The sequence below is a fragment of the Callospermophilus lateralis genome, unplaced genomic scaffold (genome assembly GCF_048772815.1).
Source record: "Callospermophilus lateralis isolate mCalLat2 unplaced genomic scaffold, mCalLat2.hap1 Scaffold_262, whole genome shotgun sequence".
Taxonomy (NCBI): domain Eukaryota; kingdom Metazoa; phylum Chordata; class Mammalia; order Rodentia; family Sciuridae; genus Callospermophilus; species Callospermophilus lateralis.
The window spans coordinates 1,500,704-1,572,792 of record NW_027513394.1 but is presented as its reverse complement, the minus strand read 5'-3'; the positions used below and the strand labels follow the sequence as shown (position 1 = coordinate 1,572,792).

At 39.9% G+C, this 72,089-nt stretch overlaps 1 pseudogene; it reads right to left on the bottom strand.

Moving 5' to 3' along the window:
- Positions 1-35,440: 35,440 nt before the first annotated feature.
- On the bottom strand, positions 35,441-36,815 carry LOC143389903 (eukaryotic translation initiation factor 5 pseudogene; annotated as a pseudogene).
- Between the last annotated feature and the right edge of the window lie 35,274 nt (positions 36,816-72,089).

The window sequence follows — 72,089 nt, the reverse complement described above, 5'->3', positions numbered from 1 at the left end:
CATGGCGAGAGAAAGGGATTCAGTTTCTTTTTGTTGCATGTGGATTTCCAGTTTTCCCTGCGCCATTTGTTGAAGATGCTATCCTTCCTCCATTGCATGCTTTAAGCCCCTTTATGAAATATAAGAAAGTTGTAATTTTGTTGATTGGTTTCTGTGTCCTCTATTCTGTACCATTGATCCACCTGCCTGTTTTGGTACTAGTACCACGCTGCTTTTATTACTATTGTTTTGTAGTACAGTTTGAACTCTGGTATCTCTATAATTCCAGATTCACACTTTTTGCTTAGAGTTGCTTTTGCTATTCTGGGTCGTTTGTTTTTCCATTAGAATTTCATGATTGCTTTATCTTTTTCTACAAGAAATGCTGTTGGGATTTTGATTGGCATCGCTTTAAACCCGTAGAGAACTTTGGGTAATATGGCCATTTTGATGATGTTAGTTCTGCCTATCCATGAACAGGGTTCATTTTTAAATCTTCTAAGATCTTATTTTATCTCTCTCTTCAGGGTTCTGTAGTTTTCGTTATATAAATCTTTCACCTCTTTTGTTAGGTTGATTCCCAAATATCTTATTTTATTTGAGTATATTGTGAATGGAGTGGTCCCTCATTTCCATTTCAGAAGTTTTGTTGCTGATATACAGGAATGACTTTGATTTATGCATGTTGATTTTATATCCTGCCACTTTGCTGAATTCATTTATTAACTCTAGCCGTTTCTTTGTAGACCCTTTTGGGTCTGTTAAATATATTATCATGTCATCTGCAAATAGCGATAATTTAAATTCTTCTTTTCCTGTTTTTATGCCATTAATTTCTTGTGTCTGTCTAATTGCTCTGGATAGTATTTCAAGAACTAAATTGAATAGAAGTGGTGATAGAGGGCATCCCTATCTTGTTCCAGATTTTAGAGGGAATGCCTTCAGTTTTTCTCCATTTAGGATGATGGTAGCCTGAGTTTTAGCATATATAGCTTTTACAATGTTGAGGTAAGTTTCTGTTATCCCTAGTTTTTCTAGTGTTTTGAGCATAATGGGATGCTGAACTTTGTCAAATGCTTTTTTTGCATCTATCGAGATGATCATATGGTTCTTGTCTTTAAATCTATTGATGTGGTGAATGGCATTCATTGATTTCCGTATATTGACCTATCCTTGCATCCCAGGGATGAATCCTACTTGATCATGTTGCACAATTTTTTTGATATGCTTTTGTATTCGATTTGCAGGATTTAATTGAGAAGTTTTGCATCGAAGTTCATTAGAAATATTGGTCTGTAGTTTTCTTTCTTTAAAGTGTCTTTGTCTGGTTTCGGGATCAGGGTGATGTTGGCCTCATAGAATGAATTTGGAAGTGCTCTTTCTTTTTGTATTTCTTGAAATAGCATGAAAAATATTGGTATTAATTCTTCTTTGAAGGTTTTGTAGAACTCTGCTGTATACCCATCCGGTCCAGGGCTTTTTTGGTTGGTAGTCTTTTGTTGGCTTCTTCTATTTCTTCCTTTGTTATTGGTCTCTTTAAATTGTGTGTGTCTTCCTGACTCAATCTGGGCAGATCGTATGACTCAAGAAATTTATCGATATATTCACTATCTTCTATTTTATTGGAATATAGTGTTTCAAAATACTTTCTAATTATCTTCTGTATTTCTGTAGTGTCTGTTGTGATATTGCCTTTTTCATCCCGTATGTTAGTAATTTGAGTTCTCTCTCTTCTTCTCTTCATTAGCATGGCTTAGGGCCTGTCAATCTTATTTATTTTTTCAAAGAACCAACTTTTAGTTTTATCAATTTTTTCAATTTTTTTTTGTTTCAATTTTGTTGATTTCTGCTCTAAATTTAATTATTTCTTGTCTTCTACTACATTTGCTTTTGTTTTGCTCTTCCTTTTCTAGGTTTTTGAGGTGTAGTGTGAGTTCATTTATTTGTTGATTTTTCTTTTTTTGAGGAAAGAACTCCAAGAAATGAAATTCCCTCTTAAAACTGCTTTCACTGTGTCCATAGATTCTGGTACATTGTGTCTGTATTGCCATTTGTCTCCAATAATTTTTTTAACTCCTCCTTTATGTCTTCTGTCACCCATTGATCATTCAGTAACATGTTGTTCATTTTCCATGTGATGTAGGATTTTTCTTTCCTTCTTTTATCATTGATTTCCAGTTTTATTCCATTATGATCAGATATGGTGCATGGTATTATTTCCATACCTTTATATTTACTAAGAATTGCCCTATGGCATAATATATCTTTGAGTAGGATCCATGTGCTGCTACCGAGAAGAACGTGTATCCACTTGATGATGGTTGATATATTCTATATATGTCGGTTAAGTCTGGATTATTGATTGTGCTTTTGAGTTCTATAGTTTCTTTATTCAGTTTCTATCTAGAGGATCTGTCTAATGCCGAGAGTGGTGTGTTGAAGTCACCCATAATTATTGTGTTGTAGTCTATTTGACTCTTGAACTTGAGGAAAGTTTGTTTTATGAACGTTGCAGCTCCATTGCTTGGTGCACACAAATTGATAATTGTTATGTCTTGTTGGTGGATGGTCCCTTTTAACAGAATATAGTGTCCTTCTTTATCCCTTTTGATTAACTTAGGTTTGAAGTTTATTTTATTCCATATGAGTATGGCCACTCCTTCTTGCTTCTGAGGGCCATGTGAGTGGTATGATTTTTCCCAACCTTTTACCTTCACCCTGTTTATGTCTTTTCCTATCATATGAGTCTCCTGAAGGCAACATATTGTTGGATTTGTTTTTTTGATCCACGTTACTAGCCCATGTATCTTGATTGGTGAGTCTAGGCCATTAACATTTAAGGTTACAATTGAAATATGATTTGTACTTACAGTCATGTTTATTTATTTATTATATTTTAGTTTGACTAGTTTTTACTTTTATAGTTGTTTTCCTGCCCCTTTACTGAGGTACCACCCACTGTTAGTTTTGTGCACTATTTTTCAATTCTTCTTCTTGTAGTATTTAGCTCAAAATGCTTTGCAGTGCTGGTTTTCTGGCTGTGAATTCTTTAAGCTTTTGTTTCTTGTGAAAGACTTTAATTTCATTTTCAAATCTGAAGCTTAATTTTGATGGATACAGAATTCTTGGTTGGAATCCATTATTTTTCAGCATTTGAAATACATTGTTCTAGGATCGTCTCGCTTTCAATGTCTGTGATGAAAAATCAGTCGTTAACCTAATTGGTTTACCCCTGAATGTAATCTGCCTCCTTTCTCTTATAGCGCTTAATATTCTCTCCTTGTTCTGTATGTTGGCTATCTTCATAATTATATGTCTTGGAGTTGGTCTATTATGGTTTTGAATGTTTGGGATCCTGTAGGCTTCCAGGATTTGACAATCCAATCCATCTTTCATCTCTGGGATGTTTTCTAGAATTATTTCATTTAGTATGTTGTCCATTCCTTTGGTTTGAATCTCTATGCCTTCTTCTATCCCGATGAAGTTTTTATTTATTTATTTATTTTTATGACATCCCATATCTCTTGAATAGATTGCTTGAGGGATTTAAGCATCTTTTCTGTGTTGACTATATTCTTTTCAAGTTGATAAACTTTGTCTTCATTATCTGATGTTCTGACTTCTACTTGATCTAGTCTATTTGTAATATTCTCGTTTGAGTTTTTAATTTGGTTTATAGTTTCCTGCATTTCTAGAATTACTGTTTGAATTTTTTTAACATCTCTATCTCCTGGTAAAGCTCATTGTTTGCCATTTGAATTTGTCTGTTTAATTCATTTTCAAAATATACTTTAATTCCTTGGACTTGCTGCCTCATGTCTTCTCTAATGTTCCTTTCCATCTGAGTTAGGTATGCCTTGAGTTCTTTTCCTATCCCTGTTTCTGATGCTTCTAGGTCCTCCTGTAGAATTAAGTTGTCCTGCATTGTTTGTACTCCTTTTTTTCCCTTGTTTTTTTATGATGTTCACGTTACTTTCCAGCTCTATTTGATTGCTGTTTTTCTGCTTCATTCTATAGATTTGTTTTCGTGTTGTATATCTCTGTTGTCTCTCTTTTGTGTTGGTAGACTATGCCTGCTAAAGTGGATTCCACTTTGAAGTAAATCCAAAGGCCGAGCTCCAGTGACGTCACCTCTGTTTTGGCGGGCCCCAGGCTCCTTGTCAAGGTATGTGAATACGGGGGTGTGACTCGACTGTCTGTGGTTGGTTTCAGCTCTGGGTCACTGGCGGGCAGGCAGTCTCCAGCTGCCCAGTCGTGCGGTCGGTGGCTGGTGGGCACGCGGTCTCCAGCTGCCCAGTCACGCGGGCAGCAAGTGGGCTGTCACTGGTGGGCGGGCGATCTCTAGAAACCCAGTGGCACGGTGGGTCACCGGCGGGGGGCGTTTGCCAACCGCCTAGTCTGCGGGCAGCCGGTGGACTGTCGCCTGCGGTCCTGCAGTCTCCAGCCGCCCAGTCACATGGGACTGGCCTCTAGTCCCCTGGTTTCTCCTGCTAGTCCTGGTTTCTCCAGCTAGACCAGATTTCCCCTGAGTGATGCCTCTCAGCAGTTCAAACTATACTCTGGGCCTGCCGATTGTTGGGTGTGGAGGGTGTCTATTGGGAACTCAGACACTATATTGTTTTGATTTTTTCCGCTTGCCCCTCCCCCAGCACTGGCTAGACACGTTTCGATTTTGCCACTGATGCGAGGGGAATTGAAAGTTAGGTGTCTCTAGTTTTACCCGCGTCTTTATGCAGGCTCGCTCTGATAATCCCTCCCCCAGAAAGCCTAGGAGAGATTTTATGCGAATTCCCCGCTGTATGAGAGATGAGCTGAGTAACATACACCTGTTTTATTGTTGCAATCTGTTGGAGAGTGGCGGTGGTTACTTCAGCTCTTCAAGATGGTGGCCGCTGGTTTTCTTGGTGGAGTTTCCATTGTGGGGGATAAAACTTTACCACTTCCTTCCCCGTCTGAAATCCTGAAATCAGCCCGGGGCTCAGTAGGGGCTCTACCGGCATGTTTCCACAGAATCCGCAGCAACATTTCTCCCTACTTGCAGGTCGCTTCTCAGTAGTGCCCCGCCATCTGTAACAGCGGGCCTGGCTGCACGATTCAATCAGCCCGGTTCTCCAGTCGCACAGTTGGCTATTAGGAACCCCGGCATTCTATTGTTTTGATTTTTTCCTCTTGCCCTTCCCCCAGCGCTGGCTAGACAGGTTTCATTTTCACCGCTGATGGGAGGGGGAGTTAAAGGTCAGTTGCCTCTAGTTTTCCCCCATTTTTATGCAGGCTCGCTCTCATCATCTCTCCCCTGGAAAGCCTATAAGAGATTTTATGCGAAATCCACGATGTATGGGACATGAGCTGAGTAACACACACCTGTTTGATTGTTGCAATCTGTAGGAGAGTGGCTGTGGTTACTTCAGCTCTCCAAGATGGTGGCCTTTGGTTTTTTTGGAGGAGTTTCCATTTTGGGAATTATAACTGTACCACTTTCTTCCCTGTCTGAAATCCTGAACTCAGCTAAGGCCTCAGTGGGGGCTCTACCGGCAGGATTCCACAGAATCCGCATCAACGTTTCTCCCTGCTTATTGGTCGCATCTCGGTGGTGCCGCGCCGTCTGTAGCCACTGGGCGAGCCGTGCGGATCAGTCAGATCGGATCTTGGATCGCACAGTTGGCTCGTGTTTGAGACTCAATTACCGAACCATGGTGCTAGAAATCCTTCTTATAGGTTTTGGTGCACCCCCATTTTGCTGTAATTTTCTAACAAGATAGTTTTTTGTCATTCTAACTCGTTATTCACGGGTACAGTGGTGCGGTACACTGGGTGTGATGCACTCTATTCACGGCCATCTTGCAATGACAAAATATTATGATTTGTATGCACCATTTACTGACGTTTGTTTTCAGTATTAGAAAACAAATATGAATTTCAGGTGGATGAATATTTCTGAGAATAATCTTATGAAAAGTTGATTATAAATCCACATACATGCTTATGAATGATTTTAGGGAGTGTATTATAAGATGCATACATTTCATATTTTGAAAAATCTGGAGAGTGTATATATATATATATATATATATATATATATATATATATATACACACACAAACACACACACACAGAAATTAAAAAGTAGCAATATATATGCCAATCGAAATTCATCATGAAATATATATCATCCACATATCCAAAAAAAATACATTTTACTAAAAATGGATTTATGTATAAAGTTGTTCAACTAGGAAGCTCACCCATCGGTTGAATATTCAGTTCCAACAGCGTTTAGGAGGAGTGATCTCTTCTCACAATTTGTATCTGCCAAGTCACCCACCTCAGAAGAAGGTACACGTGATACCAGGTAGGATTCTATATGTGCATATAAAAATACATATGCTGAATAGGCTAGAGAGAGACAGGAATTCACATTTTTCTTAACTTCAAAACACATGGTGAACTATTTCAATAAACATTGACTATATTTATAACTTCAACTCTATATAATGCAAAAGGGATGTCCAACTATACACCATGCCTCCTCTGAACTGCTTGTATTTCTATTCTGTTTGGGTTACTATTCTCCATCATATTAGGATTAGTAGTCAGAGTCTAGTAGGAAATGGGTTAGTGTCAGCGATTCAGTATTTTGAATGGAAAATAGAAAAATAAACCCAATGTGTTTTCAAATATGTGCTACACAAAAATCTTCCCACTCTCATCCAGAACAATGCCTTGATATTACCCTCGCCTGAAGTAATGCACAATTAGAGGAGAAGCGTTAGAAAATCTGTGAACACATATCTGGAATAGAATATGCTCAGGAGTTCACAAGCTTGGAGGTGGTAGAGGAGTTTCCAAAGGTAAGGGACATGGTAAACACTCCACAAACATGGAGCTCTGCAGGCCTAAAGACTTCTTGAGAAAATTCCTCTAAATTTGGGCATTTGAAATATGTGTTTTTGTCAGAAGCCTTAGCTTCCTATGTAGTGAGAGCATCAAAACTGGGTCTGCATCTATGTGACCTGGAGGACATGGTATCTTATTTTTCAATGAACATGAGGCAGCAGTGCTGAATTCTCACTTTGAAGGTAAACTGTGGCAACTGGGGTCTAAGTGTCTCTCCGTGTTGACTGTGAAGCCATTTGGTCATCCTCTAGTTTTCCTGGTGTGTCTTGCTGCTGCACTGGGAGTTTGGTATTTGCTTCACGAAATACAAGGAGTTCAACTGGGACATAGTGCTGGAGGGAGTTCTGTCACATGCAGTGGGTCAGGATCTGTAGGAGAATGCACGAATGAGGCTTCTATCCCACATAGCTTGCCCCCTTGACCATACCAACCTGATTCTGAACATTGCCCTGAAACCTCTCCATATAACAAGATGCCTTAACATATAAGGGTCTGCAGGCTGAGCCATGTCAGTCACAATCCATTTGGAAGCCAATGGCAGATTCACATGGCCCCAGGACAGACATTTTATCACACACCTGCCCACCACTGCTCTAGGCCCGCTACTAAGCAGGCTCCAACTTACTGGCATCTCTGATCTACATCATTTTCATGAAACCCAGTCAATCATGCATTGTCTGGTATACTCATGATCAGCAAACGGACATCAAAAGGTTCTCCAGTGCCACCTGGTCATGAAAAATTTAAAAATCCCATGGTATTTATCTAGCCATTTTTCCAGGATGAAGTTGGAGCACTATCATTTTCAATTCATTCAGGAACCATTAAATGTTGAGGAAGCTCATTTCAATGAAAGCTCTGGAGAACACACACAGGCAAGTCTTCTAAAAAAGTGGCCAAAAGGTCACATGAAGCCAGGCCCATTGAGGTCTACAATGTGAGATCCATGTGTATTTTGATTCTCAACTATGGCTGCCAAGTCTGTCAGAACAAAATCATGTGATATCCTGGCTGAGATTCACCGTGCCTTGTGGAAAGCCTTCCTGGGCATACATCACAATTCCAAGTGTTACTTTCATGCATGGCCTCCTAAAATCCCAACACAACTCATGGCAATACTTCTCTGAGGTCAGTTCCAGAACTCCGTCTCTAAGGAGAATCACACCAGAGTTCAAGCAAAGGTGGAGCTAGTCATCATTTTCAACTGTCCAACTAATAACCACAATTAAAACCAAAACACTTCCACATGGCCCTCATCTTCTTCCATATAGACACTCATTATAACCTCTGGCTGGAAGTTTCCATGAGGGGCACAGCCCAAGAAAGTGTCCAAAATATGCTCCCTTGTACCCTCATTTGCTTAAAGTCGGGGTGGCCTGAACACCTTCCTGTGAACCAGGAGTGATCAAGTAGGCCTGCCATTAATACTGCTCTCTTTCTCCAATTTGAGGACTACTGACTGTGGGGTTTAGATTCTTCATGTTAATTGGAAACATGAGAAAACCCAAGCACCTTTGAGCTTCCCTCTTCAGGGCTTTGAAGAAATCATTTGACCCAAAGGATCCCTATTCTCACTTGATGGAGGTCAGGAACCTTACAGAGGAAGGCAAGAGACTTCATCCACAATGGCCATTTTGGATTTGGATGAAAACATTGGATCCATCAGGTGCTGAGAATCTAACTACAGCCTCACACAGGGCCAAGAGGCTAATTCAGACACATCCATTTCCAAAGCAAATAAGCAAAAAGCCACAGGTGATGCCCATTTATTTCCAATTGAAACTGTTTTCTTCAGGCTTCACAAAGGAGTGGCCTGAGGCAAGGACCTTCATGAAATTCAGGGCAACAAACAATAGGTAAACAAATGGCACAAAGCAGGGTTTCTCCACTGAGACTTTCCTGGTCACACTGATATCTGAGTTTTCTGAGATGCTCGCCATTCCCGTCAGCTATCCAGTACATGACCATATCACAGAGCTTGTAGGTGGTACATATCTTGGACACAAAACCTTGAGGCTATTCTGGAGAGTGGCCAGAATTCAGGAAGAAAACAGAAACTTCGGAAGATAGCAGGTGTTGCCCTTCAAAAAGGCAAGCCACAGTCCAATTATAATTTGGGCAGGATGAATGCTGGGAAGCTTTCTACTAAACAGGACACATTCATTGATGCATTCTATTTTCTATTGTCTACAATCACGGACAGAGTGGGATACACAGAAATAGAAGCACTCGCCTTGTCAAACGACTTACTAGAAACAGTCAATGCCAATCCAAAGAAACATCCTTTCCTACCTATTCTCAGAACATGAGACAAAACCAAAAACACACACCCACATCCACAAAGGCACCCTCTTTGTCCAATTAGGTCTGTGACTATCCAGAGTGTCCTCTGAATGATGGGCTACATTATATTCCCCCAAAATGGCCTCTCCTGTCTCAAATCTGGTCTCCTTGGCCAACTCTGTGAAGTTTTCAGGAGTCATAGGTGAGCCACTACCTGCTATCTCAGGTAAGGCCCCTCTTCAGAGCTTTCCTGGAATTTGGACATCCTCACATCTGTAGGCACTAAGAAAGACTGACCCTGTCCTTGGTAAATAGAAACAAGTGAGACCACTGGTACTGGGACTGCGACTGACTCTGGGTGCCTCTATTCCTGGATCACAAGTTCAGAGAGTTCCATCGCCAAGGAGGTGAGGTGAGGTCACTTCCTTCAGGAACTCAATGAGGTCACTGCCTTTGCAACCTCTTTGTCCTGACAGTTACTTCTAAGGGTCCCATGAGATGGAGGCTCTCCCTACCTCCTGTGACACTTTCACAATTTAGAATGATATATCAAACATGGGCACCTGGGAACAGCTCTTCACACAGGCCTTGTTTGGTCCGTCTTCTCTACATTTAGAAGATAGTGGTTGTTGGTTGATTCAGACACATCCCTTCATCCTGACCAGGTTGTTTGCCATGGAATTTGACTTTTGCTCTCTCAGGTCCTTCATAGCTGCCTACATCTTCTCCAGGGATCATTTGTGCATGGACCTTTGATGTTCTCAGCAGGTGGAAGATCCCCTACATTCCTTTATTGTAAGACCAACTCTGTCCCTCCTCTTCTGTAAAGTTAGATTGAGCGAACAGTGTATGTTTAGGGTTAATATCATGTTTGATTTGGGTTAGGAATCTCTCTGCCTGATAAATAATGGTATTGGGAACCTGTGATATTTACAAGAATATATAGGTGAAATACAAGTATGAAAACAGAAATCTAGGTAAGATTTGAAACCAAAAGGGCATTGGGCCCTTGAGTGGGATACTTAGGTTTGAATTATGTTCTGCATACATGTCTCAGATAAATTGAAATACAATGGCTTAGGACCTTATACCTTGGATGATTGATTGTCGAAGAGTACATCGAGTCAAAAAGCGAGAGTCAGTAGGATTAGGAAGATAGTCAGTAGGTTTAGAAATAAGAGTGAATATAGGATTTGGACCAAAATTTCTTTAGCAATAGCGTCTAGGGTAGACAGTGAATGTATATGTCAGCATATGTAGTGTCAGACACAATGATGAACTGGGGAAAATATGTAGAAAAGCAGATATCAACAGAGATATTAGAAAATAAGGCAAAGTATAAAGTGAGTGATAGGATTAGACATTTTCAACAGGCTTGAGGTTTAATATATCATCTGAGGAAGAAACAAATATGTAGTCACCAATAGGATTTACATTTGAGAGCATTAGGCAACCTGGACACTGTTTTTCTAGTAATCCATGCTCACTTTCCATTTAAGCTTTGATACAATCATGAGTGTGACCTTTGCTTTTTGTGTGCAGAATATTACTGTGATTATATATATATATATATATATATATATATATATATATAGATAGATAGATATAGATATAGATATAGATATTGATATATATAGATACATAGATAGATAGATAGATAAGGTGACATGAGTATTTCTTCCACCATTTCTGGTAGCAATATTTTGAAGAGGTATAAATTAGTATCGGGGGGACAAATAGGTGTACACTGTGTCTAAGAATATAGAGATAATGCATTAATAGACCATACTGTGAATAAATTTCATAACTGATTTCAACTTTAAATAATGGATTGAATAGAAATGTGAAAATATACAGGAAATCTTATCTTGATATTCATACATTCATTCCAACCAGTTATACATCAAATGGAAATATTAATGTTATGGTTTATCTTGAAGAGTGTGTGAGTTTAGTTTCGAAATTGATTATGGAAATTGAAAATAATGTGTTTGGAAAGAAGTCTCATGAAAAGACACGTCAAGTAACATGGAGGAATACATGTGTTCTGAAGCAGGAAGTGATTGAAAGTGAAACAAATTCCTATGAATTTCTGAACTTTTAGATGAAATATATATCCTATGATGTGCAAAAACTGAAGAAATAGTAATGTACCAGTGTTGAATTAAAATGAACGTCAAACTACAAATCATGTCCCATAGGAATCTACTTGCATTTATGTTAAACTGGATCATTTACTGTAGAAATATTAGGATATGTAAGCACCTTTTATTGAAGTTAGTTTTCAGTACGGGAAACAAATATGTATTTCAGGTGGATGAGTATTTCTGAGAATAATCTTGTGAAAAGTTGATTATAAATCCACATACATGAACATGAATGAATTTACGGAGTGTATATAAGACACATATATTTCATATTTTATAAAATGTGGAGAGTGTATATATATATATATATATATATATATATATATATATATATATATATATATATAAAACCACAAAAAATACATTAAAAATATCAATATGTATATGCCAATCGTAATTCTTCCTGTAATATAAATAATCCACAGATGCAAAAATATTTATTTTGCTTAACATGGATTTATGTATAATATTGTTCTACTAGGGAGCTCACGCATAGTTTGAATTTTCAGTTCCAACACCGTTTAGGAGAAGTGATCTCTTTTCACAATTTGTTTCTGCCAAGTCAGCCAACTCATAAAAATATATGTGTGATACCAGGTAGAATTCTATATGTGCAATTAAAAAATACATGTGCTGAGGAGGCTACAGAGAAAGGGATACAAGAATTCACATATTTGTTAACTTTAAAAACACATGGAGGACTATTTCAATTAAAAATTGAGTTGATTTATAAAACCTACCCTTTATCATGCAAAGGGAAGTCCAACTATACACCATGACTTATCTGAAATGCTCGTATTTTCATTCTGTTTGGGTATCTTTCTCCATCACATTAGGATTAGTAGTCAGAGTCTAGTAAGGTATGAGTTCATGTCAGGGATACAGTATTTCAAATGGAAAATTGTAAAATGGATCAATGTGTATGCAAATGTGTGATACAAAAAAAATTTTCCCTCTCTCAGTCAGAACAATGCTTGAATTACCTTCACCATAAGTAAGACACAATTAGAGGAGAAGAGTTAGAAAATATTTGAATACATATCTGAAATGGAAAATTCTCAGGAATTTACAAACTTGGAGATGGTAGAGGAGTTTTCAAAAGTAAGGGACAGTGTAAAAACTCCACAAACATGGAGAATTGCCTGCCTAAAGACGTCTGGAGAAACTGCCTGTAGGTTGGGCACTTGAAATACATGTTGTTGTCAGGAGCTTTGAAATACATGTTGTTGTCAGGAGCTTTAGCTTCCTTTCTAATGAGACCATCGAACCTGGGTCTGCATCTCTGTGATCTGGAGGACATGGTTTATAATTTTCCAATGAACATGAAGCAGCAGTGCTGAATTCTCTTTGTAGTGAGAGCATCAAAGCTGGGTCTGCATCTATGTGACCTGGAGGACATGGATTCTTATTTTACAATGAACATGAGGCAGCAGTGCTGAATTCTATCTTTGTAGGTAAACTGTGGCCACTGGGGGCTAAGTGTCTCCCCATGTGGACTGTGAAGTTATTTTATCATCCTCCACTTTTCATAGTGTTTTTTGCTGCTGCACTCGGAGTTTGGTACTTGCTTCACAAAATACAAGGAGTTCAACTGGGACACCATGCTGAAAGAAGTTCTGTCATGTGTGGTGGGTCAGGGTCTGCAGGAGAATGCACCAACAGGGCTTGTATACCACATAGGTTGCCCCCTTGACCATAGCAACCTAATTCTGAACATTGCCCTGAAACCTCTCCATATAACAAGATGCCTTTACATATAAGGGTCTGCTGACTGCACCATGTCAGTCACAAGCCATTTGGAAGCCAATGGCAGATCCACATCACCCCACAACAGATGTTAGATCACACACTTGCTCACCACTGCTCTAGGCCCACTACTTAGCAGGCACCAACTTAATGGCATCTCTGTTCTCCACCATTTTAATGAAACCCAGTCAATCAAGGCACTGTCTGGTACAGTCATGATCAGCAACAGGACATCCAAAGGTTCTTCAGTGCCACCTGGTCATTGGAATTTCAAAAATTTCATGGTATTTATCTATCCAATTTTCAAGGATGAAGTTGGAGGCACTGTGGGTTTCAATTCATTCAGGAATCATTCAATGGTGTGGAAGCTCATTTCAATTAAAGTTTTGGAGAACTCGCACAACCAAGGCCTCCCAAAGAGTGGCCAAAAGGTCACATGAATCCAGGCACATCGAGGTCTACAATTGAGGTCCATGTGTGTTTTGACTAGCAAATATGGCTTCCAACTCATTCAGAATAAAGTTATGTGATATCCTGGCTGAGATTCCCAGTGCTCTGTGAAAAGCCACGCTGGGCCTAGATCTCCGATTCCAAGGGCGAATCTCATGCGTGGCCTCCTAAAATCCAAACACAATTCATGGCAATACTTCTTTGATGTCTGATCCAGAACTCAGTCTTTAAGGGTAATGACACCAGAGTTCAAGCCCAGGTGGACCGAGTCATCTCTTCCAACTGCCATACAAATAACCACAATTAAAACCAAAACACTCCCACATGGCCCTCATCTTCTTAAATATAGACACTCATCATAACCTCTGGCTGGAGGTTTCAATGCGGGACGCATCCCAAAAGAGTGTCCAAAATATTCTCCCTTACCCCTCATTTGCCTAAAGTCAGGGTGGCATGGACACCCTTCCTGTGAACCTAAAGTGATGTAATAGGCCTGCCGTTAATACTGCTCTGTTTCTCCAAATTGAGGCCTACTGACTCTCAGGGATACATTCTTTATGTTTTTTGGAGTCATGAGAAAACACAAGCACCTCTGCAGGGCTTCGAAGAACTCATTTGACCCAAAGGATCCCTATTCTCACTTGATAGAGGTCAGGAACCTAACAGGGGAAGGCAAGAGACTCTTAAACAATGAAAGATTTTTGGCAATTTTGCTTTTGATTGCACACATGGAATCTATCTTTAGATCTATCATGTGCTGAGAATCTAAGCCACAACCTCATACAGGGCCAAAAGGCTGATTCAGACACATCCCTTTCCAAAGAAATTAAGCAAAGAGCCACAGATTATGCCCATTTATTTCCATTTGAAAACTGTTTTATTCAGGCTTCACAAAGGGGTGGCCTGAGGCAAAGACCTTCCTGACATTCAGGGCAACAGAACCATAGGTAAGCAAATGAACCAAAGCAGGGTTTCTACACTGAGAGTTTACTGGTAACACTGATATCTGAGTTTTCTAAGATGTTCCCATTCTCTACAGCTCTCAAGTATATGGACATGGCACAGAGCTTGGAGGTGTTACATATCTTGGACACAAAACCATGAGCCTATTCTGGAGAGTGGCCAGAATTCAGGAAGAAAATAGAAACTTAGGAATTTACTAGGTGTTGCCCATCCATAAGGCACGCCACAGTCCATTCATAAATTAGGCAGGATGAATTCTGGGAAGTTTTCTACTAGACAGGACAAATCTCTTGATGCATTCTCTTTTCTAATGTTTACAACCATGGACACAGTGGGATTCACAGACATAGAAACACTAGCATTGTCAAACGACTTACTAGAAACAGTCCACTCCAATCCAAATAAAGAGTCTTTCCTTCCTATTCTCAGAACTTGAGAGAAAACCACAAACTCACACCCAAACCTAAAAAGGAACCTCCTTAACCCAAGTACGTCTGTGACTCTCCAGAGTGTCCTCTAACTGGTAGGCCATACTATGTTCCCCTGAAATGGCCTGTCCGGTCCCAGATCTGGTCTCCTTGGCAAACTATGTGAAGTTGTCAGGAGCCGGCAGTGAACCAATAGCTGCTTTCACAGGAAAGGTCCCTCTTCAGAGCTCTTCTGGCATTTGACCATCCTCATAGGTACCAAGAAAGACTGACTCTGTCCTTCGTAAATCCAAACAAGTTAGACCACTGGGACTGGGACTGGGACTGGCTCTGGGTGCCTGGCTTCCTGGATCTCACGTTCAGAGATTTCCATCACCAAAGAAGTGAGGTGAGGTCACTTACTTCAGGAAATGAATGAGGTCACTGCCTTGGCCACCACTTTGTCCTAACAGTTGCTTCCAAGGGTCCCATGAGATGGAGGCTGCTCCTACTTTCTGTGACACTTTCACAAGTTAGAATGGTATATCAACCATAGGTACCTTGGAACAGCTTTCCACACAGGCATGGTTTGATCAGTCTTCTCTACATTAGGAAAGGAGAGGCTGATTCAGACACATCCCTTCATACTGACTAGGTTGTTTGCCATGGAATATGACTTTTGCTCTCTTAGTTCCTTCATAGCTCCCTGCAACTTCTCCAGGGTATCATTTCTGCATGGACCTTTGATGTTCTCAGCAGGTGGAAGATACCCTACATTATTGTATTGTAAGACAATCTCTGTCCTGGCTAATCTTTAAACTTAGTTTGAGGGAACAGTGTATGGTTAGGGTAGTAACAGGTTCGAATTTGGTTAGGAATCATACTGAGAAATGAACAATGGTTTTGGGAACTTGCGATATTTACAAGAATATATTGGTGAAATATAAGTATGAAAACAGAAATTTAGATAAGATTTGAATCCAAGAAGGGCATTGGGCTCTTGATTGGGATACTTAGCTTTGAATTATATTCTGCACAGATGTCTCAGATAAATCAATATACAATGGCATAGGACCTTGTACCTTGGATGATTGATTGTCAAAGAGATCATCCAGTCAAAAAAGGTATAGTTGGTAGGATTAGGAAGATAGTTGGTAGGTTTAAAAAAAAGAGTGAGTATAGAATTTGGACCAAAAGTTCTTTAGCAATAGGGTTTCAGATAGAGAGTGAATGTAAATGTCAGCACATGTGAAGAGTCAGTCACAATGATGAACTCGTGAAAATATGTAGGAAAGCAGATATCAATAGAGACATTAGGAAATCAGGCAAAATACAAAGTGAGTGATAGGATTAGACTATTTCAACAGGTTTGAGGTTCAATATATAATCTTAGGAAGAAACAAATATGTAGTCACCAATAGGATTGATTTGAGAGTATTAGGCAACCTGGACATGGATGTTTTTAGTAATCCATGCTCACTTTCCATTTAGACTTTGGTGAAAGGTTAATAAAATAGGTAATTGTCACTTTCTGGTTTTCTGTATGCTGAACAAAACACTGATGAAATCTTTTAGGACTGTTTGCTAATCTTGTTTCCAGAATGTGCTGTCCCCAACTGCCAAACTGCAGAATGGCCCCCTTGCCCTCAACCATCAATAAACTTCCCTCCCTGCCCTCTCCAAGGAAAGTATATAAGCTCTGCTTAAGCTGTTCTCATTGCTCTCTGCTCTATTCAAGTGATCTGTGAGCTTCGGAATGGTGGACTTCCAATAAATCCTTTACTGTTGCATGAGACATTCTCTTGGTGGTCTCTTCCTCCGACGCTCGCCCGAACTTTACATCTGGAGGCACCAGCGAGATCCAGCAGCGGCAGACGAAAGACCCCCAAGGGGCTCCTTTCAGGGTAAGTAAGGAGACTCTTTCTGGTTTCAGGTTTCAGGTTAGGGTTTGCCAAAATCGCTATCGGTGATGAGCGTGAGCTCTCTCTGACGGTGGCTGACTGATGTGTCACAGAGCCACAGGCCACGTCCCTGGGACATGCCCCAGAGGACTCAGGAAATCAAGGAACAATAGTCTCCTCAACTCAGTGATATTTTGTTTCGGATTTGGTATTGCCAGTCCATCAGGTTTTGCCGGGTACTCAGTCCTGGTCTCAGTATTGGATGTCCATTGTCTGTCTTTATTGTCTTGTCTTCTCTGTGTAGTGTGCCGTTGCTTTCACTGTTTGTGTATCTCTCATTTTGGGACAGAGCACTTCAAAACCTCTCTCCCTGACCCTTGATCACTGGACCAAAGTTCGCTTAAGGGCCCAGAATCTTTCTTTTTCAGTAAAACGCTGGACCTGGCAGACTCTCTGTGCCTCAGAATGACACACCTTTGGAGTTGGATGGCCCCCAGAAGGATGTTTCTACTTCGCACAAATTTGAAAAATCAAAGATATTGTCTTTCAGCTGGGGCCACATAGCCATCCAGATCAATAGCCATATATCTTAACTTGGCAGGACCTCTGCAAATCTCCTCCTCCATGGGTGAAGCCTTTTCTTGTCCCTGCCCCCGCTCCTACTCCTTTCACCATGATTCTATCTCTCAAAACCTCTGCTCCTCCTCCTCCACCCTCTGTTCTCCCTGAGTCTCAAGACTCTACTGGACTCTCCTCCCCCTTCTTATCCCCTGCCCTCATCCCCAAAACCCAACAACCTCTAAGTGATTCCAATGCTGCTGACTCAGCCTCTCCGCCATTGGAGGAAGTTAGGCCGGCCCAGCGCCCTCTAGATGACTCCCCCGCGTCACACACAGCCCCTTCTTTCCTGGAGGAAGCTGGCCGGCTAAAAAAACTCAAAGAACTCCCTGGCGTTTTCACACCTGCCTACTTGGGATGACTGCCAACAAATCCTAGGGACTCTCTTCATGACAGAGGAATGAGAGAGAAACCTCCTGGAAGCTAGAAAAAAATATCCTCAGTCCAGATGGCTGACCAACACAACTTCCCAACATAATCAAAGCCGGCTTCCCCTTGAACTGACCCAAGTGGGACCCTGACACCTTTGAAGGTAGGGAGCATCTGTCCACTTATTGCCGGACCCTAATAGTGGGTTTCCAACCGGTCGGTAGGCAACCAAGTAATTTGGCCAGGTTAAGAGAGAATATTCAAGGGCCTGATGAATATCCCTCTATGTTTCTAGAGAGAATTATGGAGGCATATAGGAGATTTACTCCTTTTGTTCCTCAGGCAGAGGATCAAAATGCATCTGTCATGATGGCCTTTATTGGGCAAGCTGCCCTGGATATTAAAAGAAAGTTACAATACGTAGATGGATTACAAGATATGACCTTGAGAGATTTAGTCTGAGAAGCCGAGAAAGTATAGTATAAGTGAGAAACAGAGAGAAAGAAATGGAGCAAAGGGAAGATGAGAGATGAAAGAGACAGACTAAGGCATTGACTAAGGTCCTGGTCACAACAATAAATAGGCCAGAAATTAAGAAACAGGGAGACAGGAAGGGATACCTTGGTGCATGCCAGAGGCCACCCCTGGCCTCAGATCAATGTGCCTACTGTAAAGAAAAAGAACCCTGGGCCAAAGAGTGCCCTAGAAAGAGACAGCCACGCCAGCCAGCCATTCTGACTCTGGAGGATGACTAAGTAAGTCGGGGCTCAGATCCCTTCCCTGAGCTCAGGGTAACTTTTGAAGTGGAGAGGATCCCAGTAAACTTTGAAGTGGATACAGGGGCAGTATACACAGCCCTTAAGGCCCACTGGGCCCACTATCAAATAAAAGGTCTCTAGTTCAAAGGGCTAACGGCAGTAAATATCAGACTTAGACAACTAAGAGGACCATGGACATGGGGAAAGGAAAAATCCATCACTCCTTCCTAGTAATCCCAGAATTCCTGTCCCCATTGATGGGCAGAAATCTGCTCAGTAAGCTCTGGGCCAAAACAACTTTTAACCCTGAAGGCCCCAAAATGAAATTTCTAAATCCTTCAGTAAAAACTCCTATAGTCTTGGCTTTATAAATGTCAGTAGAAGATGAACAGCAACTCTTCACACCCCCCAAGACTGATCAAACAGGCAAGCTACCCCAGAAATGGATAACGGATTTCCCAGATGCTTGGGCAAAAACTGCGGGGTTAGGCCTAGCTGTGAAATAACCTCCAAGAACAGTGGAGTTAAAAACCTAAGCCTCCCCAATCAATGTCAAACAATATCCTCTGATCAAAAAAGCTAAAGATGGGATAAGGCCCCATATTCAGAAATATCTGACCTTAGGGTCCTAAGGCCCTGTCAATCATCCTGGAACACTCCCCTGCTACCAGTAAAAAAAGCCAGGAACCGGGGACTATCCCCAGTTCAAGACCTAAGAGAGATCAACAACAGAGTGCAGGACATTCACCCCACAGTAACTAATCCGTACAATCTGCTTATCACTCTGAACCCTGAGCAGAAATGGTATACTGTTCTGGACTTAAAAGGTGCTATCTTTTGCTTGCCTCTGCATAAAGTTAGTCAGTTGCTGTTTGCCTGCTAGTGGGTAGACCCAGAAACCGGAACGTCTGGTCAACTAACTTGGATTAGACTCTCACAGGGGTTCAAAAACTCTCCCACTCTTTTTGATGAAGCCCTCCACAGAGATCTCAACAACTTCAGAACTACGCATCCCGACATCACCCAGCTTCAATATGTGGATGACCTGCTACTGGCAGCCAACACCAAGGAAAACTGTGAGTCTAGGACCAAAGCACTATTATATGAGCTTCCTCAACTCGGGTATAGAGCTTCTGCCCAAAAGGCCCAAATTTGCCAGCAAGAAGTAATCTTCCTGGGCTATTCCCTTAGGGGTGGTAAACGATGGCTCACTGAGCCCAGGAATCAAACGGTTGTGCAGATACCACCCCCATCTAGCAGCAGACAACACAAGGGAGTTTCTTGGGACTACTGGGTTTTGTCGGTTATGGATTCCTGTGTTTGCATCCTTAACTTCTCCTTTATACCCGCTGTTAAAGGGAGATGCCCAATTCCAATGGACCCCGGAGAACCAGCAAGATTTGATAACATCTAACGACACTGGCACTGAACTCCTCAACTTGACTGAGCCAAGCTTGCAATTTCAGAAAGCCCTACACTATGTTCAAAATGTACATCAAGTTACACAACTTGGTTCAAAGAAACTGCAGGCATTCCTGAAGGATCAAGAACAGAGTTTTCCACTAACCGACTCACAGTGAAAGGAAATAACTGAACGAGTAACAAAAGCCTGTCCAGTCTCTGTCAATAGGTTAATGCTTATCCTTCCAAGCTTCCTGCAGGAAAGCACCTATGAGGAACCAGACCAGGACAATTCTGGGAAGTGGACTTTACTGAAATTAAGCCGGCAACTTATGGACTTAAATATCTCCTAGTCTTTGTAGATACATTTTCAGGATGTATTGAAGCCTTCCCCACACACAAAATAAAAATGCACAAATGATGGTCAAGAAGATCCTGAAAGATATTTTTCCAAGATACAGCCTGCCTAAGGTAATAGTGTCTGATTATGGCCCAGCATTCATGGCCCAAGTAAGTCAGGGGTTACCCAGGACCCTGGGGATAAATTGGAAGTTACATTGTGCTTATAGACCCCCAGCTCAGGACAGGTAAAAAAAAAAAATAAATAGAACCATTAAAGAGACCTTAACGAAATTAAGCTGAGAGAACGGCATAAAAGATTGGACTATGCTCCTGCCTTATGCACTGTTTCATGCAAGAAATACTCCCTCTTTTTCTTTGTGTAACCTCACCCACTATGAAATTCTCTATGGGGCCCCTCCTCCACTAAGGGACCTAACCCCAACTCTAAGACCTAATGATCCTTTCAACACCCTCTTGTTTGACAGACTTAAAGCTCTTGAAAGAACTCAGCAATACCTGTGGAAACAGCTGGCCACTGCCTACCAACCTAGTGAAGAGGGGACTCCACATCGATATCAAATAAGAGACTTCCTCTACCTAAGACAACATCAGGTGTCATCCCTGGAACCCCGCTGGACAGGACCATACCAGGTGCTACTTATAAAACCTACAGTGGTAAAGGTAGACGGAATCACTTCCTGTATCCTAATTCTCATCTCAAGCCTGTGCCCTGTCCAGAATCTGGCTGGAAACTGGAAAAGACTGGTAACCATTTCAAATTGCATATTCGCCATGTGGATAAGGCTATAGACTCTCCCCTTGGCAACCAGTAGTCCTAACCCTCATCAGCCTGCTCAGCACCGATGGCTGATCAAAAATTCTACCTGACAAGAAGTATGATCTATCTCGCATACAGCCCTCTTAGGGACCTGGTGGCCATCTCTCCACCAAGAAATTTGTCAGCTGGCTATACGTCTTTTCTATTGGGATATCTCTGATGAAGAGGATCCCACTAAAATTCCATTAAATCCCTTCCGTGCCATAGATAATGGAAACAAACATTATGGATGTAGGGACATGCGAGCCAGATGCAGGTTGGCTAGCCTAGACTACTATGTTTGCCCAGCAGACTATCAAAGCCACAAACAGCCATGGCTGTGTGGGGGAAAAGCCGACTTCTTCAGTAAATAATGGGGATGTGAGCATACCGGGGCTGCCTGGTGGAACCCAAACTCCTCATCAAATTTATTACACAGCATTGGCCATATTACCAATTAGACAACCAAAACCGATGGCCCCCAGAGGGGTCTCTAGATCCTCAAATTCTGTGTGACCGTTTCAACTTCGGCAAGTGTTCTAAAGAATCCATCCTTTTGGAATTTCCTTCCAAGGAAATTCCCCTATGTGTAGGCCTTTTCCCTCCTTTGCTCACATCCTGAACTATGCTTCTCCAATAGATCCTCACCCCCTGCCTTCTGCTCCAGACTCTCTGCTGTCACTCTCACATCAGCAACCTGATTTCTCCGTTCCAATTACTAGATCAAAAACCCAAACCTCACCTGGTTCTCAGACAATTGCCCCCTTGCTGAGATTGCAGGTACTGAAGTACCCTTCCACCCACTCACTCCACTCTTCTCCTGTCAGTGCCCGCACCAGGTCCCACCAGGTCCTCTTACCAGCTAACCCAAAGCTCAAACCAGCTGAGGAGTGCCCTCAGATGCCTATCCAAGATGTAATGAAAATGGCCTTTAAAGTTGCTTTGTCACCACTGAAAACAGGTTACGAAGAATTTAAAGTCCCTCACAGGCTTTTTGGGATACTCACTCCCGTCTTCCCCTCTGCTCTACCTGTTCTACTGATCAAGTTTTGTTGCCAGGAAAATCCCGAACCCCTTTCCCATTATTCTTTTATATCTCTTTTTCCTCATTCTCAGAATCACGGTGCTGCTCTCACTCCACCCCCCCGCCTTCCCCATCTTCCCCCTCTGTACCAGGCCCACAGAAAAATCTTAAATGGCCTTCTCCAGAAGTCTTCATGATGGCTGACTTTAGTACTTTCAGCAACAGAGTCCCTATAGAAGAGTTCAGTGTAGTTAAACTTCTTCGTTTTGTGTTGCTCTGTTCTACTTGGACACTGGCTGGAAAAATTAGCACTCCTAAGCTAGACACCCCCTTACTAGTTTTTAACAAAATATGTGAACATGGCCTCTGGCCTTTAGCTGGGGCTTCCAAAGATGGCTACATTTCTAAGATAAAGAAGTTTACAACTGGGCTCCATGGTACCAGCTGGGAGGAAGAAAAAAAAAGAGAAGAAAAAAGCTCTCCCCCTCCCAGGTGTCCTTTAAAAGTTAACTTGCCCAGAGCAGAGGAAAAAAAAAAAAAGAAACTAAAACTGTGTTTTGTGAACTTCTGCAGACTGTGAATTTCTGAGCCACTTACATTACATGTTGGGTACAAAATTCTGAAACTACCTAAACTTGGGGTTCAGGGGATTAATTGATTACAACAGAAGCAATGCCCTCTAAATTCGTTTTCAAACAAATAGGACTGTTTCTCTGTCTTCTGTGCTATCTTAGGTGCCTTGCCTTGTCCGTCCCTACAACAGTATAATTCTATATACTTAAGCATTGTTTATGTTTTCATAAAATGATCAACAGATGGGATTAAGTATGTAATGGTGCAGATGTTTCCCAGAGTGCTCTATCATGACGCAGGATCATTTAAAGTTTCAATAGTGGGGGCATACAAACTGGTTTCACCGGAAACCTGTATCCCTCACTTTCTCCTTCCTATTAGGAATAGGAGTTGCTGCAGGGGTGGGCACAGGAACCACTGCCCTAGTCTATGGGACACAACAAATGACCCAATTAGAAGAAGCAATAGACCAAAACTTAAAGGTATTAAAAACCTCCATCACAGCTTTACAGGAATCTTTAACCTCTCTCTCTGAAGTTGTTTTACAGAACAGTCGAGGGTTCGACCTCCTCTTCATGAGAGAAGCGGCCTTTGTCCTGCATTGAGGGAAGAATGTTGTTATTATGCCGACCACACTGGAGTTGCAAAAGAATCTATGATTAAATTAAGAAGACGCCTTGTAGAGCATCAACAAGAGAGAGAGGCCCAAAAAGGGTGGTTTGAGTCTTGGTTCACAGAGTCCCCCTGGTTAACTATGCTCTTATCAGCCCTGGCCGGTCCATTAATAATCCTAATATTATTGCTAACTGTTGGACCTTGTTTGCTCAACCATGTAGTTTCCTTTCTCCAAGTTCAAATTGGACAAGTTAAACTTATGGTAATAAGAAAACAATATACCACACTAGCAGACATAAAATGTGACACCCCCAATGATCACTTTTATGATTAAAAGTAACCAAAAGAAGAAGTGGGGAATGAAAGTTTAACAAAATAGGTATTTGTCACTTCCAGTTTTTCGGTATGTTTAACAAAACACTGTTGATATTTTGAGAACAGTTTGCTTATCTTGTTCCCTGAAAGTGCTGTACCAACTGCAAAACTGTAGAATGTACTCCCTCACTCGTTTGCATGCAAACTGCCCACTCGCCCTGAGCCATCAATAATCTTCCCTCCCTGCCCTCTCCAAGGAAAGTATATAAGCTCTGCTTAAGCTGTTCTCAGGGCTCTCTGCTCTATTCAAGGGAGCTCTGAGCCCCAGCATGCTGGACGCCCATAAACCCTTGGCTGTTGCATGAGAAAGTCTCTTGTGGTCTCTTCCTCCGACGCTCGCCTGACCTTTACATTGGTAAAATAATAAGTGTGACCTTTGCTTTTTGTGTCCAGAATATTACTGTGATAAAATGTATATGTAGATAAGGTGACTTGAGTATATCTTCCGCAATTTCTGGGAGCAATATTTTGACGATGTACAAATTAGTATTGGGTGTACAAATAGGTGTACCCTATGACTATGAATATAGAGATAATGCATGAATAGACCGTACTGTGAATAAATAATATAATGGGTTCCAAATTTAAATAATGCATTCAATTCATATCTGAAAATATACAGGAAATCTTATATTGATACACATACATTCATTCCAACCACTTATACATCTAAAGGTAATATTAGGTTTATGGTTTATCATGAAGAGTGTGTGAGTTTTGCTTCAAAAGTGGTTATGGAAAGTCTCAAAAGGGAATCACACCAGTTTTCAAGCCCAGGTGGATCCATTCACCTCTTCCAAGTGCCACACAAATTACCACAATTCAAAACAAAACGCTCCCACATGGTCCTTATCTTCTTCCTTGTAGACACTCATCATAAACTCTGGATGGAGGTTTCCATGAGGGGCGAGGTCAAGACACTTTCCAAAATAACCTCCCTTGCCCCTCATTTGCCTAAAGTCTGTGTGGCCTTCAAATCCAGACTGTGAATCAGGAGTGATCAAATATGTCTGCAGTTAATACTGCTCGGCTTCTCCAATTTGAGGCCTACTGTCTGTGGGGTTTAGATTCTTTGTGTGAATTGGAGTCATGAGAGAACCCAAGAGCATATGGGCTAGCCTCTGCAGGGCTTTGAAGAACTCATTTGACCCAAAGGATCCCTATTCTCAATTGATGGATGTCAGGAACCCTAGAGAGGAAGGTGGCAGTCTTCATCCACAATGACTGCTCTTTTGGCCATTTTAGTTTTGGATGCACCCATGGGATCTTTTTATAGATCCATCAGGTGCTGAGAATCTAAGACACAGCCTCACACAGGGCCAAGAGGCTGACTCAGACACATCCCTTTCCAAAGCAATTAAGCAAAGAGCCCCAGGTGATGCCCATTCATTTCCATTTTAAAACTGTTTTCTTCAGGCTTCACAAAGGGGTGGCCTGAGGCAAAGAACTTCCTGACATTCAGGGCAAGAGAACAATAGGTAAGCAAAAGGTGCAAAGCAGGGTTTCTCCACTGAGATTTAATGGTCATTCTGATATCTGATTTTCTGAGATCCTCGCCATTCCCTTGAGCTCTCCAGTACATGGCCATGCCACAGAGCTTGGAGGTGGTACATACCTTAGACACAAAACCATAAGCCTATTCTGGAGAGGGGCCAGAATTTTGGAAGAAAACTGGAACTTAGGAAGATTCCAGTTGTTACCCACCGATAAGGCAATCTGAAGTCCATTCAAAAATTGGGCAGTGTGAATGCTGGGAAGCTTTCTACTAGACAGGACACATCCATTGATGCATTCTCTTTTCTAATGTCTACCACCATGGACACAGTGTGATAAACAGAAATAGAAACTCTCGCTTTGTCAAATGACTTACTAGAAACAGTTCATTCCACACCAAAAAAAAGTGCCTTGCCTACCTATTCTCAGAACATGAGACAAAACCACAAACCCACCCCCACATCTACAAAGGCACCTCCTTCCCCAAGAAGGTCCGTGACTATCTTGATTGTCCTCTGATTGGTGGGCAATACTATGTTCCCCTGTAATGGCCTTACCTGTCTCAGTTCTGGTCTCCTTGGCCAACTCTGTGAATGTGTCAGGACCCAGAGGTGAGCCACTACCTGCTTTCTCAGGAAAGGCCCCTCTTCAGAGCTTTGCTGAAATCTGGCCATTCTCACATCAGTAGGTACCAGGAAAGACTGACTCTGTCATTGGTAAACCCAAACAAGTGAGACCACTGGGACTGGGACTCAGGCTGCCTCTGGGTGCCTGGCTTCATGAATCCCAAGTTCAGAGATTTCCATCACCAAAGAAGTGAGGTGAGGTCACTTCCTTCAGGAACTGAATGAGGTCACTGCCTTGGCAACCACTTTGTTCTAACAGTTGCTTCCAAGGGTCCCATGAGACAGAATCTGCCCCTAATACCTGTGACAATTTCACAAGTTAGAATGGTATATCAACCATAGGCACTCAGGAAAATCTCTCCAGACAGGCCAGGTTTGGCTTCCAAGTGTCAGATGAGAAACAGGCTATCCATACTTCCTGTGACACTTTCACAAGTTAGAATGGTATATCAACCATAGGCACCCAGGAACTGCTACCCACACAGGCCTGGTTTGGTCCATCTTCTCTGTATTAAGAAGAAAGAGGCTGATTCAGACAGAACCCTTAATTCTGACCAGGTTGTTTGCCATTAAACATGACTTTTGCGCTCTCAGGTCCTTCATAGCTGCGTATATATTCTCCAGTGATCATTTCTGCAAGGAACTTTGAGGTTCTCATTAGGGGGAAGTTCCCCTACATTCCTGTATTATAAGACCAACTCTGTCCCTCCTCTCTGTAAATTTAGATTTAGGGAACAGTGTATGCTTAGGGTTAATAACATGTTTTATTTGTGTTAGGAATCATTTTGCTGGATGAATAATGGTATTGGACACCTGCAATATTTATAAGAATATATATTTGAAATGTAAGTATGAAAACAAATCTAGGTAAGATTTGAAGCCAGGAAGGGCATTAGGCCCTTGATTGGGATCTTTAGCTTTGAATTACATTTTGCACTGTGGTATCAGATAAACCTATACGCAATGGAATAAAAACTTGTACCTCAGATGCCTGAATGTCGAAGAGAACATCCAGTCAAAAAGGGATAGTCAGTAGGTTTAGGAAGATCCTAGGTTTCGGAAGAAGAGTGAGTCTTCGAGTTGGACCAATAGTTCTTTAGCAATAGGGTTTCCTTTAGAGAGTGATTGTAAATGTCAGCACTTATGAAGAGTCAGTCACAATGATAAACTGGGAAACTTATGTAGGAAAGCAGATATCAATAGAGACATTAGGAAATCAGGCAAAGTGTAAATTGAGTGATAGGATTAGACATTTTCAACAGGCTTGAGTTTGAATATATAATCTTAGGAAGAAACAAATATGTAGTCACCAATAGTATTGACATTTGAGAGCATTAGGCAACCTGGAAATGGATGTTATTAGTAATATATACACACTTTCAATTTAGGCTTTGGTACATTCATAAGTGTGACCTTTGCATTTGTGTCCAGAATATTACTGTGATAAAATGTACATGTAGATCAGGTGACATGAGTATTTCTTCCACCATTATGGGGAGCAATATTTTTAAAACCTATAAATTAGTATTGGGTATACAAATAGGTGTACCCTGTTTTGATGAATATAGAGATGATGCATGAATAGAGCATACTGTGAATAAATAATATAACTGGATCCAACTTTAGAAATTGGAATTGGAATAAATTGATATCTGAAAATATACAGGATATCTTATATTGATAATGGTATACATACATTCATTACAACCAGTTATACATCTAATCGTAATATTAGGTTTATGGTTTATCATGAAGAGTGTGTGAGGTTTGCTTCAAAAGTGATTATGGAAATCGAAAATAATGTGTTTGTAAGGAAGTCTCATGAAAGACCAGTCAAGAAACCTGGAGGAATACATGTATTCTGAAGCAGGAAGTGATTGAAAGTGAAACAGATGTTTTAAATTTTGAAATTTTGGATGAAATATTTATCCAATGATGTGCATAAACTGAAGAAATAGTAGTGTACCAGTGTTGAATAAAAATGAACGTCAAAATACACATCATGCCCCATAGTAATCTACTAGCCTTGATGTTATACTGGGTAAGTGACTGTAGAAATATTAGAATTTGTATGCACCTTTCACTGAAGGTAGTTCTCAGTTCTAGGAAACGAATATGTATTTCAGGTGAGTGAATATTTCTGAGAATAATCTTGTGAAAAGTTGACTATAAATCCACATATATGAATATGAATGTATTTACGGAGTGTATAATAAGACATATATTTCATATTTTGTAAAATCTGGAATGTATATATATATATATATATATATATATATATATATATATATATATATACACACACAGAAAACACACACAGACATTAAAAATTAGGAATATATATGCCAATCGAAATTCATGGTGAAATATAAATCGTCCACAGGTCCAAAATTTTTAATTTTAATGAACATGGATTTTTGAATAATGTTGTTCAATTACGAAGGTCACCCATAGGTTGAATTTTTATATCCAACAGGGTTTATGAGGAGTGATATCTTCTTATAATTTGTATCTGCCAAGTCAGCCACCTCACAAGAATGTACATGTGATACCAGGTAGGATTCTACATATGCATATAAAAATACATGTTCTCAATAGGCAACAGAGAAAGGGAGACAGGAATTCACATATTTATTAACTTTAAAAACACATGGAGATCTATTTCAATTAAAAATTAACTAAATTTTTAACACCTACTTTACATAATGCAAATAGCAACTACAACTATACACCATGCCTCCACTGAACTGCTTGTATTTCTATTCTGTTTGGTTTATTTTTCTCCATCATATTAGGATTTGTAGTCAGAGTCTAGTAGTTTATGAGTTAGTTTCAGGGATTCAGTATTTCGAATGAAAATTTGGAAAATGAATCCAATGTGTATGCAAATATGTGCTACACAAATATGTTCCCACTCTCATCCACAACAATGCCTTGACATTACCTTCGCCCCAAGTAAGACACAATTAGAGGAGAAAAGTTAGAAAATCTGTGAATGCATATCTGGAATGGAATACGCTCAGGAGTTCACAATCTTGGAGGTGGTAGAGCAGTTTCCAAAAGTAAGGGACATGGTAACCACTCCACAAACATGGAGATCTGCTAGCTCATCTGCTCTCTGATGTCTGAGTTTTCTGAGATTCTCGCCATTCCTTTCAGCTATCCAGTACATGGCCATGTCACAGAGCTTGGAGGGGGTACATATCTTGGTCACAAAACCATGAGCCTATTCTGGAGAGTGGCCAGAATTCAGTAAGAAAACAGAAACTTAGGAAGGTAGCAGGTCTTGCCCATCAATAAGGCAAGCCTCCGTTCTTTCATAAATTGGGCAGGATGAGTGTTGGTAAGCTTTTTCCTAGACAGGACACATCCATTGATGCATTTTCTATTGTAAAGTCTACAACCACGGACACAGTGGGATACACAGACATAGAAACACTCGCCTTGTCAAATGACTTACTAGAAACAGACCATTCCAAACAAAAGAAACCGCTTTTCCTACCTATTCTCAGAACATGAGACAAAACCACAAACGCACACTCATTCCCATAAAGGCACCTCCTTCCCTCAAGTAGGTCTGTGACTATCTGGAGTCTCCTCTGCCTGGTTGGCCATACTTTGTTCCCACGAAATGGCCTGTTTGTTCTCACATCTGGACTCCTTGGTCCACTCTGTGAAGTTATCAGGAGCCAGTGGTAAGCCACTACCTGCTTTCTCAGGAAAGACCCCTCTTCAGAGTTTTCCTGGCATTTGGCCATCCTCACATCTGTAGTTACCAAGAAAGACTGACTCTCTCAATGATAAATCCAAAACAAGTGAGACCTCTGTGACTGTTACTGGGCGTGGCTCTGGGTGCCTGGTTTCCGGGATCCCAAGTTCAGAGAATTCCATCACCAAAAAAGTGAAGTTGTCACTTCCCTCATGAGCTGAATGAGCTCACAGCCTTGGCAACCACTTTGTCCTAACAATTTCTTCCTTGGGTCCCATGAGATGGAGGTTGCCCCTACTTCCTCTGACACTTTCACAAGTTTGAATGGTATATCAACCATAGGTACCAGGGGAAAGATCTCCACACAGGCCTGGTTTGGTCCATTTGCTCTACATTAAAAAGAGAGAGGCTGATTCAGACACATTCCTTCATCCTGACCAGGCTGTTTGCCATGGAAAATGACTTTTGCTCTCTTGGGTCCTTCATAGCAGTCTACATCTTCTTCAGGGATTATTTCTGCATGGATCTTTGAGATTCTCAGCAAGTGGAAGATCTCCTACATTCCTGTATTGTAAGACCAAGTCTGTCCCTGCACTGCTGTAGTGTTAGATTGAGAGAACAGTGAATGGTTAATAACATGTTCGATTTGGGTTAGGAATCATTCTGCAAGATGAATAATGGTATAGGGAAGCTGTGATATATAGAATATATAGGTGAAATATAAGTATGGAAACAGAAATCTAGGGAAGATTTGAAGCCAAGTAGGGCATTGGGCCCTTGAGTGGGATACTTAGCTTTGAATTATATTCTGCACAGATGTCTCAGATAAATCAATATACAGTGAAATAGGATCTTGTACCTTGGATGATGGAATAACAAGCAGAACATCCAGTCAAAAAGGGATAGTCCGTAGGATTAGCAAGATAGTCATTAGGTTTAGAAAGAAAAGTGAGTATAGAATTTGTACCAAAAGTTCATTTTTTAAAATTAATTTTCATTGTAGGTTTCAAAACATTACATAGTTTTTGATATATCATATTTCACACTTTGATTCAAGTGGGATATGAGCTCCCATTTTTACCCCATATACAGATTGCAGAATCACATCAGTTGCACAACCATTGATTTACATATTGCCATTCTGGTGTCTGTTGTATTCTGCTGCCTTTCCTATCCTCTATTATCCCCCCTCCCCCCTCCCCTCCCCTCTTCTCTCTCTACCTCCTCTACTGTAATTCATTTCTCCCCCTTATATTTTCCTCCTTTCCCCTCACTTCCTCTTGTATGTAATTTTGTATACCCCTGAGGGTCTCCTTCCATTTACATGCAATTTCCCTTCTCTCTCCCTTTCCCTCCCACCTCTCATCCCTGTTTAATGTTAATCTTCTTCTCATGCTCTTCATCCCTACTCTGTTCTTAGTTACTCTCTTTATATCAAAGAAGACATTTGGCATTTGTTTTTAAGGGATTGGCTAGCTTCACTTAGCATAATCTGCTCTAATGCCATCCATTTCCCTCCAAATTCTATGATTTTCTCATTTCTTAATGCAGAGTAAAACTCCATTGTGTATAAATGCCACATTTTTTTTATCCATTCCTCTATTGAAGGGCATATAGGTTGGTTCCACAGTCTTGCTATTGTGAATTGTGCTGCTATGAACATGGATGTAGCAGTGTCCCTATAGTGTGCTCTTTTTAGATCTTTAGGGAATAGACCGAGTAGGGGAATAGCTGGATCAAACGGTGGTTCCATTCCGAGCTTTCCAAGAAATCTCCATACTGCTTTCCAAATTGGCCGCAACAATTTGCAGTCCCACCAGCAATGTACAAGAGTACCCTTTTCCCCAAATTCTCCCCAGCACTTGTTGTTGTTTGACTTCCTAATGGCTGCCAATCTTACTGGAATGAGATGGTATCTTAGGGTGGTTTTGATTTGCATTTCTCTGACTGCTAGAGATGGTGAGCATTTTTTCATATACTTGTTCATTGATTGTATGTCCTCCTCTGAGAAATTTCTGTTCAGGTCTTGGCCCATTTGTTCATTAGGTTATTTGTTATCTCATTGTCTATTTTTTTTTAGTTCTTTGTATATTCTGGATATTAGGGCTCTGTCTGAAGTGTGAGGAGTAAAGATTTGTTCCCAGGACGTAGGCTCCCTATTTACCTCTCTTACTGTTTCTTTTGCTGAGAAAAAACTTTTTAGTTTGAGTAAGTCCCATTTGTTGATTCTAGTTATTAACTGTTGTGCTGTGGGTGTCCTATTGAGGAATTTAGAGTCCGACCCCACAGTATGTAGATCATAGCCAACTTTTTCTTCTATCAGACGCCATGTCTCTGATTTGATATCAAGTTCCTTGATGCACTTTGTGTTAACTTTTGTACATGGCAAAATAAAGAGATTCAGTTTCATTTTGTTGCATATGGATTTCCAGTTTTCCCAACACTATTTGTTGAAGATGCTATCCTTCCTCCATTGCATGCTTTAGCCCCTTTATCGAATATAAGATAGTTGTAGTTTTGTGGATTAGTTTCTGTGTCCTCTATTCTGTACCATTGGTCCACCCGCCTGTTTTGGTACCAGTACCATGCTGTTTTTGTTACTATTGCTCTGTAGTATAGTTTGAAGTCTGGTATAGCTATACCGCCTGATTCAAACTTCCTGCTTAGCATTGTTTTTGCTATTCTGGGTCTTTTATTTTTCCATATGAATTTCATGATTGCTTTCTCTATTTCTACAAGAAATGCCGTTGGGATTTTGATTGGCATTGCATTAAACCTATAGAGAACTTTTGGTAATATCGCCATTTTGATGATGTTAGTTCTACCTATCCATGAACAGGGTATATTTTTCCATCTTCTAAGTTCTTCTTCAATTTCTCTCTTTAGGGTTCTGTAGTTTTCATTGTATAAGTCTTTCACCTCTTTTGTTAGGTTGATTCCCAAGTATTTTTTTTTTGAGGATATTGTGAATGTGGTGGTTGTCCTCATTTCCATTTCAGAGGATTTGTCGCTGAATTACAGGAATGCTTTTGATTTATGCGTGTTGATTTTATATCCTGCCACTTTGCTGAGTTCATTTATTATCTCTAATAGTTTCTTTGTAGACCCTTTTGGGTCTGCTAGGTATAGAATCATGTCATCTGCAAATAGTGATAATTTGAGTTCTTCTTTTCCTATTTTTATGCCTTTAATTTCTTTCGTCTGTCTAATTGCTCTGGCCAGTGATTCGAGAACTATGTTGAACAGAAGTGGTGAGAGAGGGCATCCCTGTATTGTTCCAGATTTTAGAGGGAATGCCTTCAATTTTTCTCCATTCAGAATGATGCTAGCCTGAGGCTTAGCATAGATTGCTTTTACAATATTGAGGTATGTTCCTGTTATCCCTAGTTTTTCTAGAGTTATGAACATAAAGGGATGTTTTCTGCATCTATCGAGATGATCATATTGTTCTTATTTTTAAGCCTATTGATGTGGTGAATAACATTTGTTGATTTCCGTATATTGAACCAACCTTGCATCCCAGGGACAAATCCTACCTGATCATGGTGCACAATTTTTTTGATATGTTTTTGTTTCCGGTTTGCCAGAATTTTATTGAGGATTTTTGCATCTAGGTTCATTAGAGATATTGGTCTCTAGTTTTCTTTCTTTGAAGTGTCTTTGTCTGGTTTAGGAATCAGGGTGATGTTGGCCTCATAGAATGAATTTGGAAGTTCTCCCTCTTTTTCTGTTTCCTGAAATAGCTTGAAAAATATTGGTATTAGTTCCTCTTTAATGGTTTTGTAAAACTCTGCTGTATAACCATCCGGTCCTGGGCTTTTCATAGTTGGTAATCTTTTGATGGTTTCTTCTATTTCCTCAATTGATATTGGTCTGTTTAGGTTTTCAATATCCTCCTGACTCAATCTGGGCAAATCATATGACTTAAGAAATTTATTGATGCTTTCACTATCTTCTATTTTTATTGGAGTATAAGGATTCAAAATAATTTCTGATAATCTTCTGTATTTCTGAAGTGTCTGTTGTGATATTGCCTTTTTCATCCCGTATGCTAGTAATTTGAGTTCTCTCTCTTCTTCTCTTCGTTAGCGTGGCTAAGGGTCTGTCGATTTTATTTATTTTTTCAAAGAACCAACTTTTAGTTTTGTCAATTTTTTCAATTGTTTCTTTTGTTTCGATTTCATTAATTTCAGCTCTGATTTTAATTATTTCTTGTCTTCTACTTCTTTTGCTGTTGTTTTGCTTTTCTTTTTCTAGGATTTTGAGTTGAAGTATGAGATCATTTATTTTTTGTTTTTTTCATTTTTTAAGTAATGAACTCCAAGCAATAAATTTTCCTCTTAGAACTGCTTTCAATGTGTCCCATAGATTTCGATATGTTTTGTCTGTGTTTTCATTTATCTCTATGAATTTTTTAATTTCCTCCTTGATGTCTTCTATAAACCATTGATCATTCAGTAACCTATTGTTCATTCTCCAAGTGATGCATTATTTTTCCTTCCTTCTTTTATCATTGATTTTCAATTTCATTCCATTATGATCAGATAAGATGCATTGTATTATCTCTACTCCTTTATATTGTCTAAGAGTTTCCCTGTGACATAATATATGATCTATTTTTGAGAAGGATCCATGTGCTGCTGAGAAAAAAGTGTAACTGCTTGATCTTGGGTGGTGTATTCTATATATGTCAATTAAGTCTAGGTTATTAATTGTGTTATTGAGTTCTATAGTTTTCTTATTCAACTTTTGTTTGGAAGATCTGTCCAGTGGTGAGAAATGTGTGTAGAAATATGCCTTTAACTTGTTTCTTTTTTAAATAAGACTTTTTTTGGGGGGGAAAAAATCCAGTTTGAAATATAGCAACACTTTTTTGGCAAGGCAATAACCAAAATCTAAAACAGCATAAGCTACATGTCCAAATGTAAAAGGCATTGAATAAACCACAATATTTTTTTTTTCTTTTTTTTGGGGGGGTGCACGACATACTGAACACAAGATAGAATGTCTCAACATTTTGAAATTATAATTTAAACCTTAAGGGTAAAAGCTGAAAAACTGGTGAGTTCTTCTTAGATATTAAATGCACCTTTCCCTGTTTCCCCCAAATAAAATCAGAATTTATTATTTAATCACACCTCAAAGTTTGAGTTTTCTCTTGTTACAGAGCAACCACTACATACACATTAAAATACTTATTTGTTAATTTATTAATTTTTCCCTGGCTCATCCAACGTGCAATGCACATGACTCCAAAGACTAAAATTTGGGGCTAGTGTACATGAACTGAAAAATCACAACTCCAAACTTCAAAACTAGTTCTTAAAATTATTTATAGGACACTCAGATTATTTCTATTTCTCAACAAGATGTTGCACTGTCATTTGATTATCAGTCTATCTCAGCACAAAAAAATTACAGATGCCAATTTGAGGGACTAAAAAAATTCAAAAGTACTAGATTTAACAGCTCAGTAAGATCATTACAAACAAGTTTGTTTACATTCTGCTGAAAACCCCTGAATGGTCTCAGCACCTAACAAAATCTACCAGGCTCCAAGGACCATGTCAGGTTAAATGATGGCACCAATTTTTAAAAGGAGCCAATTACTTTAGCTAAGTCATTCAGAGCCCAAAATCTGAAGAATGACCAAAATCAAATCTTTATTTTTAAATCTGTATAAATGTGATCCAAATGTGTCCACCACTAGTTTTTCCAAAAGAAACATGCTATAAATAAGCAAACTACATTTGCTCACTGATGTGTGTATGGACTTCCTAGATGTCTCATTGGGCTAATTACAGACCACTCACAGTAATATATTTTTAGTATTAATGTGTAGCATGATGTTAAGCCATTTTAGCTTTTACACATACATGTTGCACTTCTGGCTGATAATGGAGAAAAATTTGCAGCATTACACTGTTAAGCTAGGTTGCATCCATTCTTTTAAATGGTGTCAATATCAATGTCATCATCCTTGTTGTCAGACTTCACAGTTTCAACTTTCAGTACACTGGCAGTCTTTGAGTACACCACCTCAATGTTCTCATCTTTATCTTCTTCTTCACCACCAGAAGATTCTTCCTCTGCTTCCTTCAACCACTTTATAAATGATTCTGCTTTGACACGAATCTCTTTGGCAAGTTCTTTTGATACATATTTCTTAGAGGCCATTTCCGACCAGCTGATGATGACCTCCTCTTCTAAAAGGTCTGCATCATACATTTCCTTCAAGATATGTGGAATCTTAGAGAGGAGCTGAGCTTGATGCATTGCCACCACACACTCCAAACCATGAAGAAGGTATCATTGAGCTTTTTTGTTATTGTGACAAAATCATAAGAAATGGCACCTGTATTTCTTAATCTGTTCTCTAATTTTCTCATTAATAAGAAATTCAGTTAAAACAAGAGGGCCCATGGCTTTTACATCCATCCTTTCTGCTTCTGCGACAATTTCTTTGTCTGATGAGTCAATGATACCCTCTTCTTTTTTTTCTTAACAAAATCAAACAAAATATTGACACGCTCTTCTACAGTTCTTTCCAAATCATCACTGAGTGTCAGAACTTTTGTGTGGTCACTAATTTCATCCATTCTACGCCTCTGAGCTTCTTCAGTTGAATCCTCTCCCCAATCATCATCCTCCTCTTCTTCCACAGCATGTGGAGGAGGACTGATTTCATTTGGTGGTGGTGGTGGTTGTGTCTCACTGCTGGATACAGAACCATTTTCCTTGTCTTTGCCCTTTCTATTTTTCTTTTCCTTTTCTTTCTTTCCTGGACCACTGTCACTATTCTCAGGTGGGTTTTTGAGAATAAATGTGCAGAGTTTATGATGTGTGTCAAGCATGCCTCGGTAGCCACAGGCTTTACAAGTATTACCTATTGTTTGCTTCTTTGGATTGACATGCAGTTCTGTTTCAGGATTCTCACACTCAGGACAGAGAACAAATTTTTTAATGAATCCATCCAACATGTCTTGCAGCTTATTCGCCTCATGAGATCCATTGACAATGTAACGGTCATTCTTAACATCAAACTGGGTCTGTGCTCCCAACTCACAACCAAAATATTTGGTGGGATACGTTGGAGGCCGATTAAGTGCCTTTGCAACGTCAACCATGTTGACTATAACTGTCTTGATTCCATTTCCTTTGCCCTCAACCTTGGCACTCAGACGGGGCATCTTGTAGCGATAGAAATGGTCTGACACGCTGCGGTTGACGTTGACAGACATTTTGGCTTATTAGTGGCTTTATCAATAAGATGAAGAGATCTTTGATTGCAACTTTTTGGTATCTTCTGTCTGGAGAAGAAGGGATGACATAAATGACTGCAAGAGTTCTCGGTCTCTGACATGAAAAAATTTTCGCCGCCGAGGCTGTAAACTCCTTGCTTCTATGCTATGTTTCCCCAATACAGGTACCAATGGCTGCACAACAGCTCGTTTTCGTCAAATAAAGACATAAACCCAATGCTGGTCGCCCGGGACTGGGAGGAAGAGGCGCTGGAAACTGGGTCCGGAGCGGCGGGGCGGGCGAGTGGAGGGCGGCCAGGCAGGTGCCGCCGCTGAGCAGCGGGAAGGGCTGTCCCAGCAACGTCTGTGTCCACACCAGCAGCACCGAGCCTGGCGACCTCTGGAATGTTCTCGCTCTGACTACCAAAAGTTCTTTACAAATAGGGTTTCGGGTAGAGAGTGAATGTAAATATCAGCACATGTGAAGAGTCAGTCACAATGATGAATTGTGGAAAATATGTAGGAAAGCAGATATAAATAGAGACATTAGAAAATCAGCAAAAGTATAAAGTGTGTAATTTGTTTGATATTTTCAAACAGGTTGAGTTTGCATGTATAATCTTAGGAAGAAACAAATATTTTGACACAAATTGCATTGATCTTTGAGAGCATTAGGTAACCAGGACATGGATGTTTTCATTAATCCATGCTCACGTTCCATTTAGGCTTTGGTAAAATCATAAGTGTGACCTTTGCATTTTGTATCCAGAATATTATTGTAAAAAAATGTATATGTAGATAAGGTGACATGAATATTTCTTTCACCATTTCTGTAGCAATATTTTGTAGATGTATAAATTAGTATTCAGGGTACAAATAGGTGTACCCTGTGTCTATGAATATGAAGATAATGCATGAATAGATCATACTTTGTGTAAATAATATAACTGGTTCCACTTAAAATTATGCATTGAATTGATATCTGAAAACATAAAAGAAATCTCATATTGATATACAATCATTCATACCAACCAGTTATACATCTAATGGTAATATTAGGGTTATGGTTTATCCTGAAAGGTGTGTGAGTTTTGCTTCAAAAGTGATTATGCAAAGCAAAAATAATGTGTTTGGAAAGAAGTCTCATGAAAAGAATAGTTAAAAAACCTGGAGGAATACATGTGTTCTGAAGCAGGAAGTGACTGAACGTGAAACACATGCCTATAAATTTGCAAAATATTGGATGAAATATATATTGTATGATGTGCATTAACTGCAGAAATAGTAATGTACCAGTGTTGAATAAAAATGAACATCAAAATACACATCATGTCCCATAGAAATCTACTTGCATTGATGTTAATCTGGGTCAGTTACTGTAGAATTTTTAGGATATTTATGCACCATTCACTGAAGTTAGTTTTCAGTACTAGGAAAAAAATATGTATTTCAGGTGGATGAATATTTCTGAGAATAATCTTGTGAAAATTTGATTATAAATCCACATAAATCACAAAACATTTTAAACACAAAACACACACGGACATTAAAATGTAGCAATATATATGCCAATTTAAATTCATCTTGAAATATATATCATCCACTGATCCAAAACTATTTATTTTTTTTAAATTGGCAATACATTCATTTATTATTTACCATATATTTTTTTTAATTTTATTTTTTTATTGGTTATTCAAAACATTACAAAGATTGCAGAATCACATTGGTTACACATCCACATTTTTACATAATACCATAATAGTAACTGTTGTATTCTGCTACCTTTCCTATCCAACTATTTAATTAATGAACTTGGATTTATGTATAATGTTGTTCAGCTAGGAAGCTCCCCAAATTGATTGAATTTACTGTTCCAACAGTGTTTAGGAGGAGTGATCTTCTAAATGTGTATGCAAATATGTGCTACACAAAAATCTTCCCACTCTCATTCAGGACAATGCCTTGATATTACCTTCACCCCAAGTAAGACGGAATTGGAGGAGAAGAGTTCGAAAATCTGTGAATACATATCTGGAATATAAAAAACTCAGGAGTTCAAAAACTTGCAGGTTGCAGAGGAGTTTCCAGAAGTAAGGGACATGCTTGATAGACCCAACCTGATCTTTTATTAAAATTGGGAGCCATCTTGCCAGAAAGCCGTGAAAAGATAATTTTGGCTTTACTATAAATTACTGCAAATTTTGAACCTGCTTGGAATGCCTGCCTGTGCCTTTAACTCATCCATGCCTGGCTCTCTGACCAGATAACCGCGCTCTCTGAAACATTAGTGACACCTCATAAATATTTTCCTTCCCAGGCCAGACAACGACCCTCTCTGAGGCTCTAATGGTCCTCATAATTTCTGATGTTGGGGCCAGCAAAAAAAAATGTAAACTACCATTAGTGTGATGTTTTCAAAGTTCTGTTTTCTGTAAGCCCCTTTTGTGTAACTTTCTGGGCTATATAGCTGGGCTGCAGGAAAAGTGGTGTTGCTGTCTTGTTCCCGCCATTTTGGGATGGAGAGGCAGCCCAGCCTGTTTTAATAATAAGCTTGCCTTAATTTGATTTTAATTGGAGTCAGTGGTCTTTTCTTGTGTCCTGGTCTAACATTTTGGAGTTCCCCTGTGAGATGATGCTGCCCGACCTAATCACAAGACCAGACTACTGAAAATTCTGAAGCTGGCCTTCCCTCCAGGGCACCGGGCTGGAGAGCCACTCAAGGGGGTGCACAACTTGAGATGTTACAAGGCCTTGGGGTGAGCCTTCAGTCTGGGGAGCACTGCAGTGAACCACCGCACTAAAACTATTAGCAAGCACCTGGTAGAGGAGGCCTCCATAGGTAAGTGACGCCTTTATAACATCTGATATCTGGTTAAGGGAGATCTTTTCTGATGACAGAGAGGTGGTCTGGGGAGGCTCACATTCACTTCTGTCCAGGACAGTAATGACAATCGTTCTATCCTTTGTTCTGTTCTGTAGGGAATTCCTCTGGAAGGGTAGAAAGGTGCCGAGGGGCACGCGCAAGCTCCTACCCCGGAGCTTTAGCAAGACGTTGCATTGCTCCTCTGTTTTTCTGTTTCTTCACCGGGTTTCTGTTTCTTTGTGTTGTTCTGTGTTCTATATGTTTTTTGTTTGTTTGTTTTTGTGCGTTTTTTTGTGTGATTTCTGTGGTAAAATCTTAAGGATATTGGAAGTGAAAATGGGTAACAAAGCAAGTAAGCCTGACACCCCTTTGGACTGTGTTTTAAGGAACTGCGATGAACTTTACCACCCTTTGTTAAGCAAGATGAGAGAAGCCCCTAGCTGGCTGCCTGGAGCACACCCACTCCAGATGGCAATGCCTGCCGGGGAACGAAGAACTGAGTATATCCCAGGTTAACAAGTGAAACTCCTTAAAATCCCCTGGTCCTTCCAGATCAAGAGAGTCATAACCTTTGGGCAGAGTCCCCTTGTTTTTCCTTTGTTAGCAAAGCAATAAACCTCCCATTTTCTTTTTCTCAAAACCCTGTCCTCATTATTAAATTGGCTTTAATTGGCTTCAAGTTCAGGAACCGAACTTTATGTTAAAAATTTTGATACCCGCCCCCCGTCCCAGAACTTTTTAAGAGCTGACTACTGAAATGTTAGGAGATGGAGCATGCTTGGGGTGGAACCGAAACAGAAGAGCTAATCCTGTAAGTAAAAGGAGGGACTGAGGGACTCCCAGCATCAGCCAAAGCCCTGTTGCTTCAGGAAATTCCCTCCTTTGTCCCCTGCACTGTAAGGATTATGCCACCTCTGTCCTCTTACAAAAGAGAAAAAGAAAAAGGGGACACTAAATGCAGTAAAGTCACCATGGAGACCCTTGGTTTTACATTTCAGGTTGCTCCTCTGTGAAAACATCTGGGCCCCTTGTGGGGACATCTGTGGTGCCACTGGTGTAGGAGATTTTTCTCTTATCTGCTCTGTTGTAAAGGCTTCTCTCTGTCACACATAGTCTGGAGTTCCTTTGTTTCTGTCTTGTGGCTTTTTTCTGGCCCTTTAAGACATGTGAAATAATGTGTTGATATTATAAATTGTTTTTTGAGAATGATCTTAGCTAAATGTGTGTCTAAATGATGATGTTTTATTGTAACAATCTGGTATCTGAATGGGTTTTTGAAGCATTGCACAATCTTGCAGTTAAACGTCGGGTTTAGGTAATTGTTTAGTTTATGATTTCAGATAATTCATGCCAAAGAACTTACATACTTAGGATGGAAAATTAAAGAACTCTACTTCCAAGTTGGCAAGTAACTTCCCAATCATTCAGTCTTTTTTTCACGAATTTTGAATTGGGTAGCCTGGGAAAATTTCACTGTGTGTGCCAGTGCATTAATTTGGACAAGGATACTGAATCATAGTATGGTATCTGTTGACAAAACAACTTGTAATTATATAAAATTTTGTGAATTGTATTTTAAACTTGTATCATAATTTTCAACATCCTAACCAGAAAATTATGGTTAAAATGCCTTAGGCCTGAGGTGTGTGCTCAGAATAGCCATTTTTTCCTGCTCCTTCCAGACCTCAGCCAGGACTTATTTTCAAATGCAAATGAAAGAAGCCTGTAAACTCAAAAGAAGACTGATATGAGGCCTAAGGGGAAAAAAGGTATATTGTGTGGAATTTACTAATTACTGGCCAGTCATTTTATCTAGGACTCATTATTTTTTCCATAGATTCTTTATTTATTTTTTGAGCTCATGATTTTGATCCTACAGACCTAGGTTAATGTTTTTCTGATCAGTTCTATCTTTGACCAACTGTGGAATTTTTAAAACATTGCAATGGAGATTTCACCTGTTAAAAGCTACAAGGCCTTCACTATTATTATGTGTGCACACTTTTGTTATGTGTTGCATGTCTATACATATACATATGTCCATATATCATATATATGATACACAAATTAACATATATAATAAACACTTATATTAAAAAATCACTCATAAAAACAATTTTAAAAAGTGGATCCAAAGATCTTTAATTCACGTGATTTAAATGTTTCAATTATAAATTGGATAACAGATAAATATAAATGTCTTTAAATTTAAGCTTACAAGTTTTTCTAGGTGTTCAAAAATCTAATAAAATATTAATGTCTACAAATGGTCTGATATGCCTTTGTTCTAGGACTTTTCCTTCAACCAATAAATATGGTTTACACTGTTCAGTACATTTTTCTAATATTTTGATAAATAAGTAAAGTAAATTTGATATGGGATTACTCATTCATGAGTACTTTTGTTTGATATCTGATTGATATACTAAGGTCTGTATAAGTACGCATTATATCAAGCAGGTGTTCTGAAGTTGTATGGTAAATGAAATATATATTGGGGATTTATTTACCTGTTATCAATAAGATATGTAAAGTTTTATGTTACTTTTTACATTGTGGAACAATTTAAATATATTTTTAAGTTAATGATACCCTAATCTATGTAAAGGTTAAAAACTTCCAGCCGTTCTTTAATTCATGTTTTAAATGTGATATCATATGGTGTTAGCTAATGTTCATGTGACCTCAAACAATTTATGTAAACTTTGTAAAATGATATTTAAAAAACAAAGATCAGCTTTAGCACTAAAACACTTAAGATTTATAAAGAGCCCTGCCTTACCTGAGATAAGGCTCTGTGTCCAATCTTACTACATGTGAGAATGACTACGAAAGCAGTAGGTCAGATTTTATTTCATTTAAAGTTATGTTCAAAAGGTTTTTTTCTTCTGTCAAGATTAATAGGATCTCAAAAAGGGGATATAATGTATAACTCACCCCAAAAATTCAGGGTAGCTATTACATGAACTAAGAATTTTTACTCTTGTTAAAAAATTTTGTTTTGTAATTTTCTTATAAGTGATCTAATGATTTCCTGTTGGTGTTTTACAGAAGTGTTGCTTTAAGAACAGAACATGGGTTAATTTAAGATAATAAGTCATCACCTACAAGACAGACAGAATAATAAGATCGCAATTAATAAAATATAAATTATTATAAAGTTATAGACATTAACAGGCTGTTAAAATTTATTTGCTGGTTGTTTCAGATTAGGATTTAAAATTAAATTTAAGTGAAAAGGGCCAAGAAAACCAATATTTGGCTCTTGCCCCCTGAGTCAGTCTGAATCCAGGAAACAGGGGACTTCTCTAAGAGCTTTGCAACTCTGGGCCACATAACCTCCTGATCAGGGAGATTAATGAGACCACTGGAGAACATAAAGCCAATCAGTGCATTTGCTACAAAGAGGAGAGTCATCAGAGAAGGGAGACATCCCTGATTTTTCCGAGAGAAGCCACATGGTCAAGCAAGACCTGGACCCACCTAGCGCAAATGGCACTAGCAGAACTGAGAAGCTGCTCTCAAGTTTCCCCACGAATGACTCCCATAAAAGCTCAGCTGACTGTTAACAATAGATAGAAACAAAATTCAGTTTGACTGCTTCATCTTAAGCACTTAGCAAATATAGTTGAAAGCAAAATACAGCCATTCCTGGGTATTTTATATAATAATAATAATAATAATAATAATAATAATAATAATAATAATAATATTTTTAGGTATACACTTTATGTTAGCCTCCCAAAATAAGTAAGACTGTGGGCTACAAAGAAGGATTCTCAGACAGGAATGCCTGATAACTATAAAGAGAGACTATCAAGAGGAGCTACCAGAGGCAGAAGTTTTTACTTTAAGGCCTACAGATATTCCTAACCTACACAGGTAGGCTTGGTGTTTGCTAGTACGATTATCCAGCCCTGAGTAACAAAAGTAAATGTTTCTCTATTAGACACAGAGGTCATACTAGTGAAAGGATTTTGCAAGATCAGATGACATTAAATTATTAAACTGTATCTTATGGGGAGGGACAATTGTACAATAAATGTTAAATATTAAGTTGACAGTCCTGATAACTGGGGATATTAAAGATTGGTGAGGAAACTTCATACAGTGACATGTTCCAGCTGCTGCAACATTTATTCAGTACTCATGTTTTTTGTTTCTCTCATAGAAGAACCCATCCCCAGATGACTTTACAACCTGTTCTTCCCCAACCAGACTTCAAAACGAATTGACTTCTAAAAGGCAACTCATGTCCCTCAACTGACTTCAAAAAAGCAACTCATGTCCCTCACACCATGCACCCTCACGTCACCCTCTCTCAGCTCAAAAGAAGCAAAAAAAGAGAGACGACTCTCTACTTACACCAATGGAGCCAAAAATAAATAGACTATGAATAGAAGTAATTAATTAAGTCAGGTAATATCAGGGAGACCGGTTTTCAGTGAATTCTAAATATTTGGAGACTGTTACCCGAGGGATTAAAATTTCCTCAGTCCTCTTCCCCTACCCTATCAAAGATTTGAAAGGGACACATTAAAAAAGGGGGGAATGATAGACCCAACCTTATCTTTTATTAAAATTTGGAGCCATCTTGCAACAAAGCCATGAAAATATCATTTTGGCGTTACTATAAATTACTGCAAATTCTGAACCTGCTTGGAATGCCTGCCCATGCCTTGAACTCACCCATGCATGGCTCTCTGACCCGATAGCAGCCCTCTCTGAAAATTTAGTCACACCTCATAAATATTGGCTTTCCGTGGCCAGACAATGACCCTCTCTGAGGCTCTAATGGTCCTCATAAATTTTGATGTTGGGGCTAGAAAAAAAATGTAAACTACCATTAGTGTGATGCTTGTCAGAGTTCTGTTATCTGTAACCCCACTTTTGTGTAACTTTCTGGGCTATAAAGCTGGGCTGTAGGAAAGATATGGTTGCTCTCTTGTTCCCGCCATTTTGGGAGGAAGAGGCAGCCCAGTTGGTGGAAATAATAAGCTTGCTTTAATTTGATTTTAATTCGAGTCAGTGTTTGTTTCTTACATCCTGGTCTAACAGTTAAACACTCCACAAACATGGAGCTCTGCCGGCCTAAAGACTTCTTGAGAAACTGCCTCTGAGGTTGGGTACTTGAAATATATGCTGTTGTTAGGAGCTTTAGCTTCTTTTCTAGTGAGACCATTAAAGCTGGGTCTGCATCTATGTGACTGGAGGGCATGGTTTCTTATTTTCCAATGAACATGAGTCAGCAGTGCTTAATTCTCTCTTTGTAAGTAAACTGTGACCACTGGGGGCTAAGTGTCTCCCCGTGTGGACTGTAAAGCCATTTGGTCATCCTCCATTTAGGTGGTGTTTCTTGGTGCTGCACTGGATGTTTGGTATTTACATCACAAAATACAAGGAGTTCAACTGGGACAAAGTGCTGGAGGGAGTTCTGTCACGTGTGGTGGGTCAGAGACTGCAGGAGAATGCACTAACCAGGCTTCTATCCCACATAGCTTTCCCCTTGACCATATCAACCTGATTCTCATCATTGCCTTGAAACCTCTCCATATAACAAGATGCCTTTACATATAAGGGTCTCCTGGCTGCACCATGTCAGCCACAAGGCATTTGGAAGTCAACTGGAGATCCACCTGGCCCCACCTCAGATATTTAATCACACACCTGCACACCACAGCTCTGGGCCCACCACTCAGCAGTCTCAACTTACTGGCATCTCTGTTCTTCACCATTTTCACGAAACCCAGTCAATCAAGGCACTGTCTGGTACATTCATTATCAGCAACAGGAGATTCAAAGGTTCTCCAGTGCCAACTGGTCATGGGAGTTTCAAAAATTTCAGGGTATTTATGTAGCCACTTTTCAAGGATAAATTTTGAGGCACTGTGTGTTTCAATTCATTCAGGAACCATTAAATGTTGAGGAACCTCATTTCAATGAATGCTCTGGAGAACTCTCAAAGGCAAGGCTTCCCAAAGAATAGCCAAAAGGTCACATGAAGCAAGGCCCATTGAGGTCTACAATGTGAGGTCCATGTGTGTTTTGAATCTCAACTATGGGTGCCAAGTCTTTCAGAATAAAATCATGTGATATCCTGCCTGAGATTCCCAGTGATCAGTCGAAAGCCAGCCTTGGCCTTGATCTCAGTTGCCAAGGGGGACTCTCACTCTCAAACATTCCCACATGGCCCTCATCTTATTCCACATAGACCCTCATTATAACCTCTGGCTGGAGATTTCCATGAGGGGTGCAGTGCAAGAGAGTGTCCAAAATAAGCTCCCTTGGCGCTCATTTGCCTAAATTCAGGGTGGCCTGGACACCATTTCCGTGAACCAGGAGTGATCAAATAGGCCTGCCTTTACTAATGCTCTGCATCTCCAATTTGAGGCCTAATGACTGTGGGGTTTAGATTTTTATGTGAATTGGAATCATGAGAAAACCCAAGCACCTCTGCATGGCTTTGAAGAATTTACTTGACCCAAAGGATCCCTATACTCACTTGATGGATGGCTGCAACCTAATAGAGGAAGGAGAGAGACATCATCCACAATGACTGAAATTTGCCATTTTGGTTTTGGATGCACACATGGGATCTTTCTTTAGATCCATCAGGTGCTGAGAATCTAAGCCACAGCCTCACACAGGGCCAAGAGTCTGATTCAGACACAACCCTTTCAAAGCAATTAAGCAAAGAGCCACAGGTTATGCCCATTCATTTCCATATGAAAACTGTTTTCTTCATGCTTCACAAAGGGGTGGCCTGAGGCAAAGAACTTCCTGTCATTCAGTGAAACAGAAAAATAGGTAAGAAAAAGGCACAAAGCATGGTTTCTCCACTGAGAATTACCTGGTCACACTGATATCTGAGTTTTCTAAGATGCTCGCCATTATCTTCAGCTATTCAGTACATAGCCATGTGACAGAGCTTGAGGTGGTACCTATCTTGGACACAAAACCATGAGACTATTCTGCAGATTGGCCAGAATTCAGGAAGAAATCAGAAACTTTGGAAGATAGTAGGTGTTGCCCATCGATAAGGCAACCTGCAGTCCAGTCATAAATTGGGCAGGATGAATGATGCGAAGCTTTCTACTAGACAGGACACATACATTGATGCATTCTCTTTTCTAATGTCTACAACCACGGACACAGTGGGATACACAGACATAGAAACACTCGCCTTGTCAAAGGACTATCTAGAAACAGTCCGCTGCAAACCAGACATACCACCTTTCCTACCTATTCTCAGAACATGAGACAATACCACAAACTCACACCCACAAACCCAAAGGCACCTCCTTCCCCCAAGTAAGTCTGTGAATATCCAGAGTGTCCTCTGACTGGCGGGCCATACTATGTTTCCCCGAAATGGCCTGTACTGTGTCAGATCTGGTTTCCTTGGCAAACTCTGTGAAGTTGTTAGGAGCCAGTGGTGAGCCACTACCTACTTAATCAGGAAAGGCCCGTCTTCAGAGCTCTCCTGGCATTTGGCCATCCTCACATCAGTAGGTACCAAGAAAGACAGAATCTGTCATTGGTAAAACTAAACCTAAACAAGGAAGCCCACTGGGACTGGAACTGGGACTGGCTCTGGGTGCCTGGCTTCCTGGATCCCAAGTTCATAGAGTTCCATCACCAAAGAAGTAAGGTAGGTCACTTCCTTCAGGAACTGAATGAGGTCAATGCCTTGGAAAACACTTTGTCCTAACAGTTGCTTCCAAGGGTCCCATGAGATGGAGGCTGCCCCTAATCCCTGTGACACTGTCACAAATTAGAATGGTATATCAACCATAAGCACACGGGAACAGCTCTCCACACAGGCCTGGTTTGGTCCATCTTCTCTACATTGAGAAGAAAGTGGCTGATTCAGACACACCCCATCATCCTGACAAGGTTGTTTGCCATGGAAGCTGTCTTTTGCTCTCTCAGGTCCTTCAAGCTGCCTACATCTTTTCCAGGGATCATGTCTGCATGGACCTTTGAGGTTCTCAGCAGGTGGAAGATCCCCTACATTCCTGTATTGTAAGACCAACTCTGTCCCTGTTCTTCTGTAAAGTTAGATTGAGGGAACAATGTATGTTTAGGGTCAATAACATGTTGGATTTGGTTTAGGAATCATTCTGCAGAATGAATAATGGTATTTGAAACTGCGATATTTACAAGAATATATATGTGAAATGTAAGTATGAAACCATAAATCTAGGTAACATTTGAAGCCCAGAAGGGCATTGGACCCATGATTGTGATACTTAGGATTGAATTACAATCTGCACAGAGGTCTCAGATAAATCAATATACAATGACATAAGAACTTGTACCTTGCATGATTGAACGTACAAAAGAACATCCAGTCAAAAAAAGGATAGTCGGTAGGATTAGGAAGATAGTCCGTAGGTTTACAAAGAAGTGTGAGTATAGGATTAGGAACAAAAGTTTATTTGCAACAGGTTATCAATTAGAGTGTGAATGTAAATGTCAGCACATGTGAAGAGACAGTCACAATGATGAACTGGGAAAAATATGTAGGAAACAGATAACAATAGAGCCATTATGAAATCAGGCAATGTATAAAGTGAGGGATAGGATTAGACATTTTCAGTAGGGTTGAGATTGAATATATAATCTTAAGAAGAAACAAATATGTAGTCACCAATAGGATTGACATTTGAGAGCATTAGGCATCCTGGCCATGGATGTTTTTAGTAACCCATGTTTACTTTCCATTTAGACTTTGGTACAAACATAAGCGTGACCTTTGCATTTTGTGTTCCGAATATTTCTGTGATTAAATGTATAAGTAGATCAGGTGACATGAGTATTTTTTCCATCATTTCAGGGAGCAATATTTTCAAGACGTAAAAATTAGTATTGGGAGTACAAAGAAGTGTACACTGCGTCTATGAATATAGAGATAATGCATGAATAGACCATACTGTGAATAAATAATATAACTCGTTCCACTTTAAATAATGGATTGAATTTTTATCTGAAAATATATAAGAAATCCTATATTGGTATGCAATCATTAATTCCAACCAGTTATACATCTAATGGTAATATCAGAGTTATAATTTATCATGAAGTTTATGTGAGTTTTGCTTCAAAAGTGATTATGGAAATTGAAAATAATGTGTTTGGAAAGAAGTCTCATGAAAAGACCAGTAAGGAAACATGGAAGAGTACATGTGTCCTGAAGCAGGAAGTGATTGAAAGTGAAACAAATTCCTATAAATTTGCGAACTGGTGGGAAAATCTTAAGGGCCCCTCCCAGCTCTCCCGTGAGCACGATAGCCAGACTGAGGGAGTTAGGAGTGGCACGTGACTCGTGGCGCAGACCTCCAGGCCACTGCTCCCACCAGTGCTGACAATTGAGGTCTCTTGCTCCAGCTTCCGGGGGCATGGCTTCCGGAGAGCAAGCAAATTTGCTGGGGGTTCTCAGGCCCAAGCTCTACAAACTTAGGGTCTGAGGGAGACAAACATGGAGAGTGTGCCCAGGTGTTCATGAAAACTGGGCTCCCAGGAGCAGCAGACCTGGCATGTAGCCAGTATTGTGGTGAGTGTCACAGGTGAACGGGGCCTGGCTTGAGGAAACACGAGAGAAGGCCCTAGGCACTCAGGATTGAACACCCACCCAGTCTGGGAGGAAGAGCTGCTGCACAGTGATTGGTTCCCACCTATTGAGAGGAGAAGCTTGGCCCAGTGGGCACAGCTCCACCTACTGGAAAAGAAGTTTATTGCAATCTATGACTGCATTTATTATTATTATTTTTTTTTAATTTGGGGTTTTTTTTGTTTGTTTTCTTCCATTTTCATTTTTGATGTTTTTCTTTAACTTTTTAAAATGTTTTTAATTTTTTTAATTTTTTTTTATTTTTTGTTATTATTTTTTTAATTTAAATTTAAATTTTGAATTATCATTATTATTTTTTTAAAAAAATTCATTTTCTTTCTTTATTTTCTATTTTTTTCTATTGTCTTTTCATTTCTTTTCCATTTTCTTATTTCCCCTTCCTTGAATTCTACCTGCCTACTCTCATTCTCTTTAGTGACTTCTTCCCTTCTCTTCTAAATTCTTTCCTCCCAAGCATCAAATAAATTTATAAGAGTTTAGGGAGTGTATAATAAGACACATATTTCATATTTTGAAAAATCTTGAGAGTGTATATATATATATATATACACACACACACACACACACACACACACAGAGACATTAAAAATAGCAATATATATATGCAAACGAAATTCACCATGAAATATATATCATCCACAGATACAAAAATATTTATTTTACTGAACATGGATTTATGTATAATGTTGTTCAACTAGGAAGCTCACACACATTTGAATAATCAGTTCAAGCAGTGTTTAGGAGGAGTGATCTCTTCTTCCAATTTGTATCTGCCAAGTCAGCCACCTCACAAGAATGTACGTGTGGTATATGGAAGGATTCAATATGTGCATATAAAAATACGTGTGCTGAATATGCTACAGAGAAAGAAGGACAGGAATTCACTTATTTGTTAACTTTAAAAACACATGGAGAACTATTTCAACAAATAATTGACTAGATTTATAACTGCTACGCTATATCATGCAAAAGGCAACTCCAACTATAAAACATGCCTCCTCTGAACTGCTTGTATTTCTATTCTGTTTGTGTTATTTTTCTCCATCATATTAGAATTAGTAGTCAGAGTCTAGTAGGGTATGTGTTCATGTCAGGGATTCAGTATTTCTAATGGTAAATAGGTAATTGAATACAATGTGTATGCAAATATGTGCTACACAAAAATCTTCCCCCTCTCATCCAGAACAATGCCTTGACATTACCTTCTCTTCAAGTAAGACACAATTAGAGGAGAAGAGTTAGGAAATCTGTGAATATATATGAGGAATGGAAAATGCTCAGGAGTTCACAACTTTGGATGTAGTAGAGGAGTTTCAAAAAGTAAGGGACAGGGTAAACACTCCACAAACATGGAGCTCTGCTGGCCTAAGTACTTTTTTAGAAACTGCCTCTAAGGGTGGGCACTTGAAATATATGATGTTGTCAGGAGATTTAGTTCCTTTGTAGAGAGACCATCAAAGCTGGGTCTGCATCTATGTGACCTGGAGGACATGTTTCTTATTTTCCAATGAACATGAGGAAGCAGTGCTGAATTCTCTCTTTGTAGGTAAACTATCGCCACTGGGGTCTAAGTGTCTCTCAGTGTGCACTGTGAAGCCCCTTGGTCATCCTCCACTTTTCGTGGTGTTTCTCGCTCCTCCACTGAGAGTTTGTATTTGCTTCACGAAATACAAGGAGTTAAAATGAAATACAGTGGTGGAGGGAGTTCTTTAAGGTGTGGTGAGTCAGGGTCTGCAGGAGAATGCACCAACCAAGGTTCTATCCCACGTAGATTGCCCCCGTTAGAATAGCAACATGATTCTGAACATTGCACTGAATCCTTTCCATATAACAAGATGCCTTTACATATATGAATCTGCTGGCTGCACCATGTCAGTCACAAGCCATTTGGAAGCCAATGGCAGATCCACATTGCCCCACCACAGATGTTTTATCACACAATTGCGTACCACTGCTCTAGGCCAACTACTCACCAGGCTCCAACTTACTGGTATATCTGTTCCACACCATTTTCATGAAACCCAGTCAATCAAGGCAGTGTCTGGTATAATCAGGATCAGAAACAGGACATCCAAAGGTTCTCCAGTGCCAGCTGATCATGGAAATATCAAAAATTTCATAGTAATTTTCTAGCCATTTTTCATGGATGAAGTTTGAGGCTCTGAGGGATTCAATTAATTCAGGAACCATTAAATTGTGAAGAGCTAATTTCAATGAAAGCTCTGGAGCACTCTAACAGGCAAGGCTTTCCTAAGAGTGGCCAAAATGTCACATGAAGCCAGGCCCATTGAGATATACAATGTGAGGTCCATGTGTGTTTTGAAACTCAAATATGGCTGCCAAATCTTTAAGAATAATTTCATGTACTATCCGGGCTGAGATTCCCAGTGTTCTTTGGAAATCCAACCTGGGCCTAGATCTCAGGTTCCATGGGCGACTCTCATACGTGGCCTCCTAAAATCACAACACAATTCATGGCAATACTTCTCTGAGATCAGTTTCAGAGCTCAGTCTCTAAGGGGAATCACGCCAGAGTTCAAGCCCAGGTGAACCCAGTCATCTCTTCCAACCGCCACACAAATGACCACAATTAAAACCAAAACACTCCCTCATGTTCCTCATCTTCTTCCATATAGACACTCCTTATTACTTCTGTGTGGAGTTTTCCATGAGGGGCACAGCCCAAGACAGTGTCCAAAATAAGCTCCTGTTCCCCTCATTTGCCTAACGTCAAGGTGGCCTGGACACACTTCCTGTAAACCAGGAGTGATCAAATAGGCCTGCCGTTAATACTGCTCGGCTTTTCCAATTTGAGGCCTTCTGACTCTGCGGTTTAGATTCTTTATGTGAATTTGAGTCATGAGGAAACCCAAGCACCTCTGCTGAGATTTGAAGAACTCATTTGGCCCAAAGGATCCCTATTCTCACTTGATGGAGGTCAGGATCTTAACAGAGGAAGGTAAGAGAATTCATTGACAATGAGTGAACTTTTTGCCATTTTGCTTTTGGATGCACACATGGGATCTTTCTTTAGATCCATCAGGTGTTGAGAATCTAAGCCACACTCTCACACAGGGCCAAGAGGCTGATTCAGACACATCCCTTTCCAAAGCAATTAAGCAAAGAGACACAGGTGATGCCCTTCATTTCCATTTGAAAACTGTTTTCTTCAGGCTTCCAAAAGAAGTGGCCTGAGGCAAAGACATCCTGATATTCAGGGCAACAGAACAATAGGTTAGCAAAAGGCCCAAAGCAGGTTTTCTCCACAGAGACTTTCCTGGTCGCACTGATATCTGAGTTTTCTGAAATGCTGGCCATTCCTTTCAGGTATCCAGTACATGGCCATGTCACAGAGATTGGAGGTGGTACATATCTTGCACACAAAATCAAGAGCCTATTCTGGAGAGTGGCCAGAATTTAGGAAGAAAACAGGGTCTTAGACAGGTAGTAGGTGTTGCCCATCCATATGGAAACCGCACTCCATTCATAAATTGGGCAGGAGGAATGCTGGGAAGCTTTCTACTAGAGAGGACACATTCATTGATGCATTCTCTTTTCTAATGTATAAAACCACGGACACAGTGGAATACACAGACATAGAAACACTCACCTTGTAAAACGACTTACTAGAAACAGTTCACTGCAAACCAAACAAACCTCCTTTCCTACCTATTCTCAGAACAGAGACAAAACCACACACCCACACTCACAAAGGCACCACCTTCCCCCAAGTAGGGCTACGACTGTCCGGAGTGTCCTCTGACTGGTGGACCATACTATGTTCCCCGGTAATGGTCTGTCCTGTCTCAGATCTGGTCTCCTTGTCCAACTCTGTGAAGCAGTCAGGAGGCAGCGGTGAGCAATTACCTGCTTAGTCAGGAAAGGCTCCTCTTCAGATCTTTCCTGTCATTTGGCCATCTTCACATTAGTCGGTACCAAGAAGACTGACTCTGTCCTTGGTAATTCCAAACAAATGAAACCACTGGGACTGGGACTGGGACTGGATCTTGGTGACTGGCCTCCTGGATTTCAAGTTCAGAAAGTTCCATCAAGAAAGAAGTGAGGTAGGTCACTTTCTTCGAGAACTGAATGAGGTCACTGCCTTGGCAACCACTTTGTCCTAACAGTTGCTTCCAAGGATCCCATGAGATGGAGGCTACCCCTACTTCCTTTGACACTTTCACAACTTAGAATTGTATATCAACCTTAGGCACCCGGAATCGGCTCTCCAACAAACCTGGTTTGGTCCATCTTCTCTACATTAAGAATAGAGAGGCTGATTCAGACACAACCCTTCATCCTGACCAGTTTGTTTGCCATGGAAAATGACTTTTGGTCTCTCAGGTCCTTAATTTCTGCCTACATCTTCTCAAGGAATCATTTCTGCATGGAACTTTGAGGTTCTCAACAGGTGGAGGATTCCCTACATTCCTGTATTGTAAGAACAAATCTGTCCCTGCTCTTCTGTAAAGTTAGATTGAGTGAATAGTGTATGGTTAGGGTTAATATCATGTTCAATTTGGGTTAGGAATCATTCTGCTGGATGAATAATGGTATTGAGAACCTGTGATATTTATAAGAATATAGAGGTTAAATATATGTATGAAAACAGAAATTAAAGTAAGATTTGAATCCCAGAAGGGCATTGGGCCCTTGTTTGGGATATTTAGCTTTGAATTACTATCTGCACAGAGGTCTCAAATAAATCGATATACAATGGCAGAAGAATTTGAACCTTGGATTATTGAATGCGGAAGAGAACATCCAGTCAAAAGGGATAGTCGGTAGCATTTGGAAGATAGTAGTTAGGTTTAGCAAGTAGAATTAGTATAGGATATGTAACAAAAGTTCTTTAGCAATATTTTTTCGGGTAGAGAGTGAATGTAAATATCAGCACATATGAAGAGTCAGACACAATGATGAACTGGGGAAAATTTGTAGGAAAGCAGATATCAACAGAGACATTAGGAAATCAGGCAAAGTAAAAAGTGAGTGATAGGATAAGACATTTTCAACAGGGTTGAGTTTGAATACATAATCTTAGGAAGAAACAAATATTTAGTTCCCAATAGGATTGACATTTGAGAGCATTAGGCAACATGGACATGGATGTTGTTAGTAATCCATGTTCACTTTCCATTTAGGCTTTTGTACAATCCTAAGTGGGACCTTTGCATTTTGTTTCCAGAATATTACTGTGATAAAATGTATATGTAGATCAGATGACATGATTATTTCTTCCACCATTTCTAGGAGCAGTATTTTGAATACGTATAAATTAGCATTGGGGGTAAAAAGAGGTGTACCCTGTTTCTATGAACATACAGATAATGCATGAATAGACCTTAATTTCAATAAATAATATAACTTGTTCCACTTTAAATAATGGATTGAATTGATATCTGAAAATATATAAGAAATCTGATATTGATATGCAATCATTCATGACAACCAGTTATACACCTAATGTTAATATTAGGGTATGGTTTATCATGAAGTTAGTGTGAGTTTTGCTTCAAATGTGATTATGGAAATCGAAAATAATGTGTTTGGAAAGAAGTCTCATGAAAAGGCCAGTCAAAGAACACCGAGGAATTCATGAGTTCTGAAGCAGGAAGTGATTGAAATTGGAAAAAAATGACGATAAATTTGCTAACTTGTGGATGAAATATTATAATATGATATGAATCAACTGAAGAAATATTAATGTATTAGTGTTGAATAAAAATGAACATCAAAATACACATCATGTCCCATAGGAATCTACTTGCATTGATGTTAAACTGGGTCAGTTACAGTAGAAATATTAGGATTCGTGTGCACCATTCACCAAAGTTAGTTTTCTTTTTTTTAAAAATTTTTATTGATGGTTGATCAAAACATTACATAGTTCTTGATATATCATACTCCACACTTTGATTCAAGTGGGTAATGAACTCCCATTATTACCCCGTATACAGATTGCAGAATCACATCAGTTACACATCCATTGATTTACATATTGCCCTACTAGTGTCTGTTGTATTCTGCTGCTTTTCCTAACCTCTACCCTCCCCCCTCCCCACCCCTCCCCTCCTCTCTTCTTTCTCTACCCCTCTACTGTAATTCATTTGTCCCCCTTGTATTATTTTTCCCTTTCCCCTCACTTCCTCTTGTATGTAATTTTGTTAACCCTGATGGTCTCCTTCTATTTCCATGCAATTTCCCTTCTCTCTCCCTTTCCTTCCCTCCTCTCATCCCTGTTTAATGTTAATCTTCTCAAGCTCTTAGTCTCTACTCTGTTCTTAGTTACTCTCCTTATATCAAAGAAGACATTTGGCATTTGTTTTTAGGGATTGGCTAGCTTCAACTTAACATAATATGCTCTAATGCCATCTATTTCCCTGCAAATTATATGATTTTGTCATTTTTAAATGCAGAGTAATACTCCATTGTGTATAAATGCCACAATTTTTATCCATTCATCTATTGAAGGAAATATAAGTTGGTTACACAGTCTTGCTATTGTGAATTGTGCTGCTATGAACATCGATGTAGCAGTGTCCCTGTAGCATGTTCTTTTTAGGTTTTTAGGGAATAGACCGAGAAGGGGAATAGCTGGGTTAAATGGTGGTTCCATTCCCAGCTTTCCAAGAAATCTACATAATACTTTCCAAATTGGCTGCACCAATTTGCAGTCCCACCAGCAATGTACAAGTGTACTCTTTTCCCCACATCCTCGCCAGCACTTGTTGTTGTTTGACTTCATAATTGCTGCCAATCTTACTGGAGTGAGATGGTATCTTAGGTTGGTTTTTATTTGCATTTCTCTGACTGCTAGAGATAATGAGCATTTTTTCATGTACTTGTTGATCAGTTGTATGTCCTCATATGAGAAGTGACTCTTCAGGTCCTTGGCCCATTTGTTGAATGGGTTATTTGTTATCTAATTGTCTAATTTTTGAAGTCTTGGTATACTCTGGATATTATGGCTCTATCTTAAGTGTGAGGAGTAAAGATTAGTTCCCAGGATGTAGGCTCCCTATTTACATGTCTTATTGTTTCTTTTGCTGAGAAAAAATTTTTAGTTTGAGTAAGTCCCATTTGTTGATTATAGTTATTAACTGTTGTGCTATGGGTGTCCTATTGAGGAATTTGGAGCCCGACCCCACAGTATGTAGATCATAGCCAAATTTTTCTTCTATCAGACGCCGTGTCTCTGATTTGATATCAAGCTTCTTGATCCATTTTGAGTTAACTTTTGTGCATGGCGAGAGAAAATGATTCAGTTTCATTTTGTTGCATATGGATTTCCAGTTTTTCCAGTACCATTTGTTGAAGATGCTATCCTTTTTTCATTGCATGCTTTTAGCCTCTTTATCAAATACAACATAATTGTAGTTTTGTGGATTGGTTTCTGTGTCCTCTATTCTGTACAATTGGTACACCCGCCTGTTTTGGTACCAGTACCATGCTGTTTTTGTTACGATTGCTCTGTTGTATAGTTTGAAGTCTGGTATCGCTATACCACCTGATTCACACTTCCTGCTTAGCATTGTTTGTGCTCTTCTGGGTCATTAATTTTTCCATTTGAATTTCATGATTGCATTCTCTATTTCTACAAGAAATGCCATTGGGATTTTGACTGACATTGCATTTAACCTTTAGAGAACTTTTGGTAATATCTCCATTTTGATGATGTTAGTTCTGCCTATCCATTAACAGGGTATATTTTTCCAACTTCTAAGATCTTCTTCTGTTTCCCTCTTTAGGGTTCTGTAGTTTTCATGGTATAATATTCCACCTCTTTTGTTAGGTTGATTCCCAAGTTTTTTTTTTTTTTTTTTTTTTTTTTGAGGATATTGTGAATGGGGTGGTTGTCCTCATTTCCATTTCAGAGGATTTTTCGCTGATATACAGAAATGCCTTTGAATTATGCATGTTGATTTTCTATCCTGCCACTTTTCTGAATTTATTTATTAGCTCTAATAGTTCCTTTCTAGACCCTTTTGGGTCTGCTAGGCATAGAATCATGTTATCTGCAAATAGTGATAATTTAAGTTCTTCTTTTCCTAATTTTATGCCTTTAATTTCTTTTGACTTTCTAATTGCTCTGGCCAGTGTTTCGAGAACTATGTTGAACACAAGTGGTGAGAGAGGGCATCCCTGTCTTGTTCCAGATTTTAGAGGGAATGCCTTCAATTTTTCTCCATTCAGAATGATGTTAGCCTGAGGCTTAGTAAAGATTGCTTTTACAATATTGAGGTGTGTTCCTGTTATCGCTAGTTTTTCTAGAGTTTTGACATAAAGGGATGCTGTACTTTGTTGAATGCTTTTTCTGCCTCTATCAAGATGATCATATGGTTCTTATTTTTAAGTCTATTGATGTGATGAATAACATTTATTGATTTCCGTATATTGAACAAGCCTTGAATCCCTTGATCATGGTGCACAATTTTTTTGATATGTTTTCATATCCTATTCACCAGAATTTTATTTAGGATTTTTGCATTTTTCCTGAAATAGCTTGAAAAGTATTGGTATTAGTTCCTCTTTAAAGGTTTTGTAAAACTCTGCTCTATACTTATACGGTCCTGGGCTTTTCTTAGTTGGTAGTCTTTTGATGGTTTCTTCTATTTCCTCAATTGATATTGGTCTGTTTAGGTTGTGTATATCCTCCTGTCTCAATCTGGGCAGATCATATGACTTAAGAAATTTATCGATGTCTTCACTTCTACTATTTTATTGGAGTATACGTATTCAAAATAATTTCTGATTATCTTCTGTAATTCTGAATTGTCTCTTGTGATATTGCCTTTTTAATCCCGTATGCTAGTAATTTGAGTTCTCTCTCTTCTGCTCTTCGCTAGCATGGCTAAGCGTCTGTCGAATTTATTTATTTTTTCAAAGAACCAACTTTTAGTTTTGTCAATTTTTTCAATTGTTTCTTTTGTTTCAATTCCATTAATTTCAGCTCTGATTTTGATTATTTCTTGCCTTCTACTTCTTTTGCTGTTGTTTTGCTCTTCTTTTTCTAGGATTTTGAGATGAAGTATGAGAACATTTATTTGTTGTTTTTTTCTTTTTCTAAATAATTAACTCCAAGCATTGAGTTTTCCTTATAGAACTGCTTTCAATGTGTCCCATTGCATCCGATATGTTCTGTCTGTGTTTTCATTTATCTCTAAGAATTTTTTAATTTCCTCCTTGATCTTCTATAACCCATTGATCATTCAGTAACCTATTGTTAATTCTCCAAGTGATAAATGATTTTTCCTTTTTTCTTTTATCGTTGATTTTAGTTTCATTCCATTATGATCAGATAAGATGCCTGGTATTATCTCTACTCCTTTATATTGTCTAAGCGTTTCCCTGTGACATAATATATGATCTATTTTTGAGAAGAATCCATGTGCTGCTGAGAAAAAAGTGTAACTGCTTGATGTTGGGTGTTATATTCTATATATGTCAATTAAGTCTAGGTTATTAATTGTGTTATTGAGTTCTATAGTTTCCTTTTTCAACTTTTGTTTGGAAGATCTGTCCAGTGGTGGGAGAGGTGTGTTGAAGTCTCCCATGATTATTGTATGGTGGTCTATTAGACTCTTGAATTTGAGAAGAGTTTGTTTGATGAACATAGCTGCACCATTGTTTGGGGCATATATATTTATGATTGTTATGTCTTCTTGGTGTATGGTTTCCTTGAGCAGTATGTAGTGTCCTTCTTTATCCCTTTTGATTAACTTTGGCTCGAAATCTATTTTATTTGATATGAGTTTGGACACTCCTGCTTGTTTCCGAAGTCCATATGACTGATATGATTTTTCCAACCTTGCACCTTCAGTCTATGTATGTCTTTTCCTAACAAATGTGTCTCATTTAGGCGGCATATTGTTGGTTCTTGTTTTGTGATCCATTCTAGTAGCCTGTGTCTCTTAGTTGGTGAGCTTAAGCCATTAACATTTAGGGGTATTATTGAGATATGTGTTGTTCTTCCAGCCATATTTGTTTATTTATGTTACTAAACATGGTTTGTTTTTCTCCTTGATTATTTTCCCCCCTTTACTGTCCTACCTCCCACTGTTGGTTTTCATTTTTATTTTCCATTTCCTCTTCCTGTAATGTTTTGCTGAGGATGTTTTGAAGAGATGGTTTTCCAGCTGCAAATTTTTTTGACTTTTGTTTATCGTGGAAGGTTTTAATTTCATCTTCCATCCTGAAGCTTAATTTCGCTGGATACATGATTCTTGATTGGAATTTTCTTTCAGTGTTTGAAATGTGTTATTCCAGGATCATCTAGCTTCAGAGTCTGTGTTGAATGATCAGCTGTTGTCTGCTTCCTTTCTCTTGTAGTTATTAAAATTCTCTCCTTATTCTGTATGTGGGGCATCTTCATTATAATGTGTCTAGGTGTGGATCTCTTATGATTTTGCACATTCAGCATCCTGTAGGCTTCTAGGATTTGGGATTCTGTCTCATTCGTCAAGTCTGGGAAGTTTTCTCTTATTATTTCATTAAATAGATTGCTCATTCCTTTGGTTTGGACCTCTATACCTTCCTGTATTCCAATGACTCTTAACTTTGGTCTCTTTATGTTTTCCCATATTTCTTGGATGTTCTGCTCATGGTTTCTTAACAGTCTTGCTATTCTGTCTATGTTCTTTTCAAGTTGAAATACTTTGTCTTCGTTGTCTGATGTTCTATCTTCTAAGTTTTTTACTCTGTTGGTAGTATTCTCAATTGAGTTTTTAAGTTGGTTCATTGCTTCCTGCATTTCTAGGATTTCTGTTTGTTTGTTTTTTATAACCTCTACCTCCCTGTATAGTTGATCTTTGGCTACTTGATTTTTTATGTAATTCATTGTCAAAGTGATCTTTCATTGTATGATTTTGCTCTCTAATGTCTTCCTTGAGACTCCAGATCATCTGCAGCATGTATATCCTGAATTCTTTAGCTGACATTCCATCTGCTGCAGCTACTACCTCTTCTAAAGTTGAGTTAACCTGCATTGCTTGTGGTCCTTTCTTTCTTTGTCTTTTCATACTGCTCGCGTTACTTTCTGCTTGGTGAAACTGTTATGTTTTTGAAATTTTCCCCCTATATATTTATATTGCTCTTGTGTAGTGGAAAAGTCTCCATTTCTGGGGTGTTCGGCGGCTGTGCTACTCCTCCAATTGGGGTGATCTGTCTACCACGCTGACTGGCCGCAGGGCCTGTTCTGCCTCTCGGTCACAGGTATGCGTACCTTGCAGGCACGGGTGGCGGCTCTGCTCTGCACCTCCTCCAATTGGTGAGACGTATCTACAACACCCGCGGACACCTGGGCTGCTTCTGCCGGTCAGTGGCAGGTCTGGCATAGGACCTTGTACCTTGGATAATTGATTGTCAAACAGAACTTTCAGTCAGAAAGGGATAGTCATTAAGATTAGGAAGATATTTGTTAGGTTTAGAAAGGAGAGTGAATATAGGATTTGGAACAAAATTTCTTTAGCTATAGGGTTTCAGGTATAGAGTGAATGTAAATGTCAGCACATGTGAAGAGTCAGTCACAATCATGAACTCTGGAAAATATGTAGGAAAGCACATATCAATAAAGATGTTAGGGAATCTGGCAAAGAATAGTCTGTAGTGAAAGGTTAATAAAATTAGTACTTGTCACTTCCTGTTTTTCTGTATGCTTAACAAAATACTGTTGAAATCTTGAGAACTGTTTGCTAAACTTGTTTCCAGAATGTGCTGTCCCCAACTGCCAAACTGCAGAATTTACTCCCTCACCCGGGTGCATGCAAACCGCTCACTCGCCCAGACCCATCAATAAACTTCCCTCCCTGCGCTCTCAAAGGAAAGTATATAAGCTCTGCTTAAGCTGTTCTCTGGGCTCTCTGCTCTATTCAAGTGAGCTCTGAGCCTCAGCATGCTGGACCCCCAATAAACCCTTTGCTTTTGCATGAGACAGTCTCTTTGTGGTCTCTTTCCCCGATTCTCGCCTGACCTTTACATATGGTGGTTCCACCGAGATCTGGCAGCGGTAGACAAGAGACCCCAAAGGGCTCCTCTCAGGGTAAGTAAGGTGATTCTATCTGGTTTCAGGTATCAGGTTAGGGCTTGGCAAAATGGCTGTCGATGAAGAGCATGAGCTCTTTCCGAGGGTGGCTGACAATTGTGTCACAGAGCCACAGGCCACATCCCTGGGGGACGCCACGGAGGACTAGGGAAATCGAGGAACAATAGTCTCTTTGACTCATTGATATTTTGTTTCAGACTCGGTATTGCCAGCCCATCGGGTTTTGTTGGCTATTCAGTCCTGGTCTCAGTATTGGACGTCCATTTTCTGTCTTTATTGTCTTGTCTTGTCTGTGTCTTGTGTTGTTGCTTTTTCTGTTTGTGTATCTTTCATTATGGGACAGAGCACTTCAATGCCTCTGTCTCTGACCCTTGATCACTGCACCAAAGTCTGCTTAAGGGCTCAGAATCTTTCTTTTTCAGTAAAATCCTGGACCTGGCAGGTTCTCTGTGCCTCAGAATGGCCCACCTTTGGATTCAGATGGCCCCTAGAAGGATCTTTCTAATTCCGCTAATTTAAGAAGTCAGAGATATAGTCTTTCAGTCAGGGCCACTTAGCCATCCAAATCAACAGCCATATATCTTAACTTGGCAGGACCTCTGCAAATCTCCTCCTCCATTGGTGAAGCCTTTTCTTACCCGTGCCCCCACTCTTTCTCTTTCCCCCAGGATCTCTCAAACCCTCTGCTCTTCCTCCTCCTCTACTGGACTCTCCTTCCTCTCTTTATCCCCTCCCCTTGTACCCCAACCCTCAACACCCTCTAAGTGATTTCCCTGCTGCTGACTCAGCCTTTCCGCCATTGGAGAAAGCTAAGCCAGCCCAGCGCCCTCCAGATAACTCCCCTGCGGCACACACAGTCCCTCCTACCCTGGAGGAAGCTGGCCGGGCTAAAGGAACTCGCCAGAGGCAAATGATTGAAAACCCTGGAACTCCCGTGATGCTCCACCTCAGTCCCTACAGGCCAATGATTGACGATGGCAATGGTGTAAAAATGCAAGCCTTTCAGTACTGGCCTTACTCCTTTTCAGACCTATAAAACTTGATGAATAACAATCCTCTTTTTACTGAAGACCCCACCCGGCTCTCAGGTCTGGTTGACTCATTAATGTTTTCACACCAGCCTACTTGTGATGACTGCCCACACCTCCTAGGGACTCTCTTCATGACAGAGGAACAAATGAGAATCCTCTTGCAAGCTAGAAAAAAATATCCTTGGACCAGATGGGTGACAGACAACAACTTCCCAACATATTCAAAGCTGGCTTTTCCTTGAACCGACACAACTGGGACCCCAACACCTTTCAAGGTAGGGAGCAACTGTCCATTTATCGCCGGGCTCTAATAGCGGGTATCTTAGTGGCCGCTAGGTGACCAACTAATTTGGCCAAGATAAGAGAGATTATTCAAAGGCCTGATGAATCTCCCTCTATGTTTCTAGAGGGAATTATGGAGGCATATAGGAGATATACTCCTTTCGATCCTCAGGCAGAGGATCAAAAGGCATCTTTCACGATGGCCTTTATTGGGCAAGCTGCCCTGGATATTAAAAGAAAGTTACAATGCTTAGATGGATTAGAAGATATGACTTTGAGAGATTTAGTCAGAGAAGCCGAGAAGGTATACTATAAGAGAGAAACTGAGGAAGAGAAGGGAGCAAAGGGAGGATAAAAGAAATAAAAGACAGACTTAGGCATTGACTAAGGTCCTGGTCACAACAAAAAAATAGGCCAGAAATTAAGAAACATGGAGACCGGAAGGGATACCTGGGCCCACACTAGAGGCCACCCCTAGCCTCAGATCAATGGGCCTACTGAAAAGAAAAAGGACACTGGGCTAAAGAATGCCCTAGAAAGAGACAGTCACACCAGCCAGACATTCTGACTTTGGAGGATGACTAAGAAAGTTGGGGCTCAGATCCTCTCCCCGAGCTCAGGGTAATTTTTGAAGTCAGGGGACCCCAGTAAACTTTGAAATGGATACAGGGGCAATATACTCAGACCTTAAGGCCCCAATGGGCCCTCTATCAAGTAAAAGGTCTCTAATTCAAGGGCCTAATGGCAGTAAACATCAGGCTTGGACAACTAAGAGGAACTTGGACCAGGGGAAATGAAAAATCCATCACTCCATCCTAGTAATCTATGAATGCCCGGCCACATTGATGGGCAGAGATCTGCACACAAAGCTCCACGCTAAAATAACTTTTAGTTCTGAAGTCTCCCAAGTGTAATTTCTAAATCCTTCAGTAAAAGCTCCTTTAGTCATGGCTCTAAGTATATCAGTAGAAAATATACATCAACTCACTAACCTTGGTTCAAAGAAACTGCATTCATTCCTGAAGTATCAAGAACAGAGTTTTCCACTAACTGACTCATAGCGAAAGGTAATAACTGAATGGGTAACAAAAGCCTGTTGGGTCCATCAATTGGTTAATGCTTACCCTTCCAAGCTTCCTGCAGGAAACAGACAAGGACAATTCTGGGAAGTTGACTTTACTGAAATTAAGCCAGCAAGTTATGGACTTAAATATCTCCAAGTCTTTGTAGATACATTTTCAGGATAGATTGAAGCCTTCCCCATCAAAAAAAAAAAAAAAAAAGAAATAAAAAAGAAAAAAAAAAAAAAGAAAGAAACAGCGCAAATGGTGGTCAAGAAGATCCTGGAAGATATTTTCCCAATGTACGTCCTGCCTAAAGTAATAGGGTCTGATAATGGACTGGCATTCGTGGCCCAGGTAGGTCAGGGGTTAGCCAGGACCCTGGGGATTAATTGGAAGTTACATTGTGCTTATAGATACCAGAGTTTAGGACAGGTAGAAAGAATAAATAGAAACATTATCGAGACCATAACGAAATTTAACTTACAGACTGGCAAACAAGATTGGACTATGCTCCTGCTTTATGCACTGTTTCATGCAAGAAATACTTCCTCTGTTTCTTTGTGTAACCTCACCCCCTATGAAATTCTCTATGGGGCCCCCTCCTCCAGTAAGGGACCTAACCCCAAGTCTAAGACCTAACAATCCCTTTGACACCCCCTTGCTTGACAGACTTAAAGCACTTGAAAGAACTCAGGGATACCTGTGAAACCAGAGGGCCACTGCCTACCAACCTGGGGACGAAGGGACTCAACATCAATATCAAGTAAGAGACTTTGTCTATGTAAGTGGACATCAGGTGTCATCCCTGGAACCCCGCTGGACAGGACGATAGCAGGTGCTCTTTATTACACCTACAGAAGTAAAGGTAGACAGAATCACTTCCTGGATCCATACCTCTCATCTCAAGCCTTCGCCCTGTCCAGACTCTGGCTGGAAACTGGAAAAGCCTGGTAACCCTTTCAAATTGTGTATTCGCCATGTGGATAAGGCTATAGACTCTCCCCTTGACCACCAGTAGTCCTAACCCTCATCATCCCATTCAGCAGCAATGGCTGATCACAAATACTACTGGACAAGAATTGTGTATCTCGCATACAGCCCACTTAGGGACCTGGTGGCCATCTCTCCACCCAGACATTTGTCAGCTGGCTATAGGTCTTTCCTATTGAGATATCCCTGATGAAGAGGATCCCACTAAAATTCCATTAAATCCCTTCCATACCATAGAAAATGGAAACAAATGTTATGGATGTAGGGACACGCGAGCCAGATACAGGTTTGCTAGCCTAGATTACTATGTTTGCCCGGCGGACTATCAAAGCCACAAACAGTCATGACTGTGTGGGGGGAAAGCCTACTTCTTCTGTAAGTCATGGGGATGTGAGGATACAGGGACTGTCTGATTGAACCCAAAATCCTCATCAAATTCTGTACACAGAATTAGCCATATTACCAATTAAACAATTAAACAAAAAAAAACCGATGGCCCCCAGAGGGGTCTCTAGATCCTCAAATTCTGCCTGAACTTTTTAACTTCTACAAGTGCTGAAAAGGGTGAAAGGAGATTCCCCTACGTGTAGGCCTTTTCCCTCCTTTGCTCACATCCTGAACAATGCTTCTCCAATCGATCCTCACCCGCAGTCTTCTGCTCCAGACACTCTGCTGTTATTCCCATATCAGCAACCTGATTTCTCCCCTCCAATTACTAGACCAAAGGCCGAACATCTGCCGGTTCTCAGACCATTGCCCCCTTGCTGAGGGAGAAGGTACTGAGCTACCCCACAATTCCCTCACTCCTCTCTTCTCCTGTCAGTGCCTGCACCGGGTCCCACCAGGTCCTCTTACCAGCTAACCCAAAGCTCAAACCAGCTGAGGGGAGCCCTCAGACCCCTATCCAGGATGAATGAAAATGGACTTTAAAGTTGCTTTGTCATCACTGAAAACAGGTTACTAAGAATTTAAAGTTCCTCACAGGCTTTTTGGGATACTAACTCCTGTCTTCCCCTCTGCTCTACCTGTTCTACTGCTCAAGATTTGTTGCAAGGAAAATCCCAAACCCCTTTCCCATTATTGTTTTACATCTGTCCTACCTCATTCTCAGATACACGGAGCTGCTCACAGCCGCGTGTTCCCCATCTTCCCCCTCTGTACCAGGCCCACAGAAAAGTCTTAAATGACCTTCTCCAGAAATCTTCACCATGGCTGACTTTAGGACTTTCAGCAAAAGAGTCCCTATAAATGAGTTCAATGTAGGTAAACATCCTCTTTTCGTGTTGCCCTGTTCTACTAGGCAACTGTCTAAAAAAAAATCAGCACTACTAAGCTAGACACCCGCTTACTAGTTTTTCACAAAATATGTGAAGAAGGCCTCTGGCCTTGAGCTGGGGCTTCACAGAGATGGCTACAATTGTAAGATAAAGAAGATACTAACTGGGCTCCATGGTAACAGATGGCAGTGGGAAACAATAAAGGGAATAAAAAGCTCTTCCTCACCCAGGTGTCCTTGAAAAGTTAACTTGCCCAGAACAGAGGAAAGAAACAGAAAAAAAACCCTGCTTTTTGTAAACTTCTGCAGGCTGTGAACTTCTGAGCCCCTTCGCTTACATGTTGGATACAAAGTTCTGAAACTACCTAAACTTGGGTATCAGGGGATTAATTGATTAAAACAGAAGTAATGCCCCCTAAATCTGGTTGCAACCAAATAGGACTGTTTTCCTGTTTTTGGTACTATCTTAGGTGCCTTGCCATGTCTGTCCCTACAACAGCATAATTCTATATACTTAAACATTGTTTATGTTTTCATGAAATGGTCAACAGATGTGATTAATTGTGTAATGGTGCAGATGTTTCCCAGAGTGCTCTATCATGACGCAGGTTCATTTGAAGATCAAATAGGGGGGCATAAAACCTGGTTCCACTGGGAACATATATCACTCTCTTTAGCCATCCTATTAGGAATACGAATTGCTGAAGGGGTGGGCACAAGAACCACTGCCTTGGTCCATGGAACAAAACAATGACCCAAATAGAAACAGCAATAGACCAAAACTTAAAGATATTAGAAACCTCCATCACAGCTTTGCAGGAATCTTTAACCTCTCTCTGTGAAGTTGTTTAACAAAACAGTCGAGGTTTGGACCTCCACTTCATGAGAAAAGAGGGCCTTTGTTCTGCATTGATGGAAGAATATTGTGTGTATGCCGACAATACTGGAGTTGTAAAAAAATCTATGAGTAAATTAAAAAGATGAATTGAATAGCGTCAACGAGAGACAGAGGCCCAAAAAGGGTGGTTTGAGTCTTGGTTCACACTCTCCACCTGGTTAACTACGCATTTATCAACCCTGGCCAGTCCAATAATAATCCTCATATTATTGCTAACTAGAAGACCCTGTTTGCTAAACCATGTAATTTATTTTCTCCAAGCACAAATTGGACAAGTTAAACTTATGGTAATACCCCACTAGCAGACATAGAATGTGACACCCCCCAAAGATCACCTTTATGATTAAAAGTAGCCAGAAGAAGACGTGGTGAATGAAAGTTTAATAAAATATGTACTTGTCACTTTCTGTTTTTCTGTACACTAAACAAAACACTGTTGAAATCTTGAGAAATGTTTGCCAATCTTGTTCCCAGAATGTGCTGTCCCTAATTGCCAAACTGCAGAATGTACTCCCTCACCTGGTTGCACGCAAACTGCCCATTCGCCGTGACACATCAAAAACTTTCGTCCCTGCGCTCTCAAAGAAAAGTATATAAGCTCTGCTTCAGCTGTTCTCAGGACTCTCTGCTCTATTCAAGTGAGCTCTGAGCTCCAGCATTCTGGACCCCCAATAAACCCTTTGCTACTGCATGAGATAGACTTTTGGTGGTCTCTTCTTCCGACGCTCGCCTGACCTTTATTTGGATGATTGAATATAGAAGAGAACATCAAGTCAAAAAGGTATAGTCGGAAGGATTAGGAATATAGTAGGTAGGTTTAGGAAGAAGAGTGAGTATACGATTTGGACCAAAAGTTCTTTAGCAATAGGGTTTTGGTTAGAGAGTGAATGTAAATGTCAGCGTATGTGAAGTGTCAGTCACAATGATGAACTTGGAAAATATGTAGGAAAGCAGATATCAATAGAGACATTACAAAATCAGGCAAAGTATAAAGTTAGTGATTGGATTAGACATTATCAACAGGGTTGAGTTTCCATATATAATCTTAAGAAGAAACAAATATGTAGTCACAAATAGGATTGACATTTGAGAGCATTAGGCAACCTGGACATGGATGTTTTTAGTAATCCAGGTTCACTTTCTATTTAGCCTTTGGTACAATCATAAGTGTGACTTTTGCATTTTGTGTTCAGAATATTACTGTGATAAAATGTATATGTACATCAGGTGAAATGAGTATTTCTTCCACCATTTCTGGGAGCAATATTTTGAAGACGTATAAATTAGTATTGGGGGAACAAAGAGGTGTACCCTGTGTCTATGAATATAAAAGTAATGCATGAATTGACAGTACTGTGAATAAATAATATAACTGGTTACACTTTAAATAATGCATTGAATTGATATCTGAAAATATATAAGAAATCTTATATTGATATAGAATCATTCATTCTAATGAGTTATACATCTAATGGTAACATTAGGGATATGTTTTATCATGAAGTGTGTGTGAGTTTTTCTTCAAAATTAGTATGCAAATGGAAAATAATGTGTTTGGAAAGAAGTCTCATGAAAAGACCAGTGAAGAAACATAAAGGAATACATGTGTTCTGAAGTAAGAAGTGATTGAAAGTGAAACAAATGCACATGATTTTGCTAACTTGTGGATAAAATACACATTCTATGATGTGCAGAAACTGAAGAAATAGTAATGTACCAGTGTTGAATGAAAATGAACATCAAAATATACATCATGGGGCTGGGGATGTGGCTAAAGCGGTAGCGTGCTCGCCTGGCATGCGTGCAGCCCGGGTTCGATTCTCAGCACCACATACAAAACAAAGATGTTGTGTCCGCCGATAACTAAAAAATAAATAATAAAAAATTCTCTCTCTCTCTCTCTCTCCCTCTCAAAAAATATACATCATGTCCCATAGAAATCTACTTGGATTGATGTTAAACTTGGTCAGTTACTGTAGAAATATTAGGATTTGTATGCACCATTCACTGATGTTAGTTGTCAGTACTAGAAATCCAAAATGTATTTAAGGTGGATGAATATTTCTGAGAATCATCTTGTGAAAAGTTGATTATAAATCCACATACATGTATAAGAATGAATTTAGGGAGTGTAAAATAAGACACATGTATTTCAAATTTGAAAAATCTGTAGAGTGTGTATATATATATATATATATATATATATATATATATATATATATATATAATATATAGATACACGCACACGCACACACACACACAAATATACAAACAGAGAAATTAAAAAGTAGCAATATATATGCCAAGCGAAATTCATGTTGAAATATATATCGTCCACAGATCCAAAAATATTTAATTTACTGAACACGGATTTGTGTATAATGTTGTCCAACTACGAAACTCCCCCATAGGTTGAATTTTCAGTTCCAACAGCGTTTAGGAGGAATGATCTCTTCTCATGATTTGTGTCTGCCAAGTCAGCCACCTCACAAGAATGTACATGTGATACCAGGTAGGATTCTATATGTGCATATAAAAGTACATGTGATGAAAAGGCTACAGACAAACGGAGACAGGAATTCACATATTTGTTAAATTTAAAAACACATGGAGAACTATGTCAACAAAAAATTGAGTAGATTTATAACTCCTACCCTATATAATGCAAAAGGCAAGTCAAACTATACACCATGCCTCCTCTGAACTGCATGGATTTCTATTCTGCTTGGGTTATTTTTCTCCATCATATTAGGATTAGTAGTCAGAGTCTAGTAGGGTATGATTTAGTGTCAGGGATTCAGTACTTTGAATGGAAAATTAGAAAAAGAATCCAATGTGTATGCAAATATGTGCTACAAAAAAATCTTCCAACTCTTATCCACAACAATGCCTTGACATTACCTTCGCCTCAAGTAAGACACAATTAGAGGAGAAAGGTTAGAAAATATGTGAAAATATGTGAATATGTGTAGTGGAATATACTCTGGTTTTCACAAGTTTGGAGGTGGTAGAGAATTTTCCAAAAGAAAGGGAGAGGGTAAACACTCCAGAAACATGGAGCTCTTTTGGCATAAAGACTTCTTGAGAAACTGCCTTTGAGGTTGGGCACTTGAAATATATGTTGTTGTTTGGAGCTTTAGCTTCCTTTGTAGTGAGACCATCAAAGCTGGGTCTGCATCTATGTGACATGAAGGAATTGGTTTTTTATTTTCCAATGAACCTGAGACAGCAGTTCTGAGTTCTCTCTTTGTAGGTAAACTGTGGCCACTGGGGGCTAAGTGTCTCCCCATGTGGACTGTGAAGCCATTTGTTCATTCTCCACTTTTCGACTTGTTTCTTGCTGTTTCACTGGGACGTTGGTATTTGCTTCATGAAATACATTGAGTTCACCTGACACACAGTGCTGGAGGGAATTCTGTCACGTGTCGTGGGTCATGGTCTGCCGGAGAATGCATGAACCAGGCTTCTATCCAACATAGCTTGTCCCCTTGACCACAGCAACCTGATTCTGAACATTGCCCTGAAAACTCTCCATATAACAAGATGCCTTTACATAGAAGGGTCGGCAGGCTGCACCATGTTAGTCACAAGCCATTTGGAAGTCAATGGCAGATCCACATGGTCCCACCACAGATGTTTTATCACACACCTGCCCACCACTGCTCTAGGCCCACTCTTCAGCAGGCTCCAACTTATTGGCATCTCTGTTCTACATAATTTTCATGAATCCCACTCAATCAAGGCCTTGTCTAGTATACTCATGATCAGCAACAGGATATGCAAAGGTTCTCCAGTGCCACCTGTTCATGGGAATTTCAAAAATTTCATGGTATTTGTCTAGCCATTTTTTAAGGTTGAAGTTGGGGGCACTGTGGATTTCAATTCATTCAGGAACCATTAAATGATGAGGAAGGTCATTTCAATGAAATTTGGAGAACTCTCACAGGCAATGCTTCCCAAAGGGGGGCCAAATGGTCACATGAAGCCAAGCCCATTGAGGTCTACAATGTGAGGACCATGTGTGTTTTGACTCTCAAGTATGGTTGCCAAGTCTTTTAAGAAAAAATCATGTGATATCTTGATTGAGATTTCCAGTGCTCTGTGGAAAGTCACCCTGGGCTTAGAACTCAGTTTCCAAATGTGATGCTCATGCATGGCCTCCTAAAATCCAAACACGATTTCATGTACTACACAAAAATCTTCCCACTCACATCTAGAACAATGCCTCGACATTACCTTCGCCCCAAGTAAGACAAAATAAGAGGAGAAGAGTTAGTAAATATGTGAATACATATCTGCAATGGAAAATGATCAGGAGTTCACAACCTTGGAGGTGGTAGAAGAATATCTTTCAGAATAAAATCATGTGATATCCTGGCGGAGATTCCCAGTGCTCGGTCAAATGCCACCCTGGACTTAGATCTCAGTTTCCAAGGGCGACTCTCATGTGTGGCCTCCTTAAATCTCAACTCAATTCATGGCAATACTTCTCTGAGGTCAGTTCTAGATCTCTGTCTCTAAGGGGAATAACACCGGAGTTCAAGAGCAGGTGGACCCAGGCATCTCTTCAATCAGCCACAAAAATGACCACAATTAAAACCAAAATACTCCTACATGGCCCTCATCTTCTTCCATATAGACACTCATTATAACCTCTGGCTGTAGGTTTCCATGAGGGGCCCACCCCAAGACATTGTCCAAAATAAGTTCCCTTGCCCCTCATTTCACTAAAGTCCGGGTGGCCTGGACACCCTTTCTGTGAAACAGGAGTGGTCAAATAAGCCAGCCATTAATACTGCTCTACTTCTCCAATTTGAGTCCTATTGACTGTCATGTATAGATTCTTTATGTGATTTGGAGTCATGAGAAAACCAAAGCACCTATGGGCTAGCCTCTGCAGGGCTTTGAAGAACTCATTTGACCAAAGGATCCGTATTCTCACTTGATGGAGGTCAGAAAGCTAACCGAGGAAGGCAAGAGACTTTATCAACAATGACTGATCTTTTTGCCATTTTGGTTTTGGATGAACACATGGGATCTTTCTTTAGATCCATCAGGTGCTGAGAATCTACAACACAGCCTCACACAGGGCCAAGAGGCTGATTCCGACAGATCTATTTGCAAAGCAATTAAGCAAAGAGCCACAGGTGATGCCCATTCATTTCCATTTGAAAACTGTTTTCTTCAGGCTTCACAAAGGTGTAGCCTGAGGCAAAGACCTTCCTGACATTCAGGGCAACAGAACAATAGGTAAGCAAAAGGCCCAAAGCAGG